Raw genomic sequence first — 72,089 nt, 5'->3', positions numbered from 1 at the left:
TTGAAAACATTCAGGATTATACCGAGGGTATAAGAAATGTTTCGGGTGAATTACGAAGTATGCCGGAAACCAATTTCAGTATAAAATTTTATATAAAATTAGTTTTAAGACGAACAAAAAACCCGTGATGGTATAGTCATAAAATCTGTTTATAGTAGTATACTATCCAGAGTTTATTACTACACTTTCCCCCGTGTTTTTTAGTGTTGAAATAGACCAACACGTTCGCCTATTGCATAGATTGTCTCGCTCGATATTTTTAGAATTTGTATGCTTCCGAATAACGCTATAAAAGGCGAAGTGTAATTGGTCAATGTTTAAATACGAAAAATGCATTTTGTGGTATTACAACACCATGATTACCAGGATTACCAAAAAACACTTCAGGTGAATGGAAATGTCTATTCTAAATAATAAAGGGTAAGTAAAGTGCAATTTTATTTGTGATGGCGTAATGGTTAACAACTAGGGCGTGTCCCTTTAAGGCGAATTTGTTTACTGAAATCATACTTCACTTAGATTTTACTTCCATACATCCGAAGTTGTTTCTAAAGTAAAGTAAAGTTTGTTTTGTTTAACGACACGACCAGAGCACATTGATATATTAATCATCGGCTATTGGATTCCATAGACAGGGTAGTACATACCACGGCCTTTGATATGCCAGCTGTGGTGCACTGGCTGGAACGAGAAATAGCTAACAGAGGAAACCCGCTACATTTTGTTAATGCAGCAAGGAATCTTTTATATGCATTTTCCCACATACAGGAAAACACATACCACGGCCTTTGACCAGTTGTGGTGCACTGGTTGGAACGAAACAAAATCCCGTGCGATCCTGTGACGCAAGCACCTCAAACGAGCGCTCAAACGACTGAGCTAAATTCCGCCCTCCCAAGTGGTTTTTTGTTGTTGTTGTTGTTTTTTAACTTTTTTATATTGTCCCCAGAAACATAAGCAAGATCAAGGCTGGGACTTTGATTCATTGCTGTACATGATATTATTGTATATACATAAACGATACATAATTAAAGCTATATACTCGTATATAATGCACTTATTAAACAATATGTGTATACATATGTGTGTGTGTGTGTGTGTGTGTGTGAGAGAGAGAGAGAGAGAGAGAGAGAGAGAGAGAGAGAGAGAGAGAGAGAGAGAGAGAGAGAGAGAGAGAGAGAGAGGCAGGCAGGCAGACAGGCAGACAGGACAGAGACAGATAGACAGACAGACAGACAGACGTGTGGAGTAACAGGGATGAAGCCGAAGATAGACGAAAGGGATCACAAAGGGCACGAGCCGTATGCACACATGCATAGTATTCAATATTAAGATGAAACAGATAGGCTTAACATGATACTGTAAAACGGGATATTAGCAATGCAAAAGCCTTACATAACTGAAGGGGAAATGTTATGGAGACTAGGAAGAAGAGTACTAGAAATAGAAATAAAGAGTATATTTTGTTATTAATAAGTTTATACATGAATTATACATGAATTTATACAATTTATTTGAGAAACTGCTGCCAAGTATTTATACAGACAATTTTTATAAAATATATTTTTTTCAATCTATATTTTATCAATAATGAATCTTAGCATTGCGTTTTTATTGAATGTGATATTTTGTAATTTCGTTCTATATATATAATACTTAATATTAATAATCAACCAATTAATAAAACAATGGTTTTATCCAACTGAAAATTTTCACCCTTTTTAATGCCCATTCTACTATTGCTTTCCATAGGACTGTAACTTTAGAGCACTCATAAAATAAGTGTTCCAGTTTTTCTGGCATAAGATGGCAAACATCGCCGATATTAGAATCAACATATTTTATTTTATTTCAAAATATATTTGTAGCTGTTATCCTGTGTAAAATTGTATACTGAAACCATAATAAAGATGGGTCTTTAATAGTTTTGAATGGTAGAGCATATTACTTTCCCCATTCTTGTGAAGTGAAGTCAAACCCCAATACTGAATATATTTTTTGAGACGTAGGAACTATTGTAGTGCGATTTAATATTGTGTATAGGCCTATTTGCTTACTTAGGTTTATATCTTTTAAAAATAGTTTTATTTTAGACGGAAGAATCGGGTTGTAAACAGTGTTAAAACTTTGGTTGTTTGATTTTGTTGTTTTACAAACATATAATTTAATGGCTCTGATTAAAGAAGCATATTCTAAAAAATTGGATTGTACTTGATATTTTGTTATGAAAGTATTGTAATTAAATTAATATCCCAATTTCGTCTATTAGATCTTGAATAAATACTATGCCTTTTTGCAAATACTTCATATAAATAAAAGGTTTGCCGTGGTTTTTTTTTTTGTTTTTTTTTTATTTTGCTATTGTACCAAATGTTAAGGCTCAGTAAATCTTCATTATTATCAGGCGTTTCTTTCTGTTGAAAGATAAGCCAGCTTTGTAACACATCTTTCCAAACTTTATTTTTAATTTTTGTTATTTTTAGCTGAATATAATAATCTCCATATTTAATCATATTTGCTGTCATTAAACCTGTTACAGCTTGGAAAAGATGTTTCCATTTCGAGTTTGATATTAGAAGTCTTTTTAACCAAGTAGCTTTTAACGCAGTTGTAACATTTTTAATGTTTAGCATTTTGATGCCTCCATTTACATAGTCTTGCATTAGTACTTCTCTTTTGACTTTTTCTGGTTTGATTTGCCAAATAAAATTTTAAAACATTATAGTTATTTGTTTTGTTACTTGATCTAGTACATTTGGTAATACAATTAATAAATGTATTCTTTTTTTAAATCATTAAGGTTTTGATAACAACGACGCTATCCAGTGGAGTTAATTTTCTAGTAGACCATTGTTTTAACTTTTTTTTTTCATCTCCATTAACTTCGGTTCAGATTTAGTTTGAATCATTTCTTCAATATTAACTGAAAAATATACTCCTAGTAAGGAAAAGGTTTCTACACCCCATTCTAACTTCCATTTTGGATGATGAAAAACATCTTTGAATATTGTTTACTACTGCCTATCCAGATGATTTTTTATTTCGAGTAGTTAATTATACTACTAATGTCTATCAACTCGTTTCTTTTTTCTTTTCTTTTTTCTAATAAATCGGAATTTACAGTTGTGACCTTCCCGATCCACAATAACCACTAACTGGATTAAAAACTTTAATAGACCGCAGAAGTCACGTGTACCAAGATTGATAAATCCGAATTATCCAACCATGGTACTAAACAATTGCCATGTGTACAGGTTATCACATGCAATTAAATACAATTATTAGATATAGACTGTGTGATATTTAATATCACATTATTCAATGCAATAAACTAATTGCCCGATTAATAAATTGACTAAATAGCTAAAACATTGAGCACACACGTTCTTGACAAAATTACATAACAAGTAGCAAGTGTTTAAATGTTTTTATATAAAATATATATGTTTAAATAAATAAAGTTTTCCCACAGAATTCTGGCGTTTAAGTTAGTAATTAATAGTCACCAAACGAAAATCAGTCCATCACGAAAAGTTCAATGCACGACTGCCAAGGGCTGCTAAACAAGATGACCGGTCGCCGCTCCTTCATGCCTTGTTGACGTGGTAACTTCTGACGGTGCTGGACAGGAGATACTCTAACTTCGAGTTCTGAAGATTGTGCGTTGATTCCCAGTTTATATAGGCATCTGAAGACGTGTGCAACAGAATGCACTCCACAAGAACATCGTGCAGAACTCATAACTTACGATGTAAATTAATTCGTCGACCAATCAAATCATTCCAAAAACGAAAAGCCACCAGACAGGTGCTCCACAGATCACGGTCTGGCTATACGAACAGACAAAAACAAAATGTCAGCCACCTTGCCGAACACATGTCTGCTCTCCAGGTAAGTCATTATTTTATTATTTCAGCACGCCGTCGTTGTTTAAACACATGATAGGACATAATGAGATATGTCCGCCACAGTTATATTTTATTCTCTCCAGCCAGCGAAACACATAGTCTTCCATATTTTTACTTGAATTTTAACCCGACGATAAAAACGTCCATATTACATAACCCAAAGCCAGATTTAACTTAAAACCAGATTATCATAACATCTCCCCCCAATTTTTCAAAAATATTGTTTTAATAAAACAATATTTTTTATTCATTATACACACTTGGGAACACATTCATATGGTCAGTATTATAAATACCATATCATAAAATAACTATATACACATTCCTACAGTAATTCTTATCTATATACAAAACCTTACACACTATAGGAATTGCATAACACTAATCTTCTTAATGCTTATATTTTCCACTAACCTAACAATTATCTCAATTATTTATTCCATTCTAGATAAAGCATCTGCTACCACATTTTCCTTTCCCTTTATATGGCATATCTGAAGATCGTATTCCTGTAACTGCAAAGACCACCTTAACAATCTTTGATTTTTATTTTTCATTTTATGTAAAAACACAAGGGGATTATGATCAGTCCAAACGATAATTGATTCAATTGGGTTACACACGTAAACCTCAAAATGATCCAAGGCCAACAACAGTGATAATGTTTCCTTTTCAACAGTTGAATATTTATTTTGATGACTATTGAACTTTCTAGAAAAGTAAGCGACAGGATGAAATACTCCTTGTTCATTGCATTGTGACAAAAACTGCACCAGCTCCAATATCGCTAGCATCTACAGTCAATTGAAAAGGTTTCCTAAAATCGGGTGCCATAAGCACAGGTTTACTTTTCAATATGTTTTTCACACTATTGAACGCATCTTGACATTCTTTGGTCCAAATGTATTTAACATTTTGTTTGAGTAAATTTGTTAAAGGGAAAGTAATTATACTGAAATTTTTACAAAATTTCCTATAATACCCAGCCATTCCTAAAAATCTCATCAACTGTTTTCTTGTTTTAGGTACGCCGAATGCATCAATGCTTTCAACTTTGGCCTCAAGTGGCCTTACTTGCCCTTGACCAACCACATGTCCAAGAAAAACAACAGTAGCTTTAGCAAAATCACTTTTACCCAAGTTCACAGTCAACCGGGCTTTAGAAAGTCTACCAAACAGTTCCTTGATTTGACTAATATGCTGATCCCAACTATGACTATAAACAACAATATCATCAACATAAGCCTGACATTGTTCTAATCCAGAAATGACCTGATTAATCATTCTTTGGAATGTAGCCTGAGAATTTTTCATTCCAAATGGACAAACCAGATATTCGAATAACCCATCAGCGGTTACAAACGCAGAGATTTCTCTGGCCCGTTTAGTTAATGGTATTTGCCAGTAACCTTTCAAAAGGTCAAACTTGCTAATATACTTAGCAGTTCCTAATTTATCAATGCAGTCATCAATTCGTGGGATAGGAAACGAATCTGATTTGGTCACAGCATTAACTTTGCGAAAATCTGTACAGAACCGTACACTACCATCAGGTTTAGGAACAAGTAAACAAGGAGAACTCCAGTTACTAAAACTAGGTTGAATAATGCCATTCTCAAGCATATAATCTATTTCTTTTCGGATAAGTTCCTGTTTTTGTGGATTAACTCGATAAGCATGTTGCTTAATTGACTTGGAATCACCAACATCAACATCATGTTTAATAACATTTGTTCGACTAGGAACATCTGGGAAAATTTGGCTAAATTCAGAAATGATTTGTTGGACATCACTTTGTTGTTTTTCACTTAAATGGCTGATTTTTAAATGAAGATTCAACAATATCCTTGAATTTACCAATTTCGGCTCAACTGGATTAAAATTATCATCTTTCATCTTAACATCAGAATCTATCCCTGAAAGAATTATTGTATTAGCCAAGACGTTTTTCCCGATTATAATATTTTTTAAGCATATTAACATGGCAAAGCTGAGTTTTCTTTTTACGATCAGGAGTACGGATGACATAATCAACCGCACTGATTTTTTTTTCAACAATATACGGTCCTTGAAATTTTGCACTTAATGGTTGATTAACCAAAGGAAACAAAACTAACACTTCTTCCCCGGCATCGAAAGATCTATCTCTAGCTCTTTTATCAAACCATGTTTTCATTTTATCTTGACTATCGGATAACACATTTCGGGACATTTCTCTAACTGTTTGCAATTTTTCCCGCAAATCAATCGCATATTTCAACACACTAGTTTCACTTTTTACCTCCGAGTTTGTCCAAAACTCGTGTAACATTTGTAATGGACCACGAACTGAATGTCCATATAACATTTCAAAAGGAGTGAATCCCATGGATTCGTGATAAGTATCTCTAATCGCAAACATCAGCAAATGAATACCTTCATCCCAGTCTTTACCCTTTTCCAGGCAAAACTTTCGAATCATGGATTTCAAAGTTCCATGAAATCGTTCCAACGCACCTTGGGTTTCAGGATGATAAGCAGAAGAAAAATGATGTTTAATGGCCAATTCATCCATTACTTGCTGAAACAATTTCGAAGTGAAATTGCTACCTTGATCAGTTTGAATGAATTTCGGAAATCCATATCGAGTAAAGATTTTAATCAATTCCTCAACAACTGTTTTAGCCCTAATATTGCTCAGAGGTATGGCTTCAGGAAACCGTGTATTTTTACAAAGAACGGTCAATAAGTATTCTTTACCATGAACAGTGCGAGGTAAAGGACCAACGCAATCAACTATAACCTCACTGAAAGCTTCATTAACTGCGGGAATGGGTATCAAACTAGCTGGTTTAATACTTTGATTGGGTTTACCAACAATCTGACATGTTTTACAGGTTTAAACAATACCTAACAACATCACGATGTAAATGCGGCCAATGAAATTGTTTCAAAATCCTTTGATACGTTTTACGTACCCCTGAATGACCTGCTAATGGACCATCATGAGCTAAACTCAACACAGTTTTCCGACAAATTTTAGGAACAACGATTTGATGCATCACCTGCCAATCATTATTCTGTGAATGTTTATCTCGAAACTTTCTCATTAAAACACCATTTTCGAAATAATAGCCAACTGGTTCTTCATCCAACTCGGATTTTTCTAACACTTCCTTTGAAAGGATTTGTAATTCACTATCAGCTTGTTGCTCAAGAATAAACTGATCATGGTTAAGATTTAAAATTAACCTATCATTGTCATCTGGTAACTGTTGCAATATTTTTTCTTCTTCTGGGTTACCTACTTCATGGTCAAAACATTTTTCCCGATCTGAACCATTTTCCAGATTTGAACCTAATTCGGGCGCAGAATCATGACCAATAAAAGTATCACCTAAATCAGAAATATCCCAATTTTTATTGGCAACCTCATTCTCAACCCTAATTTTCCTGTGCAACTCTTTGTTTTGAGACCGAGTTGTAACACATGCGGGAAAGATGTTATCAATCACATCAGATAACTTTTCTGTTTCAACATCAGTTTCAGGAATTTCAGTCATAATGGGTACAGGAATAACCCTTTCCTGAGCTACATCATTCCCTAACAATAATGATACACCCGCAATTGGTATATGGCTAACCGCTGCTACCACAATACTGCCTTTAACCAAATCACTATCCAACTCGACAGTATGTAACGGACTAGATATAGTACCTTCAACTGTGGACAAAGTAATATACTCGCCCAAAAATGTGTTGTCCTTATCTAACAATTCTTTTTCAAGTAAGATTGTTCGTTCAGCACCAGTATCTCGCAAAATCACTATAGATTGTTTCACATCACCATCGTGTGATGTAACCACATGACCAGAAGTCAGAAATGGTTCAAACCTTGGATTTCTTTTCTTAACCCTAGTTAACGCATCTTTAATTTGACATTTTGAATTCAAAGGTTCAGACAACTGAGATACAAAAATTTGTGTGCCCAAGAACGATTGCCACTTCCAAGATCATATTTCAATTTCCGGCAATCACGTCTAATGTGACCCATTCTTTTACAATAAAAACACTGGAGTGATCCCGAATTTTTCTGATCTTGAGATTTACCCATATCTCGCGGTGTATTATTATTCCTAACTGAACCATCTCTACTGCTTCCACTTTGTTTGAAAGTATAACTTTGTGACTTCGGTTTATTACTGAAATCAGGTTTACGGTTTGCTAAAACAAATTTATCAGCCATTATAGCTGCCTCAGCTAATGTACTTGGTTCAAGCACCTGTAAGTGAATTACCACTTCTGATGGCAAACCTCTCATAAACTCTTCTATAAGAATGAGTTCTTCTAATTTCCCACAATCATTATTCACAGACTTTGAACTACACCATTTCCGAAATAACCTTTCTTTTTCTTTGGCAAACTCTAAATAAGATTGTCCACCTGAAATCCTAAGATTTCGAAAATCTTGTTGGTACACCTCAGGCACCTTTTCATAAGCTCTTAAAATAGCAGCTTTAACTAAGTCATATGACGAAGAATCATCAACAGAAAGCGCTGCATAAGCCATTTGTGCTTTACCTTTCAAAGCAGATTGCAACAATAAACACCAATACCGTTTTGGCCATTCAGCTCCAAGAGCTATCTTTTCAAAACAATCAAAAAATTCATCAACTTGATTTTCATTAAAAATAGGAACCATCCTAATATATCTTTGCGGATCAAACTTGCTATAGTTATCCAACTCTCTACTTTTAATATCCCTATCGAGAGATCTTTGTGTTGTCTCCCATTCTCTATGTTTTTCTCTATCTTCTCTCTCCAAATTTCTTTGTTCCCTCTCGTTTTCTCTCTCCAAATTTCTTTGTTCCCTCTCATACATTAATTGTTCTCTCTGAAAGTCCAACTTAAGTTTCAACATAGCTAAACTATCTTCATTATCAAGTTCAACACTACCAATTTCCCTACCAGTATACACCTTTGAATCTAACTGAATTTTACTTTCTGCCATATTTCTTAAGAAACCTATCACCAACGATTTTATTTCAGCTTTCTTCAAACCAATGTCCAACTCTAATCCTACGTGTTCAGCAATTTCTTTCAACCGTGCTACAGTTAAATAATTTATCTCAGTTTCATCTAAACTAGATATAAAATTATCAACTACTTGTTCTACTGACCATATGCTATCCATGTGAACTTGATTATGTAATTGTCAAAACGTGTGCTCAAAATAAAACTCTAACCAGTCAACTATTATCCTCTATTCTAATAATCAAAATAGATCAATTTGTAATCTCCTAATACCATCCAATGATATATATTACAAGAAAGATCCCGGACAAGCCCCCATTTGTGACCTTCCCGATCAACAATAACCACTAACTGGATTAAAAACTTTAATAGACCGCAGAAGTCACGTGTACCAAGATTGATAAATCCGAATTATCCAATCATGGTACTAAACAATTGCCATGTGTACAGGTTATCACATGCAATTAAATACAATTATTAGATATAGACTGTGTGATATTTAATATCACATTATTCAATGCAATAAACTAATTGCCCGATTAATAAATTGACTAAATAGCTAAAACATTGAGCACACACGTTCTTGACAAAATTACATAACAAGTAGCAAGTGTTTAAATGTTTTTATATAAAATATATATGTTTAAATAAATAAAGTTTTCCCACAGAATTCTGGCGTTTAAGTTAGTAATTAATAGTCACCAAACGAAAATCAGTCCATCACGAAAAGTTCAATGCACGACTGCCAAGGGCTGCTAAACAAGATGACCGGTCGCCGCTCCTTCATGCCTTGTTGACGTGGTAACTTCTGACGGTGCTGGACAGGAGATACTCTAACTTCGAGTTCTGAAGATTGTGCGTTGATTCCCAGTTTATATAGGCATCTGAAGACGTGTGCAACAGAATGCACTCCACAAGAACATCGTGCAGAACTCATAACTTACGATGTAAATTAATTCGTCGACCAATCAAATCATTCCAAAAACGAAAAGCCACCAGACAGGTGCTCCACAGATCACGGTCTGGCTATACGAACAGACAAAAACAAAATGTCAGCCACCTTGCCGAACACATGTCTGCTCTCCAGGTAAGTCATTATTTTATTATTTCAGCACGCCGTCGTTGTTTAAACACATGATAGGACATAATGAGATATGTCCGCCACAGTTATATTTTATTCTCTCCAGCCAGCGAAACACATAGTCTTCCATATTTTTACTTGAATTTTAACCCGACGATAAAAACGTCCATATTACATAACCCAAAGCCAGATTTAACTTAAAACCAGATTATCATAACACAGTACATTCATCTTCTTCTAATACTTGTATTTCCTCTATTAATTGTTTCTCTTTAACATGCTGTAGCTTTAAATGTAAAACGATCTCAGTGTTGTCAGATCTGTATGAGCTGTCTATTTTAACTTTTTGAACAGATTGTCTGAAAGAAGAAAACAGTCCAGTCCAGCTTGTGGTTCTGGTCATCCTGGTATTTGTAATATCACAAAATGCTTTTTTATATATATTTAGAAACACACGTGCGTCTGAGAAGTAAGGGTTAGGAAGCCGAGTTTTAGTTTATTTTCAACGTCACAGAGTGTGTTACAGGTTTGTAGATTAACTAAACTTAGTGTCCATTTTTACGACTTGAAACTAGGGTCTGCGACTTTAACGATGACCTGAGTTCATGTTTGCTGGCTGCACACGATCTCTAGCTGTCTACTTAGCACAGTGGCACGTAGACCAGTGGTGAAGCGCCCTCGGTCTAGGATCGATCTCCATCGGTTGTGTTATTCGATCACTCGGTCATATCATGTTGTGGATAGTTGCATTGCTCATATCATCTCACTATCAGTTATCAACTGCCAGCCAACAACATACCAACACATACTTGTTAGGATATCGTATTGCTCATCGAACTACATGTCACACTTATCAACTGCCAGCCAACAACACAACAACATACCAAGACATACTTGTTAGGATATCGCATTGCTCATCGAACTACATGTCACGCTTATCAACTAGCAGTTAACAACACACCAAAACATACTTGTTAGGAGAACACATCGCTCATCGAACTACGTGTCAGACTTATCAACTGCCAGCCAACAACACAACAATATACCAACACATACTTGTTACGATATCGCATTGCTCATCGAACTACATGTCAGAGTTGTCAACTGCCAGCCAGCAACACAACAACATACCAAAACATACTTGTTAGGATATCGCATTGCTCATCGAACTACATGTCAGAGTTGTCAACTGCCAGCCAACAACACAACAACATACCAAAATATACTTGTTAGGATATCGCATTGCTCATCGAACTACATGTCAGAGTTGTCAACTGCTAGCCAACAACACAACAACACACCAAAACATACTTGTTAGGATATCGCATTGCTCATCACACTACGTGTCACACTTATTAACTGCCAGCCAACAACACAGCACACCAAAACATACTTGTTAGGAGATCGCATTGCTCATCACACTACGTGTCACATTTATTAACTGCCAGCCAACAACACAACAACATACCAAAACATATTTGTTAGGAGATCGCATTGCTCATCGTACTACATGTCAGACTTGTTAACTGCCAGCCAACAATACAACAACATACCAAGACATACTTGTTTGGAGATCGCATTGCTTATCATACTACGTGTCAGACTTGTTAACTGCCAGCTAACAACACAACAACATACCAAGACATACTTGTTAGGAGATCGCATTGCTTATCGTACTACAAGTCACACTTATCAACTGCCAGCCAACAACACAACAACACACCAAAACATACTTGTTAGGAGATCGCATTGCTTATCGTACTACGTGTCACACTTATTATTAACAGCTAGCCAACAAAACAACATACCAAAACATACTTGTTAGAAGAACACACTGCTCATCACACTACGTGTCAGACTTATCACCTGCCTGAACACAACAACATATTAGTTTTAGTGCTGCGCCATGGCCCCGGTTTGTGCCGCCCTGTCGCCTTTGTTTCCACCCTGCCCCTGATTTTCGCCACCTTACCCTAATTCATTGCCAAACAAAAATAATAAAATAAAAATATTGCTTTCTCAAAGCGTGTACAGTACTGTGTTCTTACGTGTTTGAATAGCCAACTAAGTAATGTTTGACAGTACATCGTTTGGACACAGGTATCGACAACATTAACATGACATGTTTATAGTGCTTTCAAAAATTTGTAATTGAATATGTATAGGTAAATTTAGATTCCTGGTTCTAATATTTAGTAATGTCGATCCCTTTTTAGCCAACGCGATAAAAGCCTTTTTTGTTCGGAGAAACGATCCAGTTGTTATAAATAGGATCCCAATGTATTTATAGCTATAAACAAAATCTAATTTTATATCTTTGATGTAGAAAACAAATTGGGTGGTTTTCAGCCAAACATAATTATTATTCTGAAAAAAAAACCCGTTAAATAATTCTTGTAGGTTGTCCAAAGATTCTGCCAAAATAACTGCATCATCAGTGTAAAGTAGCATAATAAGTATTATAAATAGATGAGTATTGCTATGTTCGTATTCTAATTTAACCCATTTACATTGTTCATCCACTAATACATCTTCTAAATGATATAAATGTATAGTGAAAGATGTTCGCCTTGACGTACACCATTTTGACATGATTAAATACCTAGATACATTTTGTAGACAATTCTAAGAAATTTACCGTTTACATCTACACTTAACATATTTTGCCATAGACCTGTTCGTCAAACTGTGTCAAAAGCTTTAGAGAACACGATAAAAGCACAATATATTTTTTCTCTCGTTGTTTTAAGATTTCATGTATAACATATAAGAAAAATATGGTCGTTTTTGTATGATTTTTTTTTTTTCGAAACCCACATGGTTTTGTTTTAGTTTTTTTCTGAAGATTCAAGAAAGACGATTATTCTTTTATTTAAGATGGATGTAAAACGTTTTCCAAAACAGCTTACAATAGAAATTGGTCGGTATGATTCGGGTTCTCGTGGATTATCCTTCTTTTTATATATTGGTTTGATAATACGTGTTAACTAATCATCTTGTCTAAATTTGACATTGAGAGGCGGTCAGTATTACATATCGTATGAATAAACTCAAGGCGATCTTTGTGAAGATCATATCTTACTATTCTATATATTTTACCAAACCAAAATGTCTGACTAAAGGGTTTTTTTTCTTCTTTTTCTTTGCAGGTACAGTGATTATAACTCCCAACTGGGTTTTTTGCACATACTTTCATAATATTTGCTAAATCTGTTTATGGTTTCTCCACTAGCTGAATCGACATTTACAGATGTTTTATGAATATGAATTAGTAGGTTTTTAATATGTTCTTCGTCGATGTTATTACAATATATATAAGCTGAATATTTGTAACATTTCTTAATCATTGTTATTTGTTTGGTCGTTATGAATTAAACTATATGAGGTAGTCCTATTGTTCTTTCTAAATACCAGTTCAAGGTAAAGTTAGCAGTGGATGTCAGAAAGTATTGGACTGAAATCAAATATTTGAAAATTATGTATCTTAAAAGTGATATGAAAGCAACAGTTTACCCATATGATTTGTGTTTGTGTCTTGGCTAACTCAGCCAAACAGGGTGCACTGTTCAATATCCAAACACACTTTCATCTAGGTCAAGCACATCAGCAATATTGCTGTCTAAAATATAATCGGGTAAAGAGCTAGTCCTGCCGTTTATATCACCAAGTAGCAATACATAATCCGTCTTATTTACATGTCTTTGGATTTCTTGATTTACAGTATAAAATGTATCAGCGTTACAATACTTGGAATTATCTGGCAGTATATAAACAGCACCAATATGTCAATCTTCTTAAAAATTTAAAAATATTTTCTGTCTTAAACCAAAGTAAGTATTCTGATTTAGTATCTTAATATATATATATATATATATATATATATATATATATATATATATATATATATATATACACACATACACATACACATACACATACACATTCACATACACACACACACACACACGCATATATATATATATATATATATATATATATATATATATATATATAAATATGTGGGTGGGTGTGTATATATATATATATATATATATATATATATATATATATATATATATATATAGGTGGCATAGGTCTCCAAGTCATTGAGACATGGAAGCTACCTCACCACGTCAAGGAATATCGACCATGAGATAGTTTATCAGATTAATAACCACTGCCTCTGGTTAATGATTTAATGATCTCGATGTTTCTTTAGTGTCTACTGTTTCCGCAATGCTCGTTTTATTGGAGCATCTGAATCAAGAGATTCGGAGTATAACTATGTCCCATTATCACACCTAGTAACATACGATGTGATTTCAGTGTAATATGCATGTGCCGACAATAGTCTGTCACCTATCAACCCATGCTACGCGACATCATTGTCAAAGAGGCGTTAGATGGCCGTACCCTGTTGTACCTGTAGTTCACGCAAAGATTGTCACGGAAAATGACGAAAGGTCCGGTCTTCCAACTGTCGACAATAACCACAGCTGTCGATGCCTGTCCTTGCAATTGGAGAATTAAACTTTTCACCTCTACAGCGTTGATGTCACGACCCAATGCGCCACAAACATTATTACTAGAAATTATATATTACCGTAAATCTTTGAATAGGAGACCAGGCTTGTATTTTGTTCGCGTCGCTCCAAGATCAGGCCTCTTTACAAGAGATGTCTCCATACAAGGCAGGCTTCTATTTGTTTCATGCAAACGTCAACTAACATAGCCTTATTTTAACATCTTCTAATGAAGGTCGCACATCTAGCTTCTTCTTTTCTTCTATTCTGACAATGTTTTTATATTAGCTTTTGACGTCATAGGTAAGAGCATAATGTAGTCATTAAACCGACAAAGCTACAGTAGCAGAAGTTGGTCTTCATAGAATGCAGGCTTCTATTCAAGGTAGGCCTTTATTAAATAATTTACGGTAGGTGTTGGATATTGGTTTTAATTTGTTCTTGCACGAAACATTCTGTGTAATTGTATTTTGTTATTAAAACTTTCTTATAATTTCTTGTTTGTTAAAAAGAAAACTTAGATTGTTCTAACATTCACAATGATTTTAATTCTACATTTTGTAGAATGTTTTTAAAAGAGGATTCCCTTTTTTTCAGAACGTGCAGAGCCGTTCGATTTTCATGGGGTTAAATTAATTTTTAAATATACGATTCGATAAAAAAAAAAAAAAAAAACCCACATCTTTTTGTATATAAATATCGATATTTGGTTAACTCGATATCGACACAAAGTACTCGACTGTGTGTGTGTGCGTGCGTGATGTTATGTTCTACTGTGCTATAGTTGTCGATTTATTGTACTATATTTGCTTTGCTTTGCTGCACAAAATGTTTGTAAATCACCTTCATGTATCACCTTATGGTGATCTGAGTGTAAATAAAGTTCCATTATGTTGTGTTCTATTGCCGAGAGTTAATGACCCCTGTTAAATCCTAAATAAGAGCAGCTTCTCGCAGTAATCAGAAATGTGGATTCACGTCGACCAGTCATAACTATTGAACCCATTAAGCTAAAAACAAACTCAGAAATGAATATCCAGTAACAATTTTAAGTATGTGCCATGCAGTTATTAGCGCGATCTGGGAATGCAGACCTCGTATTAATGACGGCCATGTGAACGTAATACATAGTCCGATACTCCTTATACATATATAGCACCGCGAGAAGAAGACTCAGCCCATTATTTGAATGACTGCTCCCCTGTAGCGACGTGGAGTCGTTGTTGTGTTTGTTACATTTGTTTATGCTATTTACGTAGATATTACTAGAAATTATATATTACCGTAAATCCTTGAATAGGAGACTAGGCTTGTATTTCGTTCGCGTCGCTTAGTGGTCAGGGACCTAGTTCACAAAGCTCTCTTAGGCTCTGCTAGACAACAAAGTATCCTCTTTTCAAGTATTTTAGCATTGCACTGCGATATCGAAAAGTTGCGAGGGTTTAGTGAATTAGGCCCCAGGCCTCTTTATAAGAGAGGTATCTATACAAGATAGGCTTCTAATTGTTTTCATGCAAACGTCATCTAACATAGCCTTATTTTAACGTCTTCTAATGAATCTCGCACACTTCAATTCTTCTTTCTTGTTATTCTCACTAGTTTTTTTTATATCAGCTTTTGACGTCATAGGTAAGGAGAATAAATAGAGATTATTATACGAGCTTGTGTTTCGTACTGATTTTACGAAACGAGTGTCAGGATTTTTGTATTGCCGGAGCGAGAGCGAGGGTAATACATGAATCCTGACACGAATTTCGTAAAATCAGTACGACTCACACGCGAGTGTAATAATTTCTTTATTATCCAAATTATTATTGCTGTTGTCTTTATGAATAACAATACCCAACTCAAAATGTTCTCAAACTAGAAGGAGACGACGAAATGACGTCATATTTCAAATGCACAGTCTGAGCTAGGACTGGAGAAGTAACGCCATGGTATGACGTCGCTTCCCCAAATTACGTCATTACACTTGTTATTACACGTGTGCTTCGTATGATTATTATTAACTCGGTTATGTTGAACCATATGAATAATAACGTGGTCATTAAACCGACAAAGCTACAGTAGCAGAAGTTGGTCTTTATAGAAGGAAGGCTACTATTTAAGCTAAGTGCGTGCGTGCGTAATATTTTAACATGCGCATATACCACGAAGGTTTCGAGCATGTCCGCCCCGGATTCGGACTCTGGGAGGCCAGGGACCCAATCCGGGGCAGAATTTAATTGGGATAATTTTGACTTTAATCTAAAAGGAAGAGGGACTTTATAATTTGTTTGCGCATTACCAAAACTAATAAAAATAATATATTATAATTTTGACGCAATTTTATGTCAGGCGTTTTTAAAAGTAAAGCAAATTTAACTCTTTTTTTATTTTATTTTTTTATTGTTTTTAATATTTAGCCCTAGGAGTTGGATAGGAGGTTCTTTACCAGGATTTTGGGCACCCGCCACAGGAAGTTATTTAGTGGGTGGGGAGGAAAACCAAATGGCATCCATTCTGTTGAGAACTTCAGTGTGACCGAAACCTGGGCTCCATATTGCAATCTCGACACAATAAATGCCTCAAAGATCATGAGCAGCGTTTTCCTATCTGACTCCCATGGTGTGCCCGATAGTACCCTAAGTAAATTAAGATAAATGGTACAGTTACCGGTCACCTCAGTTATGTGTTCTCCAAAACTAAGATTGTGGTCAAAGATAACTCCTAGAAATTTGACCGATTGCACCTGATTAATAATTACTTCATTAAATTTAAGTTTTAGATCACATACTGATTTAAGTTGTCGTTTTTATGAAAAACAATACTTTTAGTTTTAGATTTGGAAATGGTAACACCCTAGGCTCTAGACCATGAAGCCAAATTGTTAACATCCGACTGGAGATCTTTTTGGAGGTCTTCATATGTATTTCCTATTCTCCAGAAGGCGGTATCGTCTGCAAAGAGACCGATACTTAATTTAGTGTTAATACTTTTATTAGTAGTGATTAGCGCTGCAGCCAAATCATTAATAGAAATTGCAATCACTGAGCCCTGTGGTTTAAAATTTTCCGGTGTCAAAATGGGGTAAAATAGCCATTAACATTTACAGCGAATGTTCTATCCTCCAAAAATTTAAAAATAAAAGTGAACATCGCTCCTCTGATCCCCATTTGATATGCTTTAATTAACAGTCCACGCCGCCAGACCATGTCGTACGCCTTTTCAATATCCACAAACACACTGCCCACCCTGAGTCCATTCCGGAAAGCATCTTTGGCCTCGGTTTGAAGACGCACAAGGTGGTCAACGGGTGAGTGGTGTTTCCTAAAACCACTCTGGAAAATAGACAATAATTTGTTTATGTCCAGAAAGTGGATAAGGCGATTATTCACCATGCACTCCTTATATATATATATATATATATAGTCTTTATTCCTCTAAACAGAGAGTTGTAACATATAAATACATTGCATTACATACATACAAACATACAAGAATACAATAAGTGCCAGAGGGGACACACTCCTTCACATGACATAGGTCGCCACGAAGCGCATACATTAATTACATGATGTGCGTGTTCTTGTAACAATGGGTTCACACGAGAAATTTGCCATGCTTTGTGGATATTTAAATTGGGATGAAGTTGCAGAAAATGGCTGATTTCTGGCGAAGACGAGATTTCTGTTTGCCACTTTAATTCTTCAAAATCAAACACGCTTTTCTTAACTAGTCGTTTCCATATATGTTTCGATGGAAATATTGACGTATTATAGAAATCAATCAGATGATTTAAAAGTTTGTATTTACACATACTCCTGTGTATATCTGTTATAAAACCTACAGGAGTTGTAACACATTTGTTTTTAAAACATAACAGCCTACTGGTTATAACTTTATGTACCAAGGTCCAAGTTGGGGTCCGTAGGAGGTGACCCAGAAAATATAACTTGTGCATGTCTATTATTGCTTCAATAGAAGTGATACCAATCAATCCCAGGCAGATGTCTGTTCGAGTTCGTTTGGGCAAACCCTGAATATTTTTAATAGAGAACCTAAATGCATGTTCTGATGCTAACAGTTCATTCCTTGAAATATCGTCCCATAATTCGCATCCATATAGAGATGTTCCCAGACATAGTACCTTTACGAGTTTTACACTTGTGATTGGGCTGAGACCAGATGGATGACAGCCGGATTGCAGGAGGGCCATGCTTGTAGATTTTATTGTTTTACATGATTCCATTGTCCTTTCCCAGTGATCAAAGTGTTTTTGAACTGTGATACCTACATGTTTAATAGAAGTTGTATTTGGAAGTTGTTTATTATAAAGAAAAAACACTGGATCAGTTTCTTTGGCAAAGTTGATGACTTGACTTTTCTGAGACGAGAATGTAAATCGCCATTTGGAACTATACTGTTCACACACCAGAAGCATGTCTTGCATGTTACGAGGGGAAGGAGAAATGATGGCAATATCATCTGCTTGTGTTGGACACGATATATGAACATCCATAATCATTGATCCTTTCTTTGACTTACTTAATTTGTTTAGTAAATCATTTATATATAGCACAAACAATTTTGGAGCAAACATGCTACCCTGACACAGTCCCCTAGATTGTCTGAATTTTCTTGAATGAATATTGTTTACCAGGACAGAAGATTTGGCGTTATTGTATATACTGTCCAATATTATCCAGATTTTAGGAGAGAGTCCAATTTCTGACAATTTAAACAATAAGCCTGTATGCCACACAGTGTCAAAAGCTTTCGAGCTATCCAAAAATGCAACACTAGTACAGTCACTGCGCTCTCTGTAGTGATTAATGGTTTCTTGAAGCACGAACGACATGCCCAGACTTGAAAGACCGCATTGGAATCCGCATTGATGATTATTAGGATACACTCTAGTTGCTTTTAACTGCGGCATTAAGGAGTCCAGAACACTTTCGAATATCTTGAAGATCACAGAAAGAAGTGTAATACCCCTATAAGAGTCACAGTTTAATCGGGACTTGTTATGCCCCTTGCATATGCAGACAAGGACACCAAGGTGCCATTCATCAGGAATACAATTGTTGTTAATAATAAGTGAGCAAAGTCGTGCCAGGCAAAAGAAGAGATAAGAGCCTCCGTGTTTGATGTGTTCATAGAGTATTCCGTCGGAACCACAGCCTTTATTGTTTGGCAGGTTAGAGCATATTTTCTTAACTAGAGAGGCAGATATACAGAATTCTTCATCTGAGGTTAATGCGTGCCGTTTAAAATCGGATACCTTTTCTTCTAAGTACGATTTGAAGTTGTCATCAAAATGGTTTTCTGTCGTATCACTAAATACATTACTAAAGTGACCTGCCATGGCATTGCAAATATCTTCGGGGTGAGTAATTGTTTTGTCGGCAATATTGAGAGACATGATAGAACTACTTTTCTTTTTGTTCCTCAGTTTAGCCCAAAGCGACTTATGATTGAGATTACACGCCTCATCTAAGGTAGCATATGTTTCTGTCTCGTGGCTCAAGTACGCCTTGTTTAGATTTGATCGAAATATGTCTTTTGCTTGCTTGTACATCTGAAAGGTGGAGAATTGCATCCCACGAGGTCTGCCTTCAGCTAGCCACAGCCTCCTACGAAAAGACATTTCAGCATGGCATTCTTTAACTGTCTTAGTCCAGTAGGGCTTGGTGTGTTTATTAAATTTGACAGTAGGTATGGTTTCTAAAGCTGCACTTTTTAAAATATTAATATTTTTTTCATATAAAAGATAATAATTTCAGCTTTGGTAGCGTTCTGTTTTGGAATATTTAATGGTCATAACATATGAGAGACGGCGAAAGTATAGTCACTTATAATGTTTAGTCTCTTGGCCTTTTCCCACGATGGTTTTCCTTTTTGGTTGGATTGACTGCATGGTAACGTACTGGCTGATATTGAACATATAACTGGTTTATGGTCTGACAATGATAGAGAACATTCATTATCTACAATAGCATATATAATTAATGGAATTAGGTCACATGGAACTAAGATGTGGTCAATTGCCGACGATGGACCACCGGCATACGACTCGTATGTATAAACGGGCCCTTTGCAAAACGTCTGGACGTTAACAGATAATAGGTTATGTTTGCTAATAAACGTTTTGAAATTATCACTTCTTTTGTCTCCTATGAACACATACTTGGGTCCTGCTATTTTTACATTCATATCACCAATGATCACTACAGTACCAATTAAACTGTATGCAATGTAAAGCTCCTCCAACATATCCAAATATTCACGGAATAAATCGTCAGATAAGTTGGAAGAGGGGAGATAAACACAGAATACGTAAACACTTGTAGAATCACTAAGCACAACATCAACACCTATTATGCGGTCACTATCTATTTCTAATAAGCTTGTGCAATGAATCACGTCTTTACGAATAAGAAGAGCTATGCCGCCTTTGTTCACGTTGCGGTATAGCGTGGGGTCACGTTCTGTGGCACACTTTGTAAATGCACAGTAATTGCTATCTATTGTATTTAAGAAGTTACTGTTATAAGGCCGTAAGTGGTGCTCACTAATACCGCAAATATTAACGTTATATTTATTTAAGCAGTTGACAAAATATGGAGTGGCTGACATTACACCACGGCAGTTCCAGCACATAATGTTAATATTCTTCTGAACCATTGTCTCAGTGGTTGTTGAATTTGCTGAGAAACTTTTGTTTAACATGGTTTAACATATACACCTTTAGGCCAGAAGTTTTTATTTTCGATAATTTCGCGATATTCGACAGACACATTTAATTGAGCAGAAGCTGAATTTCTATATTCTCTATTGAAGAATCTAAGATGAGTTATTTTGACCTCTCTGTCGCTGAGAAAGTTTCGTAGTCCGGTCTCAGTAGATGACTTGTTTATACCGCCGATGTAAAACCAAGCTATTCTTTGTTTTGATACCCCGCTGAATTCAGTTTGTAAGGGCAGAGTTGCACAGCATTGGTCCGAAGGGATCCACACCCCGATGTTCTTGCTAATCTCGGTGGCCGTGTTCTCGTGATCTCGTCGTGTTGTACCGTTGTTTACCGCAGGCGTCACTTTAGGTCTAGATGGATCAGGCGAATTTTCAATGCTGTTGTTGTCGTGAGAAATGAGTATGTCTCACTCAGTCTGTGTAGGCTTGATGACCGTTTCTACATTATCGTCAGGGCTAACATTTCTGTCTTTTGAAATGGTGCGGTTAGGCGACTCCGTCGTAATTTGGACACAGTCAGAATGCTGGACATTATGTGTAGGTTGGTCCCATGTATAGTTCATAAGTGTTTGAGACTTTGGGGTTGATTTGGTTATCGAGATCGTTGCCTCAGAGTAAGTTTTCTTTTTTGTGTCGCATTTAACGTCCTTTTCAACGTTTGATAAACGTTTTCTTATATCGGTAGTTAATGTTGTGACTGATTTGATTAAATCTGTCATACTTTCAACACTTTGTTCAATGTCTTTCACTTTTGAATTTATTAATATCACTTTTGATTTTAGGGACGAAACACCCAAGCTCCTCTCGTCATCGAGACGACGTATATTCAGACAACCGTTATCAACTCGTTTTTTAATAAGGTCAACATTTGTCTTGAGGGCGTCCTGTGCTGTTTTAAGTTTATTTAATAAGAGTGGGATGTTCTTCAACGGCTCTGTTGCTTCTGACAGGTCACTGACCACACGATTTAGTTCTTTATTTTGTGAATCAAATTCAGACCGTATCATTTTATTTTGGTCTTAAACCTTTTTAAATTCAGCAAGAGTTTGTTTTAAAACAGTTTTGTTGTCTCTTGATTGCTTCTCTAAATCGTTTTGAAGAGAATTAATTTTGCTTTCCATGTGTTTCTTTTGTTGTTGTAGTGACGTGCAATGTTTATTTTGCTCTGTAAATTGTTTTTCAGATCGGATATTTCATCTTTAAGAATATAAGCTGTTTGGCTTGATCGTTTGTTTTGTTAACCGGACTGTCAATGTCTTGAACGAGCTCTCCTCGGAGAGTGATAAGGTCGCGTTCGATACAAGCTACTGACTCACGTAACACGATTCCCGACGTGTCGCAGTGGGCTTCATCTGAGCAGTGTTCACCATGGCTGTGTGAAATAATGTTTTGGCGTTTGGAAATGTTTATTACCTCAAAAATGTCATCATTTGTGTCTCTTTGAAAATTCCGAAATAAAATAAAATAGTCTTTAGCCAGTTTTTTAAATAGGCTCTCGCCTGTTCGTGTACGTTGTTCATACCTTCACTTTAACTGAGCGGTCTTGTGTTCAAAATGGTCGTTAGCTTTACACAGTTTTAAAAGTTCAAAACGCAAAAGTTCTAACTCATTTTGATCTCGATTTACTAAATCTATTAAACGTTCGATAAAAATATCTTTAGGAACAGATGACAGTTCGTTGTTTACTATTTTTAGCAAATCAGAATAGCGACTAGGCTGTTCATACAGACGTGGTGTTTGTGTAAACACTTGTGAGTCGACTGTATCGATAATAGGGCATAGCATGTTACCCTCAGAAGGGCTCTCATGGTCACTCATAAATAAGTAGGAATATGCTTCACCTAGTGCAGTTTCTACTTCTGTATTAGATGTACGTATACCTGGTGTGTTTACACTTCTCGAGATACACTGTTCAGTGTTTTTTGGATCACACAGTCTCTTCTGATGAAGATTTCCATCGCAGCTATCTTCGTGTGGCTGACCACTGGTCGCCATCTTCTTTCTTAATCGGAAGGTCATCTTTCGGGGGATAGGGTTCTTGGGGAACCGGACTGTCTTTTTCCATTTTTTATTTTTCTGGTCTGAAAATCTCTTGTATAATTATTAGTTGCCGAATTATTTTTAAAAGTTGCTCCAAAGATATTGGCTTTGTCTTGATCTGTTTTACACGTTTTATTATTGTTTAATATAACTTTATTGCTTGAAGGTTTCCCCTTAACCCTTTTAATCTTAGACCACACCTCGCTAACCTTTGAGTCCTTGTTTAGGGAACAACAAACCTGAGTCCATGAGGTCGTTTTAGCTTTATTAATACTGAGTTTTAATTTATATTTGCTGTCTTTAAAATTTCGAATATTATCCTCAGTATTAGCTTTTTGCAATAATTTTCTATGTTTATTTCTAAGTTTTTTAAGTTTCGAATGTTCCTCAGTCCACCATGGGACTGGGTTATGTTTACAATTAGTGGAATATACTAGAACTGTTTTTTCAGCAATATTGATTATGGCTGAAACTAAATTTATATTAAATTTATGGCAATGGCAATGGCAAAAGAGTTAACGTGCACATTGAGAGCAAGCTGTTGTAGCGCACGCCTGTCTTGGGCACAAGAGCCGGCCTCGGCCGGTTCTTCTGTCCAGAACAGGAAAGGATGGGGGAGTAAAGGAGGCACCGCCTGCACTGGCAGGTGCAAGGGAGCACCAGCAGTCCAATCGAGATTGGTAACAGGCGGAGGGTGCTATATTATTTGGAATGTCTCGTAGGATTAAGCCAAAGAAAAATGCTGCGCATTTTAGTGAAGGAAGTTTGGCGCAATTTTGATGGTCGTTCAAACAGAAAGGTGGAGAGCTACATATATGTTTAAATTTATCAATATTGGTATCTGCCCATGATCTAAATTAGCACAAAGGTGTCCAAATGTAGACCAATCAGCTCTGTCGAAATTCCATTTAGTTTTATATTTAGCTTTACTTATCCAAGTATCCGAAATATTATAAGTGGTTTTAATTGGGACGTCGTCACTACCTAGGTCATCCAGCACCTCCCACTCGCAACCAGCTGCACTATTACTAGATGTTAATGTAATATCCAAACAAGACCAAGTATGGTAGGCATCCGATAGGAAGGTAAAACTTCCATCATTTAAGCAGGCCAACTCCAGTTTTTCAATAAAATGTTCAACAGTACGGCCTTGCAAATTGGTAACCTTAGATCCCCAAAGTTTATTTTTACAAGTAAAATCACCCAAAATAATTAAATTTTTAAAATGGTTACCAATGGGTGCCAAAAGTTTTTTTACATTTAAAATATTTCCCGTATTTGTAGGATGAACATAATAATTAAATAAATTAATATCCCCAGTCTCGATACTTGGATGGCTGATAGCTGTTTGATTTTGGGAGTGGGATATACCATTTTTAACAAAGGTAGCCACCCCTCCCCTATAAGTATTGTCATTCGTATGAAAGAGTCCAGTATAACCGGCAATTTTGAATTTTGTAAATAATTTAGTTTGTTTATCTTTATCATTATAATTTGGAATCCAGGACTCCTGAATGGCAATAATATCTATATTTTCAATAATTTCCAAAAACATTTTGAGCTCGGGTCTGTTAACTTTTTAATCAATATTAATATTAGAGCTATTGTTATTACTATTATTATTAACTTTATCTAATGTAACCGTTATCGGGTGTGTAAACATGATGAGACACGGGACAGTACTAGCTAGAAGAACTATTAAAAAGTTAATCCATACTAGCGTTTGCCCTGCTCTCTAAAACTACAAGGTTTCTAACCCTATACCACGAAACACTGCGTGCCTCAACCTTGATAACCTTGATGGCTAAGTGGTCATTCAGTACCCTGCATTCATCCCTGGAAGCCTCAATAATGTCGTCTAAAAAGAATTTGGAGTGCGGGGCTTTTGGAATCTCTCGTGTTAAAAAGATACCCGAAATAACCCTAACCAATTCGAGAGCTGTAATAGGTTGGTCCGAAATAAGTTTGTTTGCCCCTGAAGCCGCGCCGGCGTAAGATGGTTTATTAACAGGCTGAGTCCCTGTATTGACATTACTAGACTCAGCCTTACTAGAGTAATTTGCGTTACTGACCGAAACCGTGGGGTGAGGCGTATTCACATTTCTACTCGCAGGTCGACCTATGCCCCCCCCCCCACACACACACACACACATACCACCACCACTACCACCACCAGCCATGATGCGGACCGCTGTCTTGTAATCTGGGCACTCCTTGGCGTGAGTGCAATGAGCCCCCCCCCCCCCCCCCCCGGCAGTTCGCACAGGAGACAGGTCTCGTGCACGGACTGTCTGGAGACCTCCTGGGGTGAAGGCCCCACAACTAAAAGCAGACCGGGTGCTCCCTCGTCGACCTGCATTTCTTCTGGGTATGCCCCCATCTCTGGCACCTGGCGCATTTAATCGGCTTCGCCTGATAGGGGTGGAGAGTGTGTTCAACCCCTTCACCAGGATGGACCCCACCCCCGGGAGACGGGCGAGGAAGACACCCAGAGAGCCATTATTCCATACCTTTATATTGGTAATGGAAAGGTTGGGATTGGCTACTCTGACTGATTGGAGTAGGGTACTCCCCTGCACTCCTTTAAAGTCAAGTTAAAAAAATTCTCCTCAAGGAAGACCATTCCCAGTCTGGAGCTCGACGCGGTGAGACGTGTTTGTTTCGCTTGTGCACACTGCACGTGCTTTCGTGTGCTCAACTTGGGGATCCTTCATTTCGTTGTTTTTGTCAGCGAAATGAAGTTTACTACTGGGATGTATGCGGCAATTGGAACTTATTGAACGCTGGAACGCTTCTCGTTTCGACAGCCTGCACCACCAGGTTGGATTCTTTTTAGCGAGATTCCTTGCCTCCACGTCATTTCTCCGGCTCACTATGTCGACTGTTTTTTCGTGACTCGTATGACGGCCATTCTGCAGAACGCCACGGTTGTTCGCATTTAGTCTCTACATAGAAATAGGAAGCGGGGTCGGCCCCTACTACTCTTTTCTAGACTTTACTTTGCTTTATAGTGATACCATCTCGTATCCTCCGGAGTCGGGCCCGTCCGCACCACTATACCAACCCATGACGACTGGACTATACCTGTCTGATACTCTCTCTCGTTCAGACGGATCTGGCTTCTCAAGATATGTATTTCAGCACAGCACTACACTTTCAACGTCTAATGACTGTCAATCTAGGGGTTTTCTTGGGCGAACCTGACTCGCAAATTTAGATGGGGTGATCTAAATATAGACAAATTAATAATAATAATAAAAAACAAAAACAATTTAGACCCCATAGGTAAGAAGGAAGGGTAGGAGGGTCAGCCCAGCCCACAGAAAAGTTATATTAAATTTAATATTAAAAAATTAATATAAAAATATTATTATGTAAGATTACCAATCCTATTTCGGGCCTTGGTGTGGCCAGGACGGGGAGGGGGGTGGGGGGGGAGGGCGAGAGGGGAGGCCGGAACCTGCACTGAACCTAAGGCTAAACCGCCTACGCCCTATGGCCCCAAAAACTCTAACCACCGGCATCCCAATCCCTTCCTCCCTCCCCCACCGTGTCCAACCGTAGCTCGAGCCAGTTATGGCAATCAGTTTAATTAAAAATGGTAAACTATTAGTAAAATGTCCCTAGGAGAGTGACTCAGCTGTAAAAGATTATTAGTCAGTGTTGTGCCACGAGTAGAGTGACACAACAGACCCCTTTAGGGGTTAGTTATTGAAGTAGTTGAGCAAAGTTTTGCCTATCCAGCCCGCCGTGAAGAGCGAAATGCATCCGGAAGAGCAACGAGATGAACCCGAGGTGTCCCCTCGGTCCGCCCCTAGAACATAAAGATTAAGTCAATTAACAGACGCTGTCACCACTTTAATCTACAAAACCGGTGACAGAACACAAGGTATGATTAACCAGGGTACTGCCACGAGCACAGACCAGACACCTGCCCTGTTGAATTACATAAGTTGTTTTTATTAAAAATCTAAAATATGTTTAAAATATGGAAAACACAATAAAGGAGCGAGCATGCTACTAACCTACATAAAAATAATTTTAAATATATGATCCAGTTCTGTCTGGTACATGAAAGGCCCACCACATCGCTATGATTTCGCAGTGCTTGCTTATCTACATTATCTAGGTCAACTACAAACGCAATGGCCAGCTTTGTTTTTCTTAATTTAGTGGGACGCCAGTAGAACTAGGACTTTACTTCATTTGCGCAGGCGCTAAGCTTATCACGTGATTTTGAACACATTTAACTGTCTCATATCTCCAAAACATATTTATATCCATAGAGGTATGGTACAACACCTTTCCAGGGGTCGGTGGGGGATTTGCCTTGAAATTTTGACAGTGGCCAGCGGTTGGCATACGCGTTACATGCAAGGGAATGTTAATAATTACGTTAAGCTCTAGGGGTAGAGGAAGAGGGTGCTGCGTTTGATTCACGTAATATTTATCAAGACAATATGTTATTTCTATTCATTACTTAGACCCAAAAAGGTGTTTTTTTGGAAATGCGCTGTCGGCCTAGAATCGATCCCTATTGTCCTGCTGCAAAAGGGTACCCCTAGGCTGTTGACGCAAGAATGGCACTACAACAGGTCGCAAGACTTCATCCCTGTATCTTTGACCAGTCAGATTTCCACGGATGATAAGAAGCCTTGTTGTCCGTTGACCGCAAATACCGCCCCATACCATGACGCCGCCTCCACCAAAATGGTGCACATCTTGGATGCAGTTTGGCGCCAGTCGCTTTCCCCTACGTCGATAAACACGAACTCGGCCATAATTTCGGAACATGTTGAAGCGACTTTCATCCGTGAACAGCACCCCTTTCCCAATCACGCCGCTGCCACCGACGTACAGTTCGTGCCCATTGTAATCTGCGTTGACGGTGTAGAGGGGTCAAGGCCATTCCAAGGAAGGGGCGGAAAGCTCTGACACCAGCCCTGCGGAATCGTCGTAAGACTGTTCGTCTGCTGATGGGGTGTCCCAGTGCCGTCGCCGCCGTTGACATCGCCGTCACGGATCGGTTTCACAGGTGGATTGTCCGGATGTAGCGGTCTTCAGCTGGCGTTGTGACCCTGGGTCATCCCGATCTTGCACGGTCTTGTGCCTGGCCTGTCTGCTGATAACGGCTCAACAAGTTGCTGATGGCGGCTTGACTGCAGTTGAAGGTTCTTGCAATCTGCCGTTGAGAGGCCCCCATATCGACCATACCGATAGCTCTGTTGCGTTCTGCTTGGGTAAGTCTCGGCATCTCTCTGATGTTCTTTTTGATACTGCTTCCTTTCTTTGTCCCACACCGGTATTTATGCAACAATCATTGCACGAGCGTTTTTAACAAAATCAAATTATGCTGTTTTTCACATTTTTCCAGACTGCACGAAATTCACTAAATCCGGAAACAGTGACTTTTCGGAAACACAGGGTGTGTTTTGGCGAATGTTTTCTCATTACTTTAAAGGGACATTCCTGAGTTTGTTGCATTGTAAGATGTTTCCGACTAATAAAATAGTTCTACGATTAAACTTTCATATTAAATATATTTTTGTATTTAGAATATCATTGTCTGTATATTCAGTGTGTTTCTGGTCGTCTTAATATTTGTAAGAAGCCCAAACTGGATTCTGTCTTCAAATAATTTCGTACGTACGAAAAAATAATATTTTAGGAAATATGTGCCGAGCAATGGGTATACTGTATGGTTAGAAAAATAAATACACAAAGATATAAAAAATAAATTAAAAGTAAAAACAGATTAAAATCACTTTAGAATAACTAGTTCTTATTTAATTAATGAGATAAGGAAAGAGAGAAAAATAATAAAAATAGAAACCTAACTATGTATAGGCTATAAATAGAAAGATAACGTATTGTTCGTAGACCGATCGATACGTGGAGAGTGCTTACACAGAGCTCTGACGTCGGTGACATGGGGGAGGGTGGTAGATCGGCCGAGAGCGTCGGTGAATCGGAGGTTGGGGCACTTACCTCGCCTTTATTAATCAAAAAGACAGAATCATTTTGTAAATCTTTATTCATATCACTAAGGTCCGGCTTCTCACTCTCCATTAGAGACATAACAGATTTCTGACCGGGTAGGGCTGGGTAAAGAAAATTCATCATCGTTGGTTGGGTCAGCAATTCTGCTAACCTCCAAATCACGGTCAAAGCTGAGTTCTCGATCATCAACCGGCTGCAAAATCCCCCCCCCCCCCCCCCCCCCCTCACATATTTCTCAACAGCGAAGGATAGGCCACCTCCAGGGAGTGGGGTGTCGCGTCCTGCACGCTTAGACGGGGTTGAAGACAACGGTGTCGTCTTAATCGCAGTTTTTAAATCACACGAGGGGTTCCACGTAAGACCATCGGTTTTAGAAATGTGGGACACATCGGGGAGACTCGACCGGTCGAGGGACGACGCGATTGAAAGGTTAGCCCGTTCGGTAGCTAACTCCACCGCCAAGGAATTTAAACTCCTGTTCATTTCATTAAACAAACTATCAACAGAATTTAAACTTGACATGGTTGGAACAGGAGAAATAAACTCATAATTTTAGAGAACACGTGCGAAACCCGAGCATGTATCTGGCAATACAGGCCAAGGTCAGAGCGCGTGGTAAACAAAAATCAGTAGCCCCGTTAGCTATCTACACGGTACAAAGACGCACAACCAGTGCCGCATTATCCATAAGGCTGACTAGGCTGAAGCCTAGGGGCCCACCAAAAGCAGGTACCCATGCAACCTTTTTTTTCTTCTTTTAGTGTTAAATGTTAACACTATGTCGAGGCACCCAAAGAAGCTCGAAGCTTAAGGGCCCTGTCATGGGTTAATACGGCACTGCGTACAACAGACTTAATTAATATGTTTCTCAATATTCTGCCCAGGAACAGAAAACCACCTCACTCGACGACCACACCGCTCTACTCTCAACCTTAGTCTTTATTTCTTTCGAGATGTTTTAACACCCGGCCTCTAATCGAGGCAGATTTCTGTTTAAGGCAGGCCTCTGTTAAATGATTTATGGTAGGTGTTGGATTTTTTTTTTTTTTTTTTTTTCTTTTTTTTTTTTTTTGGTTCTTGCACAAAACATTTTAATTTCTTGTTTGTTAGAAAGAAAATTTAGATTGTTCTAACATTTACTGTGATTTTAATTCCACAATCTGTAAAAAATTAAAAAGAGGATTCACTTTGTTCAGAACGTGCACAGACGTACGATTGATTGGTTGTTTAATTGATTGATTTATTTATTTATCATAGCATAACAATTTTTATCGGGTTAAATTAATTTTTAAATGTACGATTCGATAAAAAAAAACCCACATCTTTATATCTTTTATATATATATATATATATAGAGAGAGAGAGAGAGAGAGAGAGAGAGAGAGAGAGAGAGAGAGAGAGAGAGAGAGAGAGAGAGAATACTAAACGAGTCCCCGTGAGAGACCGTTTATATTACAACGAGTGTGTTTTCGATCGTACATCACACACGAGTTGTAATATAAACGGTCTCTCACGGGGACGGTTATAGTATTCTATTTATTACAACGCGCTACATTATTAATTTGAGTCGCCAAATATATTTTTTGTCTCTCACTAAACAGGACACTGAACGTAAACAAAACAGCGGAGTGATTCAGAGCGCATAACCCTTCTTTGCCTATGCACTCTTTTTATACTATTAAAGTATTTATGCTTTCGCAATGTCATAGAGTCCCTCCATCCGAAAAATAAAAATAATTAAAACAAATAACACACACTAGTAGTAAACAGAAAATTAGTTTAATAAACTATAATATAACAATCACTATTCAAAGTCCATCATTGAGTTTTCTGCAAAACGTTTAAACTTTCAAACTTCAAAGCGCGTCGGTCTCAGTGTCACGTGTGAGTTTTCGACGTTTGGGCTTGCTTTCAGAAGATTCAGTTTCATCGTTATTGTGTTTACAAAAGTTAATATTTATGGTTCCACCATATATTGGAGCAGAAAAAATCGAAGACAATTTGCCAAGAAGATTTGTAGAAGATGTAGTACAAGAATCAATCATTTTCGTTGAAGTTGTATCTGTCGAGTGCATTTCCAAAGCACGTGACTGGTGGTCCGATACCGTGTTACTGAGAATATGACTAATTTCACGGTGCTGTGTTGTGGAAATGTGGCTGTAGTTGTTGATGCTTTGTATATTTTTATGGCCAGAAATTTGCATTATGTGTGTTGGAGGGATATTTTTCTCAGAAAGTTTTTGAACTAGGTATTTTCGTGCAGAATGGTTTGTGTAATTCTTGTTGGGAGCGAGTTAGGCATTTTTTGACATTCGCCTCATGATTGAAGATAACTTGTTTACCCCAATAGGCTGGCGTTTAAACCAAGGAAAAAATTCAGAAGCTTCTTTTGTGTTTGTTGCTACATAGAACGGTGTTTCAGGTTTGGTGAATCCGGATGGACGCAAGTTAGAGTAACGCTTGTAGAGGTCAACTGGACAGCGATCGTCACCAGTTGCCCAAACTTTCGGTTGCACATCACGCATGGTTTGAGGATTATCCCCCTGACAGGTCTTGGATTGCCTCTCAGTAAACATCAGGAATTCTTTGCCATCACCGTCAGTTTGTAATGTCACATCGCCCCATTCATGTCGCGATGTGGCTTCACACTTCGGATTCCAAAATGTGTTGTGTTATTCCACCAAAGTGTGTTTATTATTGATCTGGATATCATTGATATTGAGGGACTGTGCGCGGTGAGGTAAGTTTCCCATTCCCTCAGCTTTTAGAACTTTTTGTTTCGTTTTTAGAACAGTATTTAACTTCGCGAAGGTCGTGCCTGTAATCAGTGAAATACCATAATTTTGGGATTTTAAATATCGTTCGAAACTGCCCAACATTCCTCTGACTGTGGAGGGCTCGTACTTTGATCCATCAGATTTTTGTAAATGTATGAAGAACGAACATAGAATGTCACACAGTTCAGTTTCGTTTATTGATTCGATTGCGCGTGTGTCACCTTTAGTGGCCATGAAAGACTCTAATCGTTTAATGTCATATGTGGTCTCTCTCAAGGTATTTTCGTTTTCGTTTTCTTGAATAAAAGTATTTATTTCTGAATGATCGTAATGGGTACTTATCTGGCTTTCTGTGGGTTCAAACGCTTCGCAAAAAAAATCATCCCAAAAAAGTTCATCGTTCATTTCTCGAGTCGCATCAGTTACGGGTAGGTTGCCAACGTTGGGATTGGGGAAGTATGTGAAGGGACAGTCTCCGCTACTTTCGTCAGCCGATATTTCGCAACTTGTCGCATGAGTCCGGTATCTGTTCTAATGTTAAACATCTTATAGCTTCCGAGTGGCTGTACAATTGAAGTTACCCGTCCCCTCTCCTGACCATCGATTTTAACGTAGTCGTTTACACAGATGTGGCTAGAGTGTGCCATTTTAACACTGCGAAGACACGTAAGCGACAGCAGACGTGAAACATTTCTTTTCAAATATTTTTGTTTATTTATTTAATAATGTAAACTATTTTTGTTTCATAACGAAAAACAAAGTTTTATATGTAAAATGTATTTTTTTTTTTTCTTTTTCTTTTTATTAATTGCATCTAGCCACGAACGTAAAGTTTTAATGGCATGTTGTTTATGAATGAGTTAAAGTAGTTCCGTGGATCATGTGATCGGAGGTCATGACCTCTCAAAAAGCATATCTCACATTGTGGGATATGAAAAATCTCTCACGGGTATCTCCGTCACCGCGGTAATATATATATATATATATATATATATATATATATATATATATATATATATATATATATATATATATATATATATATATATATGTTACAGTCCATGTGTAAAACCAGGCAATCTGTAGAATGCCTGAAAATCTGTAAAGTAACTGATTTACTCAGGCAATCTGTATATTGCCTAAATATTTCAGGCAATATACACATTGCCTGACTTTTCAAGGTAATTTCTAGACACGTTGCCTGAAATGAAAGATCCATCATTCATTGAAAGCAATTGTTATAAAGGAAAACACAACTAGTGACAAAATGCAATATTATTTAATTCTCTACGGATTTGAGATAAAGACATTAAAACAAGTAAATATCTAAACCAAACACATAATTGATAATTAATCACAAGATGCACATCATTAAAACAATTTGAATATTTTTGCTACAGATTTGAGATAAATGCATTAAAACATACATCACATACATCATTAAAACAATTTGAATATTTTTGCTACAGATTTGAGATAAATACATTAAAACATACATAGATGCAGATCATTAAAACAATTTGAATATTTTTGCTACGGATTTGAGATAAATGCATTAAAACATACATCACATACATCATTAAAACATTTACAAACTAGCACTTCTACACATTTATTTATTTATTTAGACATGTCAGACTGGAGTGGTATCTGCTATTGCCCTTTACACCTGCCTTGTAGCACTTGCAGCGGTTTGATGAGCATCGTTTGCCACTAATAGCACAATGACTCGTCTTTCACTGCATGTCTGAGTCCCACCTCAATGTCGGTACACATGTCACTTAAAGTATATAACTTTTGGTTACATTAATCAAACTGGTTCCTGCTGTATCGTCCTTTAAATAGTCCTGCGTGAACTGCAATGCAGTACAAGTCATTTTGATCTCGATCAACAATCACACCCATGATGTTACGAGGATCCCCTTTACCAAAGGGATAGGTATGGTCACGTTGTGTCCTGGGTTACTGTCAACATGCTCCAGACGACTTCGTTTGACCATGCGTTCTGCTTGTGCCATCTGACCATCAGCTGCTCGCTTACGTTGAATATAGATGTTATCTTGCTGCACTGAGTGTTGAGCTGGCTGTTCTAGATGAAAAAAAAACGTTGTTAAATATTTTTTTAAGTATTGATAATACATATATCAGTTTACTTTTTATTACATGAAAAACCACCGAGAGAAAAATCTTGTCATCCATTAACCAAAAAACCTGTTATATTAACATATTATTAATAGTACTAATTGTGGCATAGTGGTGAACTATTTTTGTTGTGTATGAAAAAGTAATAATATGCACAAAGTACAGAGTAAAATTAATTTTAAAGTGGTTCATTTGAAAGTAATACTATACGGTGATAACATACATAGTGTGCCATATAGTGACGAACAGTGTGAACAAGGACAAGGATTCGGGAACATCATTGGTGACGTTGACTGTGTCCTGCTCAGATCCATCAGATTCTGCAGCATCCATGTTTGATGAACTGTCTGTTGTAGCATATGCTGCAATGAGATCCTCTTCAGACACCATGCGTTCCAGAATGTCAGTTGGTAAGACAGAGGCACGCAATCCAATTCGAGCATCAGTACCGAATAAGGCCTTGTATGGTGTCTGCTTGGTGTCAGAATGATAACTGCAGTTTTTCTGGAATTGAACAAATCGCAATCCCATAGGCCTGTCTGTTAAGTTGTTATCACTGAGCCATGCAATCAACATATCTTTCACATCACAGTTCAGCCGTTCAACGGATCCTTGACTCCGATAGTGCCGAGGCTTGCCGTGAACCATGAAGAGATCGGGCCACAGAACTGTGAGTTCTGTGATGACTTTGATGTCAAGCTTTTCATCAGTGTTTTGTTTTTGGAGAATGTCTTTGTAGAGAATTTTATTTGAAATAAATTACATCATTTTAACTAATATTGCATTTTGTCACTAGGTGTGTTTACCTTTACAACAATTGCTGTCAATGAATGGTGGATCTTTCATTTTAGGCAATGTGTCTAGAAATTACCTCGAAAAGTCAGGCAATGTGTATATTGTCTGAAATATTTAGGCAATACACAGATTGCCTGAGTGAATTAGTTACTTTACAGATTGCCTGAAAGTTTTAGGCATTCTACAGATTGCCTGGTTTTACACACTGACTGTAACATATATATATATATATATATATATATATATATATATATATATATATATATATATATATATATATATATATTTTTTGGTATCTACATGGCATTTTTTTTTGTACTTTTTTGTTTTGGGGTTTAACGTTTGAGTCGATATTTGGTTAACTCGATATTTTTATTTAGCTTTAAGATATCGACACAACAGTGCTCGACTGTGTGTGTGTGTGTCCGCGCACACACACACACACACACACACACACACACATATATATATATATATATATATATATATATATATATATATATATATATATATATATAAAGATATTAACTCTCGTCAACAAAACACAACATAATGGAACTTTATTTACACTAAGGTGATACATAAAGGTGATTTACAAACATTTTGTGCAGCAAAGCAAAGAAAATATAGTACAATAAATTGGCAACTATAGCACAGCAGAACATAACATTACATACATACATACATACACACACACACACACACACACACACACACACACACACACACACACACACACACACACACACACGCGCGCGCGCGCGCGCACACACATATATATATATATATATATGCTTTTAGGTCATATCGATAATATATCCGCATTAACAGAATAATTTAGTACGGGACAGCAGCCCGGTTACAATTTAGGTTTGGTTAAATTGGCACATGCGCATTAGGAATCCTTTTCTGTCAATTTCCGCAGAAAAGAAATGGTAAATGTTTTTGTATTTTATTGTTTTTGTAGATTCCTGAATAATATTGTAAAAATTTAACGATTAATTGTCAAGATGTCAATTTTATTTATTGGGAGTTCCCATATTAGACGTCTTAGGGAATATTTAATCGAAGAAAATTTACAAAACTTTGGTATTATGGACTGCCCCACCATTTCGTTTTCGGCAGTTGGTGGCGGACGAGTTTGTCAAAATGAGCAAGTGAGGTTGATGTAATTGTTTTAAGGTTACTCTCTTTTTTGACAATGTGTATCCACAAGCACAGCATTTCTCAGATAAAGGTGTTGCAGTTTGTGCCTAGACAAAATACCCGGCATATCACGGTGTAGGAATATAATGAGAAGGTACACTCGGCAAATATTTTCCTGAAGCAGGAATTATCTAAACATCCCATCATTAATTATTGGAAGTTAAAAGGGATGCAGAATTCTGATGATATTTTATGTATGGATGGTGTTCATTTTTCGAAAATTGTTTTTCTAAAATACTATCGTAGTATTCGAGGTGCAATATTAAAACACTAAAAAAAAAAAAAGAATTGTTGATTATCAGGTTAATATCAGGTTAGCTTTTGTGCTGAAATGTGTGAGACAAGTGAGTTACAGTATACCGTCATAAGTTGATTGGTCTGTATAGAACTTGGACAAATTACAAGTGAGTTGCATGTATAGTCCCAGTTGTTGACTAGGTGTATAGAACTTGTATTTAATCACAAGTGAGTTACATTTATTAGTCATAGTTGTTGACTGGGTGTATAGAACTTTTATCTATTATCAGACATTAATTATCCCCAAATTTGCACTGTAATTACAAGTGAGTTACATTTATAGTCATAGTGTTGACTAGGTGTATAGAACTTGTATTTAATCACAAGTGAGTTACATTTATTAGTCATAGTTGTTGACTGGGTGTATAGAACTTGTATCTATTATCAGACATTAGTTATCACCCAATTTACACTGTAATTACAAGTGAGTTACATTTATAGTCATAGTTGTTGACTAGGTGTATAGAACTTGTATTTAATCACAAGTGAGTTACATTTATAGTCATAGTTGTTGACTAGATGTATAGAACTTGTATTTATTATCAGACATTAATTGTCCCCAAAGTTACGTGAGTTACATTTATAGTCATATTTGTTGACTAGGTTTATAGAAGTCCTATTTATTATCAGACATTAATTATTCCCATACGTTACACTGTAAAGTTCTAAAAACTAGTCAGTTGGTTTTAGTACTGTTTTAAGTAATAAAAGAGAGTTACAGTTTTTACCATGACAGTCATAGCGGTTGATGGTATCTGTACAGAACGTTTGATTTGGGAATATGTCTGGTTTCCAAGACTAGTAAAAGTAATGGTTGAGTTTCTGTGAGGATTTTTGTCTGAATGGACATGGATATTATAGGATAACTTGCACAGGATAATTTATTAAAAAAATATATTTTTCACTAATCTGACTTGATATAATTTACAGCCTTACTCCTGATTATAATAATGTCTACGAACCCCACACGGCGGAAAAGGCGGAGGGTGGCCAACCCACCCAAAGAGAAGGGAGCGAACACATCAAGGGCACCTGATCCAGGACCTAGTAGGCTAGATTTGCTGACAGTGGTGAGTCAGTGCATACAAGACGCCATTCCAGCACTTACGAAATCAGTGATGCAGGCTCTGCAAGCCAATCCAGATACATCAACACATCAGACTAGTGGGGCGGATGTGGATAAGGAGGAAGATTCTCCATTATCTATGCCTGTGGGACCAGATATTTTTCAGCACCTAACAAGTAAGGATTCAGTTAATTTGCAGGGAAATGTAGACCAGAATAAGGAGAGATCCACGAAAAGGAGTGTGACCAGGCCTGTTGGCTTAGGTGTCGATCAAAAAATAAAAAATAAAATTTGGACCAATGAATATGTTGATTTTGGCCTCCTACTGCATCCCTAACAAGAGGACAGATTTACCACTGAAATAAAAGATGGCACTCTTTTGTAAAGGTAAAGGTACCAAGTGCAAAACATATCACTTCGCTAATGCAATGGATGTCGGCTTTCCATCTTTTTGGGGCTTTGTACTGCAAAAAATACCCCAATGAGGGGGAAAATCTTATGCAATATGCATTGAGGCTGCAAGCTATTGCAGAAGAAACTAATGACCAGGCAGCAATTGCCTATGATAAAACGTTTAGGCAGTGGAGGGAGATTGCACCTGGAGATTGTCCATGGGCAGAAGTCAATACTGAGCTTTATCATGAAGCTCTAGCTGCAGGATTACAATCAAAACTGTACTCCAAAAATACCATGCAGTCCTTTCGTCCCAATTCCAAAAGGTACCAGAAGTCCAAAAGGGGAAAATTCTATTGTCACAGCTACAATAACACAGGGGGGAATCGCATGCGGGGACAGTGCTGTCTATACCCACACATCTGCCAATTTTGTTCAGGTTCCCATGATAGGTACAAATGCTCAACTACTTCAAGGGGAGAATCAAAATCTCAAAGTCACTAATTTAAACCGGCAAAACCCAAACAAGGGCCAAATACTGCAAACAGCAAATCCATATCGTGAGTTGCAAACACTTTCCTGCTCTTCAAATTCATGTGTTCCAACTCCAGTGAATTATCAAAGATTGGAATTTTATTTAAATGGCTATAATCAATCCGAAAAAGAATTCTTGGTTACAGGTTTCAAGTCTGGTTTTCGTATCCCTTTTTCTGGAAAAAGACAATGCACTTTTTGTTCAAGTCTCAAGTCTGTCAGTGGCAAGACAGACATTTTAAAAAGGAAGATTGAAGTTGAGCTGGAAAAGTTTAGGGTGGCAGGACCTTTTGATCAAATTCCATTGGCAAATTTTCAAATTTCTCCACCTGGTTTGGTTTCAAAGAAAGATCCCAATGAATACAGAGTTATTCATCATTTATCCTATCCTCCAGTTTAATCAGTCAATGATGGAATAGATCCTCAATTTTGCAGGGTCAATTATTAGACAGTAGACACAGCAATTAACTATGTAAAAAAGCTAGGTCAAGGTACTCTGATGGCCAAAGCTGATATTCAAAACGCATATCGTATTGTTCCCATACACCCAGATGATTATAATCTGTTGGGTTTTCTATTGAAAACAAATTTTATTATGATCGCATCCTTCCAATGGGTTTGAGTTATTCATGTCAGTTGTTTGAAAGATTTAGTACCGCCCTTCAGTGGATTCTTGAAAATACGTTTTTCATTCAAGGATGTGTTCATTTATTGAATGATTTTTTGTTATTGGGCCGTCCGGGAACTACTGATTGCCATAATTCACTGTCAGCATTTTATAAGTTTGCTTCATGTCTGGGTATTTCAATCAAAGAAGAGAAGACAGTTCTTCCAACTACATGCATACAATTTTTAGGTCTAGAAAATGACACGGTTAACATGGAAGTCTGTCTCCCATTGGGAAAATTGGAGAAGATGCGGACTCTCATTAATCAGTTGTCAAAGCGAAGGAAAGTTACACTGTTAGAGCTTCAATCTCTAATTGGTTTACTGAATTTTGCTTGTAGTGTGGTAATTCCAGGTCGAACCTTTTTGCGAAGGGTTATTGACCTTACTCTTGGGCTTAAAAAAAACAACCCATAAACGGCGGTTGTCAGTAGAAGCCAGATTGGATTTTAAGGCCTGGGGTTTATTCTAAGAGCATTTTAATGGTCGTGATTTTTTCTTGTCTGATAAATTTAAGTCATCAGATACTTTACACATGTATACAGATGCGAGTAATATCGGATTTGGGGGCTTCCTTGGATCCCAGTGGTTTGCTGAGTTTTTTCCAACCAATTGGCTCAAATATCACATTACTGTCAGGGATTTTCTTCCCATCATCATAGCTATCGAATTGTGGTACACACAGCTAAAAAACAGATGCATCCAATTTCATACAGACAACATTGCAGTAGTATTTATTATCAACAAACACACGTCACCAGATTCGATTTTAATGCAATTGATGCGCAGATTTATGGTGAACGTTTTGAAACATAATATTTTGTTTAAATCTGTCCATCTCCGGATTACATAACATAGCTGCAGACTATCTTTCTCGGTTGCAGATAGAAGAGTTTCACAGCCAGTTTCCACACATGGATCCAGACCCCATCCCATGTGCACCAGAGTTACTGAGGATTTAACTTCAACAGCCAATCACTTGTTAGCGAGTGCTATGTCTGATACTACAACAGCTGCTTACAAGCACACTTTTAAACTATACCGTGAATTTATTCACAACAGTATTGGTGATGTTGTCAATCCTCTGCCACCCAGTGTTCAACATTTAGCCCTTTTTATGGCTCATTGTTACGAACAAAATCTGGCTGCTTCAACAATGGCAACATATAATTCAACATTAGGATATATCTTTAAATTGGGTCATTATGAAGATATAACTCAACATTTTATTATCAAAAAAATGTTATCAGGGTTCCAAAAACAAAGATCATCAGTCGATTCTCTATTGCCAATCAGTCCTAATATCACAAGTATGAGAACAGTCTCTCTATATTTGTGACATTTAGTTATTTCTTCAGATCATATACGACCCAGTGGATGCTGTGGTCCAGCGATTTAAATGTTTAAAATTCCAAAATGACAATGACAAATCCATGGGGACAGGGGCCTCTGGATTATGGAATTGTGAAACATTTTTTCAGTATGCATTTATTATATGTGACAATTGGTAATCTGGTAATCCATGGGGACATGGGCCTCTGGATAAGTACCAAATGTGTGTATTTTCATTTATTTCTTTGATTACAATATGGACACTTATGGACAGTGGGGTTGTAAACATTCATGGGGACAGGGGCCTCTGGATGTTGATAACGGCTCTCCTGCATTTATTGGTGTATTTCAGTTGGAACCTGTACAGGTAGTACCTATGTGGATATTTAGTGATATACGCACGTCTATTGGCTTTGGATGTTGGTAAATCCATGGGGACATGGGCCTCTGGATGTTGGTTTAGAATGTCATGTGTATTTATATACATCATGCGTTATATGTACATGTTCAGGGTGATGTTTTTGTACATGATCATAAGTATAATTGATTACATATATGTATAGCTGGATATGTTGTAGGATATAATTTGGTTCAAGTAGATATACAATTCTATGCACGATGACTATAAGGTCGATCGGTTATGACACGCTGTCACTTATTGTTAAAAATCATTTGGGGCAAGATTCAGTGGATGGGGGATATAGCTGATCAGATTGGATCTGTCTCTTTGCATCCATTCCAGTCTGCTCATCTATATGTTGGCGTAATATTACACCCCATCTTTGTTATATGCCAATTCCTTACATAAGGATTACGTAATGTTTATAATATTATATTGCATGTTTACATTATGTAGTGATATGACATGTATTATATAATAGTAGTTCAGCCTTTCGTGTTGATATCTATTTGAATTCATTACGTAATAATGATGTTTTTCTTATCTCGTCATTTATATCAAAAATAAATGATAATTTTCAGTTTCTTTATGTGTTGACTTATTTAATCCAAAGTATTTATTATGATGCATGACAAACAAACAGAGCACTGTCTTGCCCCTCGATGGTGATCTAAAAAGATATTTATGGTGCAACATAATATATCCGCATTAACAGAATAATTTAGTACGGGACAGCGGCCCGGTTACAATTTAGGTTTGGACAAATTGGCACATGCGCATTAGGAATCCTTTTCTTTCAATTTCCGCAGAAAAGAAACGGTAAACATTTTTGTACCCACCTCCCACCCTAGCGTAATATTATACCCCATCTTTTTTATATGTCAATATATATGTCATATGTGTGTGTGTATGTATGTATGTATGTAATGCTATGTTCTGCTGTGCTATAGTTGCCAATTTATTGTACTATATTGTCGTTGCTTTGCTGCACAAAATGTTTGTAAATCACCTTTATAAGCCCCTGCGTGTGCTGTAACCTCACCGTGGTGCAGGGGTGTAACATTTTCTTTGAGAATGGCCAATACAGCACAAAATTGAAGTTTTGAGTAAAATTCAGTATCCGTAAAATTCTGTGATATTTGTGTTTTTGCACAGTTCTTTACACTGTTCTTTACACTGTTTTTGTTTAAACCTTGAATTTTTATATTGATGTTGATCATCACTTTATTTATTTGCATTACCATAGTTTGACACCCAATAGCCGATGTATTTTTCGTGCTGGGGTGTCGTTAAACATTCATTCATTCATTCATTCATTCCTTTATGAGTGTAAATAAAGTTCCATTATGTTGTGTTCTATTGACGAGAGTTAATCTCACAGTAATCAGAAATGTGGATTCCCGTCGACCAGTCATAACTATTGAACCGATGAAGCTAAAATCAATTTTAATTGTGTACCATGCAGTTATCAGCGCGATCTGGAAATGCAGCCCTCGTATTAATGACGTCCATGTGAATGTATTATATAGATTTGTCCTGTAGCGACGTAGTCGTTGTTGTGTTTGTTACATTTGTTTATGCTATTTACGTAGATATTACTTAAGACTTCGTTGTTTTAGAAGAAAATGTATTCATGCATTAACATTGTGGTTTATTATCGGCTATAAAACGTTAAATACAAGAAATATATGCATTGTTCGCCTGACACACGTCGTATTTTGCCGAGTCTGAGAATATGAGTAGGTGATGCTTATGTCAGACATCTCTAATAAAATCATGATTTTAGACTGGAGAAAGTTTATATATATATATATATATATATACTGACACACAATGAAAACGCAAAACAGATATTTTTCAATATTTTGTTGTGATTAATGAAAAATATATCTATTAGACTTAAAATAACAATTTATGAGAGGAAGCCATTGATTGGTACTTTTGTCTGGGTTTTAATCCTGGTTTTGTTCTCGTTACACATACAATAGCAGAAACACACAAAATGGTGTGAAATGCGTTCTCTAGATGCTCAATCATGCTGCATCAATTACTGATGATAACTGGCCATGTTTCCATGTGAATGTATCTCATGAATAATAATAATAAGAATAATAATATATATATATATATATATATATATATATATATATATATATATATATATATATATATATATATATATACAAACTACCAAACAGACAAACAAATGGTACTAAAGTGTTAGTTTTGTTTAACAACACAACTAGAGCTCACTGAGTTAGTAATCGTCGTCTATTGGGTAATTCTGGCATTGAGAGAAAACATACTACATATTTCCATTGGTAGCAAGGGATCTTTTGTATGCACCATTCCATAGACAGAATAGCACATACCACAGCCTTTGATATACCAGTCGTGGTGCACTGGCTAGACGGGAAATAGCTCAATTGTTCTACTCACGGACAACGATCCCAGACTAGGCGATCGCTGGTTACTAAAACATTAAACATAACAGACACTCAAAAACATACAGGTTAACCTTTTTAACAAATGCCTTGTGGACGAATAATTTATTTTTTTAAGTTTTAAAAACTGATTGCCCACCATCCCCCGAAAGAAGGGTTAGTAAATTAAAAAGAAGATTGAATAAAAAGAACATTAATATGTGGCGTCCATACCAGAATCTACATACATGTGTATGCTTTTTATTAATGTAAAAAAAAACAAATTTGATCATATCCAACACTTGCCTTAAAACATATGACATTCGCGTTAAAAATGCCCTAAATTAAATTAGTGCTCTAGTGATGTTGTTAAACACAAAACAAACTTTATTTTATTTATTAATTCATTATTATTATTATTTATATTATTTTGTTGTTGTTGTTGTTGTTGTTGTTGTTGGGGTCATCGTAACATCAGGGGTAACTATTGACCGTATGGGGCGGGACGCAGCCCAGTTGTAAAGCGCTCGCTTGATGCACGGTCGGTTTAGGATGGATCCCCGTCGGTGTGCCGATTGGGCTATTTCTCGTTCCAGCCCGTGCACCATGACTGGTATATCAAAGGCCGTGGCATGTGCTATCCTGTCTGTGAGATGGTGCATATAAAAATATATCTTGCTACTAATGGAACAATGTTACGGGTTTCCTTTCTAAGACTATATTTCAAAATTACCAAATGTTTGACATCAACTAGCCGATGATTAATAAATCAATATGCTCTAGTGGTGTCCTTAAACAAAACAATCTTTAACTTTAATCAGCTGTATTTACATACCAAGATGCCAACAATTCAAATCCCATAGAGTAGCATGTGGCTAAAGCATCAATAATAATGTTGTAATTATAAATCGATATGCAACAGCAACTTTCCATTAAAAGCTGTCCAGCGTTCTGAAGTCAAGTACTAGTTTTGTGTAAGGAGCTAGAGGCTCTCATAATACATTTTTTTTATTCCTAATACTGACAATACCGAAACACACTCTGGTAATAACTTCTATGTGTTTTATTATTTCAGAGGGTGTTTAAAGTCAATTTCTCTGTGTGTATATTTTTGTCTTTGTGCATCTTTGAGAGTGGTTCTTTAAGTTGCGTGATTAACATTGTTATTGATGATTTGTTAATGAACACTTCTGAAATGTGTTTCGTTCAATATTAAGTATCGATGTTTCATAGCCTTTTACAGTAGAATAATGTTTATTCATTGATCGACGTACTTAATTCTTTTACACATATATTTAGTTTTCAGACACAAGCCCTGGAATAATACTATAGCAGCTCATGGCCAGAAATCGGCTTTGTGTGGTATGTGTACCCCTGCTTGTGTTGTGGTTGGTCTTCATCTCTGTGCTCGTCCTACACCCTCTGATCGACGAATCCAAATTGTCTCAGATAGTTACCAGTTATTCTGCGTCCATTTATAGACTTTCCAACAGCCGTCAAACTCTTGCAGACGATCAGTCCAGGATTTCGATAGCTGTGGACCCAAAAGTGAAGGACAAATCGACGATTGCTATCTATCGGGATGAGATGTCGTGGAAGCCTGACAGCAAGGTGTGCTCGTCCAAAGAAACGTTCAGGAAGGCGACTCTCAAGAGCGCTTTGGGAAATATTTCTGTGAACATTAACGAAAGCCCTGATGGGATTTCTGACAGAATCGTCAAGTTCGGCTTTTTCGAGAGTGAGGTAGAAAAGCCACTATACAAGTGTTTAGACGAGGACAAGGATCTGGTATTCTTAGACATCGGTGCCAATGTTGGAGTCTTCAGCCTGTCAGTTGCTAAAAAAGGTCACAAGGTCATAGCGGTTGAAGTGTTGCCAGGCAACGCGGCTCGTTTGTGTAGAAGCATCAAAGAGGCCGGATTCGATAACAGAATTACCTTGATACACAACGGACTGTCTGACAAACGGACTTTTATGGAAATCGTTCATTACAAAGGCGTTGAAGGTAATATACCCGCCCGTATCCTCTCCACCATGTATATATTCTGTAACTTACCCATGATATCCATGTCATAAACTCGTGTGATGATTTAGTGTATTAACCCGGTTAATAATGGTAAGCAAATGTTCAAGGTCTGTAGGTAATGTGTTGCTCTGGGCCATTTGCTTAAAAGCCAAGGTATACGGTTAACTCCCTTGTGTACCCGGACGCGCAAGGAGTTCGCTTGTTCGTTTTCAAAATAACTGGTCTGCTACCCAACAAGACTTGAGCGTAACGTTTTCAAACTAATTTGTGCTAATCGTGATGGCGTCATATTACGGCGACTCTAGTTTTGTGATTTACTGAAAATTTTATTAAAATGTTATTTTAGAAGTGTCATAGGATAAATCAAATTCGCTACTGGGTTTTTTAATATGTAAAATATGAACCCCGTCTAGTTAATCGGTATTTTTCTCGGCATATACTTTTCTCTCTCTCTCTCTCTCTCTCTCTCTCTCTCTCTCTCTCTCTCTCTCTCTCTCTCTCTCTCTCACACACACACACACATTAGTTACAAAGATTCCACATACTACATCACACACGCACGCAAACACACATATTATAGTGACAAAGATTCTCTCTCTCTCTCTCTCTCTCTCTCTCTCTCTCTCTCTCTCTCTCTCTCTCTCTCTCACACACACACACACACACACGCACGCACGCACATCACAGGGACAGATTCCACATACTACAAGCACCCGCACACATTACAGTAACAAAGATCACACACACACGCACACACATTACAATGACAAAGATTCCACATACTACATCACTCACGCACGCAGACACACATATTACAGTGACAAAGATTCTCTCTCTCTCTCTCTCTCTCTCTCTCTCTCTCTCTCTCTCTCTCTCTCTCTCTCTCACACACACACACACACACACGCACACACATTACAGTGACAACGATTCCACATACTACATCACACACGCACGCAAACACACATATTAGTGACAAAGATGCTCTCTCTCTCTCTCTCTCTCTCTCTCTCTCTCTCTCTCTCTCTCTCTCTCTCTCTCTCTCTCTCTCTCTCTCTCTCCCACACACACATGCACACACGCACGCACGCACATCACAGGGACAGATTCCACATACTACACGCACACATTACAGTAACAAAGATCACACACACACGCACACACATTACAATGACAAAGATTCCACATACTACATCACTCACGCACGCACACACATATTACAGTGACAAAGATTCTCTCTCTCTCTCTCTCTCTCTCTCTCTCTCTCTCTCTCTCTCTCTCTCTCTCTCTCTCTCTCTCTCTCTCTCTCTCTCTCTCTCTCTCTCTCTCTCTCTCTCTCTCTCTCTCCTACTGAACATATATTTGCAATGTATCATTAGAGGTTTTTAGAAATAAACCCAACCAAAATATCTTTTAAAAACAATTCCTTTGAAGTGCACATAGAAATATTTCAGAGTAGGGTTTTCCTGAATTCTGATTAACGAGTGGGTTTTTGTCCAGGTGGGGGTCTGTCTTGAGGGGTTTTGTCAAGTGGTTTGTCCACACACAAACATATACATATACATATGTATGTATGTAGGCCCCTGCGAATCTTCGATTCGATTCGATTCGATTTTTGTATATTCGGAAGTTCGAATATTGCAGTGTACGGACAACTGGAAAAATAGGAACAAACTATATGGCCAACCGTTAACATTAATAAACAATAAACAATGTGGAAGACAAAGCAGAAAAAAACACATTTTAAAATGAAATTCGTATAAGTAATCTATTAACAAAATAGTACTCTTATCATACGTATTTTTTAGTTTGCTGATTAGCTGTCATTAGCCCAAATGTCTACAGCACTACACTGTTATGAGGCTAATTGAATTATGTGTTCTTTTTCTTTTTTTAAGTAAGAGATGAATTTTACTTTATTAACAGACTATTTAAATGAACCTTTTTTTATATAAAATATATATATATATATATATATATATATATATATATATATATATATATATATATATATATATATATATATACATTTCATTCAACAATAGTCATGTAGGTAACGAGTCTGCATAACCTTCATGCCAAGAGGTCGGCATAATGATCGACTGAGCAACAAATACAAATTGACTATTATTCAAATGAATTTCTTGTTAAGATTAGCTGTACTTTTTATTTTTATTTATTTATTTATTTATATTGATATTAATTTATGTTGCCTTTAAGAAATAACGAATGACGTCCCGTAATGTAAACGATTCCACAGACACAAACGTTTTAGCCGACAAACGACACTCTGTCTCGCATAAATGCAGAGACACTCATATGGGGATATAAAAAGGCTGATCTCATCCTATCCATGTCAGACTTCAAGCAGAGAAAGTGATGTGATTATAATGTTATATGCATCATGACACACTGAATCGATAATTAAGTCGGTCAATAAACATTGCTTGACGTAACGAGTATATTTCTTTTTTAATTTTTAGGATTTTGTTTTTGTATGTGCGAAGAATATCCACTGGTATTTAGTGTTGATCTCCGATTGGTGATGGGTGTTAGTTTTCACATGTTTACTTGAATTATTTTGTGATCTAATTAAAAGCCAATAAATGATCACTTCCAAGATATGATCTCGTGTTAGTTCAACTGTTCATCCTATGTACACATTAGTACTGGTTTTCTATTTAGGGCGCTTTATTATTTAAACTTCAACCTTGTGTGTTCATGTTAATCACCGTACGTACACCCAATGCAGTGTATATTTATATTATATATATATATATATATGTGTGTGTGTGTACGAGAGAGAGAGAGAGAGAGAGAGAGAGAGAGAGAGAGAGAGAGAGAGAGAGAGAGAGAGAGAGAGAGAGAGAGAGAGAGAGAGAGAGAGAGAGAAATCTCTCACTGGGTGATGGGGGAAGGACTTAATTCAGTCGGTTAAGCTTGCGGTCAAATCTCCTCGGCGGACCCATTGTTTAAACTTGTTTTGTCCGGTCCCAGCCAGTGTCCCATAACGTGTATAACAGAAGCCGTGTCCGTGAGAAAGTGTATAAAAAAAACCCATCTCTTGTTGATAATGCAGGAATGTAACCGGTTTCTTCATAACACTACATATTTGACATCCAATAGCCGGGGACGGGACGTAGCCCAGTGGTAAAGCGCTCGCTCGATGCGCGATCGACCTGGGATCGATCCCCGTCGGTGGGCCCATTGGGCTATTTCTCGTCTCAGCCAGTGCACCACGACTGGTATATTAAAGGCCGTGGTATGTACTATGCTGTCTGTGGAATGGTGCAAGATCCCTTGCTGCTAATCGAAAAGCGTAGCCCATGAAGTGCCGACAGCGGGTTTCATCTCTCAATATCTGTGTGGTCCTTTATCATATGTCTGACGCCGTATATCCGAAAATAAAATGTGCTGAGTGCGTCGTTACATAAAACATTTTCTTCCGTCCTGCCTTCCAATACCCGATGAAACATTGTTTTTGTAGGCGGAGTGTACATCAGGGATTCTCTGAACGCCACAAAGAACACGATGTACTCCATCTTTTTGGATGACCTACTGGAGGTGTTCGACTTAAAACGCGTCGTGATGAAGATCGACGTAGAGAGACACGAGGCCAAGGTATGTAGATAAATATTATATTCCACTTAGGCACTCCTATGGTCATGAAGATCAACGCAGATACACGAGATCGAGATATGTAGATATACTAGTATATCATATTCCATGAGACCAAGGTGTGTAGACAAATATCATATTCCACTTATAAGCACCCATTGTCATGAAGATCATACTAGAGCCACTTGGCTATCTTCTGGCACTTTGAACGCTACTTAATTGTTGGACGGCTCCTAACCAGTGGTTGCCTACCGAATTAACGAACTAATATGATTAGATCCAATCATCAAACTAAAAAACAATAAAGCCACACAGACCTAAATAATTTAACTGGAATAATTTATAGGGTAGGTACCCACGCGTACCGAGTTTTCGTGGCATTAGCGAAGAATTGGTTACTATTATAAACAAAGGAAACATACAGCTAATATTTTTTCACTAAGTTAAAATTCACTTACCCTACTATGCTTTGCTACATAAAATCAATTCATCCCCGATGGAAATTGCCGACACATGATCACCGTCGAGGCCTCTGGAAAACCCGTCTGCATAATGACGTACCTATCAATTCGGGGTATACGTCATTCAGTCAATCTATGGCAGGCCAGTGATGGCAACCAGTTTCTGTTGTCGCGAACGTAAAGTGGGAATTTCCGTAAAGAATCGAAGCACAAAATATGTTAGTCATTGTTATAATATAACTTATATTTAACATGTATCCAAACACACAAACGTCCAACGTAAATGTAACATATTTACAGGTCTGGTTTCTTCACAGCTCTCGAAGATACATGTATGTTTATTCTTCCTGCTTGCATGGCAAGCCATGACACGGGCAGAAAAACACGTCATGTCGTCGTAGACATCGTACATAACAGCAGTACTTTAAATGAACCCAGTGATTACAGTTTTGGAACATGCACTGTCCCCACAGAGTAAATACCAGTGAAGTGCATCTTTTTAATTCAACTGGTTGAAAAAGCCCACAAACACAACACTTTTCGTCATCTTCAGTTTCCGATTCCGAGAAGTTGTCACTTGATATCAGCCCGTTATCAACTCCTGAGGGCCCTGGCTGCGGTGAATTTGATTTTTTGATTGGTACTACAGCTTTTGTTTTTCTTGAAGAAACAACTTTGGGTTTTTTAGAGGAAGAGACATATTCATACAGTTGGGATGATACATCTGGCTCTGTAATTGGTTTTCCACCAACAACCTTGTGAACTGAACGCCTGGGTTTAGACTGATTGGGTTTATTGTGGTGTACAACTGGCAGGTGACTTGAAAAGAAATTGTTAACAGTGTTTCTGTCTTGTGGTTGAGAAATATCGGCATTGTTACTCGCAGTTTCTGTAGATTGTTCAGCTCTTCTCTGTTTAGCATACTGGGCAGGTTTCAACAGAGTTGAATCAATTGCTGTTGGGTTAAATGGATAAATCCCACTCTTCCTGAAAGCACTCTGAAGATTCCTGAGAGTTAGCGAGATGTCGTAAGCTCGACATGCAATAGAGCAGACATTGTAGCGGGTGAGAGTTCCAGAATGAGAACGTTGCCATTTTCGAGATTCATCACTGAAAACTTTAGAAAACGGTCCAAAACAACCCACATCCATCGGCTGAAGGATATGGCTTGTATGAGGTGGTAGAACAAACAGGATGATTCCATTCCGCACTGCAAAGTCAACCAAATAAGGTGAAATATGGGATCTGTGACCGTCATACAACAATAATGTCTTCTTATCTCCACCAACTTTTGCGTACTTCGCAAAATGATCTACAAGCCATGTTTGAAATATGTCTGAATTGGACCATCCTGACTTACTAACAGTGCCATTCGTACCAATGGTGGCTCCTTCTAATAATTCTTGGCGCATTCGAGCCCCAGGAAAAATGAAATATGGTGGGATTTGTTGACCCAGTGCATTGCCACACCCTATCATAGTGACTGTGGATGATCTTTCTGGCGATATTTCAATTGGAACCTCGTCTGTGGATCCTACAACATACGGAGGTGCGTGAGTCATACTAATTCCCTTCTCATCCACGTTATATATGTTTTCAGGAGATGATTTGAGGTCATACTTTTCAAGAATTGTCTCCAGTTCATCAAAGTATTTCGTTATGCTTTCCTCTGAAGTAGCGTAGACTCGAAGCTCTGACAAGGATTTGGGTCGTCTCAACTTTAATTCTGGCCATCTTCCCATGAACCCATAAAACCACTGTAGAGAAAGAGAGTTGCAATCGTGTGGCCGTTTGTTTAAGTGGGTGGCATAGTCGGTTCCAAGATTTAAAACCTGCGCTCTTGTGTAGCCATAGCCAACAGACGCCATCAACTTCAAATGTTCTGCCAGTTTGTTTTCTTCTTCCAAGGAAAACATTGGACCAGGTCCGGACCTTGTCGTGTCTGGGGAAATAATCCCGCATATTCTGTCTCTGAGTGTTTGTTCAGGAACGGAATACAGCCTGGCAGCCTTATATACAGAAGTTCCCTTTTCAGTGACATCTGCATATGCATTTTTAAGTTGAGTAGGGCTATATGATCGATAGCGCTTTTTATGACGTGACGTGAAATCCTAAAAAAACACAAGGAATCAGATATAAGAGATAGCCCTTATGCGATTCCATAATTTCACAAATTGGCGAAAGCCACGTCACATATGTCACGTGATTATAATTTACAATAACAAGGTAGAGCAGACGATGCATACATTTTCATGTTACAGGTCTTGTACTAACTTCGGTACTTTATTTTGCTCAATGGTATAAAATGCATTTTGGTAAGAACAATGTATTTTACTTGTTTGACAATGTAGTTTAATAATACTTACATTAATTGATGCAATCTTGAACATTTTGTTCTCCGGTATCCAGGGACGCTTTCTCTTCATAAACGTTCGCTAGGTGGCGCAGTACACATGAACTGTCGCGAGATATGACGTTTTTGGGAAATACCCCGAATTGGTGAGTACCACGAAATGGCAAGACGGGACGGTAATTAATGCATAAACTTATTCACAAAAATATAAATATTTTTATATTTTCACTCAAACTAAAATGTTGTTGAAATATGTATTTACTAATGTAAAACTATTTTATTTGCCGAAAACCTTTTAAAATGGCTAAACAATGAGAATAGTTCCGTGACTACGTTTATAGCTTATTGCTTTCAGATTCTGGAAAAGGCTGACGAATTCTTCAAGAAAGTAGACGTCACATGCGTTATGATGGAATGGGAACGCCATCCCAGAAACCCGGATGCATATCAAATGATGGTCTTCATGGCCAGACATCATATGCTGGGATTTGACCCCCAGGACTTCAGCAAGTCGCTAGATGCTTTCACCTTCGCCAAATGGCCCCGAAACGTCATGTGGCGTAAGGTTCGCGACTATGGACCGTGGACAGAATAGATACACAATTAATAGTGTGTTTGTGAGTGGGCGTACTGGAATATATATCTTTCCTATTTTCTCAATGCACTGAGAACCGTTTTGTTTTTGTTTTTTCTTCTTCTTTTTTTTAGTCTGGATAAATAGTTTACCACATTGCTTTCCTTATACTATAAAATCTGCTCATAGCACAGCCTCCTGTAAATGTAAATATCCCAACCTTAGTGAAGTAGTGAGATCGTCTGCCTTAAGAGTAGTCGGGAGGGATGTATGATGCCATGACCTACTTCCCCGTGATCACGTGACCTTGGTAGGAGACAATGGGCTTGGTGCAGGTGTGTGACCTTGGTAGGAGACAATGGCCTTGGTGTGGACAATGGCCTTGGTGCAGGTGTGCCACTTTGGTAGGAGACAATGGTTTGGTGTAGACAATGACCATAGTGTAAGTAAGTATGCGACCGTGATAGGAGACAATGGCCTTGGTGCAGACAATGGTCTTGGTGCAGGTGTCCGACTTTGGTAGGAGACAATAGCCTTGGAAAAGTATGCGATCATGGTAAAAGACAATGGCCTTGGTGCAGGTGTGCGACCTTGATAGGAGACAATGACCATGGAAAGGCCTTGGTCTATTTGGACTGGTCCTGCCGTCCTTGGACTGAGTTTGGGGTGCCTCCCTCGGGTATAAAAAGGGTGCTTTTGGCTTCATTGTCATTCACTTGCTGAAGAGTCCACAGACAAGATCTACGTCTAGTTTGTTTTAGAGGTTGATGATATTCACATTTTTGTGGTTTGTTGCTTTTTTATTTTGAAAGAAGAAGAAGGCATCGGGACATTCATCAAGTACTACTCAGTGCCCTTGCAAGGGTGAAAAATCGTGATGCCAACTAGAAATTGGGCAAAATGTATACGTTATGGCCCAACCATGGAAGCAAGAACTGTTGATACATATCCGGAAATTCGACAGTGATAAGGGGAAAACATTCCCCACCAAACGAGGCATCGCTCTAAATCTAAAGCAGTGATTTGAACTGTGTGGATGTAAGAGCCAGATAGACGAAACGATTTCAGCCTTGAAACAAGGGAAGGATGAAACACTGGTCAGACACCTTGGAGCCAATGTTCATGCTAGTATGGACAAGAACTTTGTTGGGGTGGACCTGCGTCAGTGGTGGTGGTGTGATGAAATGAAATCATGTGTGACTTTGTACCAGAGCTGAACTCGATTGTGCCCTGCGCCATGCAAGACTACCATCAAAACCAGGTGGGATTTCTTCAGTGTAACTTCTGCAACCCTAACGAGTGTCACCAGTGGTGACCGACTGTGACAAACATTTTCTTTTGGATGAACTCGAAGGTATAAAAGAATGGATTTATGGTTTACACTTCATTTGCTTTATGACTCTGCTAGAGAACAGACGTGTTTTATGATTCTGACATTCTTGTGTTCCGCTATCTCGAGTCTGTTTACTATGATGTAAAACATCCGGATAGTTATGCCAGTCCTAGTAAACTGTATCAAGCTGTCAAAGCAGATGGTAAATTAAAAATTCTTCTAGCACGTATTAAATCAAGGTTGAAAGGTCAAGAGACATATACCATGACACATCAAGTAAGACGAAAGTTTCCACGTAATACCTATGTGGTGGAAGGGTTAGACGGTCACTGGCAATCCGACCTGACGGATATGGTCAGTTTGGCTAAATACAATGACGGGGTGAGATACCGCATGGTGATTATTGACTTGTTCTCCAAGTATGTGTGGGTTTTACCACTCAAGTCGAAAACAGGGAAAGATGTAGTAGACAGAATTCTGGAAATCAGAGTCCAGAAAGCCCAAACTGTTTCAGTCTGATTCGGGGTCAGAATACAAGAACCACAGGGTCAAAGCATTGTTGAAGTCACATGGTATAATACAGCTGTTTACGCTCAGTGAAACCAAAGCAAGTTATGCCGAACAGGTCATTAAAACCATCAAAATGCGTCTGTATCGCTACATGTTAAAAAACTTTACTTGCAAGGACATGGATGTCCTAGAGAAGGTCGTCTATAGCTATAACCACACCAAACATCGAATGTTAGGTCAAACTCAAACCAGTGTCAACCAAACAAACGAAGAAGAGGTCCGCCAGTCTCAGTACCTGATCAAACCTAAAAAGGTAATCCACAAAAAGACAAAGTAAGAGTGAGTCATCTTCGGGGCACCTTTGATCGAGAATACCAAGAGAAATGGTCTGGCGAAATATTTACCATTGAGAAAAGGTACTTGTACAAATTAAAGGACTGGGGTGGTGATGCCATCGAAGGGACATTTTATGCAGCTGAACTTCAAAAGGTGACTGAGAATCCTAATAAACTGTACCATGTCCAAGATATCTTAAAAAAGAGAACTCGTAACAAACAGAAAGAAGTGCTGGTGAAATGGCTACACTGGCCTAAGAAGTACAATTCATGGATTCTAGAGGCAGACGTTGTTGGATGTCAGACAGTATAAAAGACCACAGCAATGTTTGCCTTTTCATTAGCATGGAAGAAGTTGCAGAGGCACAACCTGTTTCTCGAAGTCATTCGGGTGACACTTGGACATTGTTTGGTAAATGTGTAGCCAAATCGGAAACGGTATTTTTCTCTCAAATTGTCATCATATACATAGTGGTGATTACATGTATTATCAACTTATCTCTCGATCGAGGAACTTCTAACTTGTGGACAGCACTCCTCAGCAGTAGCTTAGGTTACTTGTTACCAAATCCCAAAATCAAAACCACTAAGCAACATGGATAGGTATATTACCAGGCCTTGACCTTAGGCTTTTTCAGTGGTAGCCCACCGGGCTACCAGGTTATAAAATCTAGTAGCTCTTATTAAAAATTGGTAGCCCCATAACTTATATATAAAAAAAACAAAACAAAGAGAGAGAAAAGCAAAATCATTTATTTTTATTTAAACGTCGTTTTAGGGTGGGTTTTTATAAATCATAAGCATTTAGGCCTACTGTGAAATATACTCTTATTAAAACTACATGATAGCACTTAATGGACAATAAAGTTTTTAGTTCTTAATCATTAAACAGAATCTGGGGGAAATATTAAAAACTACGACATTAATATGTGACAGAATGAAGTGTCTCATATGTGTCATTATATGTATGGAGCAAAAATAAATAAATAATAATAATAATCCCTACCTACCTACCCACATTTGAAACTTCTGGTCGGAAATGGACAAAACAAATATGTTTAAGGATGGCCTCAAAGGAGGGGTAAATATGGTTTGAAAAAAAATATCTAGAAACCATCACAAAAAAACAAAACCCGACCTATTCTACCTACAGTAATTTGTTTGGTACGATTCCAGAAACACACAATAGTGTTTTATTATTATCATTAAATTTGTTTAGGCCTAATCTCGTAATGAAGGATTACACAATAGTATTGAAACACGTCATACGGTTTTCACATGTAGAACTGTCTGCTAATCGTACGATTCTGAAGATCGATATTGCATATTTTAATACTTAAAATGACTGTAACTATCTTCAATAGGTGTTATTTTGAAGAATCTTAACAAAACTTGTCATTATTCCAAAACAATAGCGTTTGTTATTGATGACAGTAGCAAATAATCCCAGACAGGGGATCGCCATGTGTGTTTGTGTCATCACGTGACAAGAGCAGATGCCATTTTGAGCGAGGATATCGCGCAAAGCAATAGTAAACGATGAGAGAGATTTAATTAAAAATACTTTGTAAGAAAGATTAATATTTTTAACATTGAAAACATTCGTCAATTTATACATTTCTTAAACATAATAATAGATATTAATTTTGTAAACAATAATCTGATAATTTGCATAGGTAGCCTAGAAGGAAATAAACCGCGATAGAGTTCTGGTTTGGACTTCAGCTAGCAGCAAATAGTCTTGATCATACAAGGCGTTAATTATATGTAGGCGTCAAAACAACAGGCCGTGTTGTTGATTGTCATAATCCTGTATATCTGGCCACTGGATTACATCAAATTATTTGTATTAGACTGCTGTGTTAAAAAAAATCCTACCAATGGCAAATATACTCCTTTATTTCACTAAATTATATTGCGCAACCGCCACCTGTGGGACAGACGAGGGGAGCAATTAACAGTTACAGCGACTCGTGGCAGCAGAGAGCGCGCACATGAAAGGTGGAATTTCAGACACCGATGAATTAAACATCTTGTTGATTGTGGAGTGACTGGACATGCCAAAACTTTTGGTAGCCCGGCGGACTACCGCGGTTAGACAACTGGTAGTCCGAGTGAGAAATCGGTAGCCAAAACACCCCGGGCTACCGCTAAGGTCGAGCCCTGATTACGAGTCGAAGTACAGACAGCATGTCTTACTTTCCCGAGAACAAGCCTTGGCGGTTTAGGGTCAATCTGTATGATAGTTGACATTTGGGTAACACGTGGGTCATAGCAGCTACTGAAATCACCATTCAGAATTGGGAAGTCCCAAGAAAATCAGACTCGTGACATTTACGTGTGTTCCAATATTTGTCACAGTTCACATGTCGGAGAAACAAAAGAGCCCTTGCTGAGACGCATCTGTTTGAAGGGAAATAACAAGGAAAGGTCATTTGTGTTTACACAGTATCATTGCGTACCTTTAAAACTGAAAGATGTGCAGATCATGGACCTCTATTGCAATCCATCCTCATTTATCACAGGACCAGTGACGGTGACACTTCACGTTAAACCGCAGCCTGTTTGGTTTTGAAACATGACCCGAATACGTTCTGAAATATTACAGTTAGCAACCAGTGAAATCGTAATGTCTTGTTAAAATCGGCGCTATTATCGTACGAGACACCCGTATTGTGTGGCGTTGCCTTAAGAGTAGTAAGGATGCCTGTATGGCGCCATGGCCTACTTTCCCGTAATCACGTGACCTTGGTAGGAGACAATGGGCTTGGTGTAGGTGTGTGACCTTGGTAGGAGACAATGGCCTTGGTGTAGACAATGGTCTTGGTGCGGGTGTGCGACTTTAGTAGGAGACAATGGCCTTGGTGTAGACAATGGAAAATAGCAGGTATTAAAACCGTGTTTGTGATTATATTTTAAAATTAGTAAAACAAAAATGTGTGTTTTAGCTTTAAATACTACTTACTCAAATTTGCTCATCATGTTTGAAAATGATGTGTGAGTTCTGAAAATAAAAATAAGTTTTAATAAGAGCAATATAAACGAAAGACAAAAATAAATAATTAAAAGTTTTAAAATATGATAAATTCTGATAATATAATTTGTATATACATACGCATTATCTGACATGTTTAGCCATTAGTCCATTTTGCCAAACGCGTTTCTTTCCATGGCGAAAAGTGTGGAGTAAAAAATAATTTGGGTTTTTATACACTGTAGTTTCCAAAAGATCTTTTTAAGTTGCGTATTATGAATTATTTTATTAACTGATTTCTGCAACATCGTTATGGATCTCACAGCTGTGTTCGACTTTTATTATAATTATTATGTTGTGAAAAAAGGTCAGTGACACGGGCTCACTTTAAAACCAAACCATACTAGAGTATGGCCGTTTCATAATTTGCATATGATCACTCATTCTGTGTCGCAAACAGCTGCAGTCCTTTCCCAAGAAATCTTTTAATGACAAAGGTTAAAATATAAATGTATATGTGAGCTCGCGAGAACACGGGTAGAAAAAGAAAGGACCATCTGTATGTGATTGCAGATGTTACGGAATGCAATACGTGAAAACACATGGGGAACTCTGCCAGTCATTAACAAAGTAGGTTTAAAATGTCTCTACCTCTGTGACAACAGCTGTAACTTTGTTCAATAAGAAATGTTTTAATGGTCATTGTTTCGGGTGAGGGTCGACTAGAATCAAAAAAAAAAAAATAAAGCTATGAAATGCTGGAAATCATTGCTGTCATTTATTAGCAATACCTGAATTAACCAACAGGAACACTGAAACCTCATCGCTTGACTTATTTAAAAGTACACGAATGTGTAAAATTTTATGACCAATACTGTTTATTTCTATGGCGAAATTCAGTTGTAGGGAAACAAAGACACGACAGACGATTATAGTGACCCGGGTGTTGAAAAAAGCCAGCTGCTTGATCTTGGTGTTAGATGAAACAGATGTTATTTGCCATTAACTGGAAACATTAAATAATAATAATAATAACTATTTCCGAGATGAATGAACAAATGCATACTGTATACAGCGAAGTAATAATAGTATATAATCAGCAACAAACAACGACATAAAGTAAAATAAAATAAAATAAAATAAAATAAATGTATATATAAATAATAAATATGCACGCACGCAAACAAATAAAATAAAAATATGAAATGTGATGAAGCAATAATGTATATATATATATATATATATATATTATTTTAACAGTAGTCATGTTTGAAGTGTTTTAAAAAAAATAAGTTAAATGATTTGTATGTATTATTTCAAATAATATTAAATGTATTCGGTATTCGGGCGCTTTTCTGATACATGGGATGCGATTCTTCGACATAGGAAATGCCCCCAATCATTTTTTAAGCATTTATGAAATAAGAAACGTGGAGAGCAGAAGACGTTGGCTCTGAAGTGTGAATTAGCAAGAATCACCACCAATCGTCCATGCAGTTTGAATAACATCCCTGCCTTCGAAAAAGTATTAAGATGCCAAATCCTCGTAGTGAGTGCCAAACTGGGCAATACCTTTCTGCGAGTGAGCGACCAGACGTCACAGGCACCCAAACTTTTCTTGTCACGACCACATTTTCACGCCATTGTGAAGATTACAGGGTTTTTTCGGCGTCTTATTTTGGTCAACATTGCTTGAAACCATACAATAACAAAACACATCATTCATGCTGATTAACCTGCATCGTGTGCCACAGTCAAAACTGTCCAGAAACAGATGTCCTGATAACGTGCCTTCATTACCATGTAACATATCGATCGCTGGATCGTTTCCGGTGTCACAAGCAACAGAAACAAGACACGAAGGGATGCACCATCTCCTCCAAGTGTGATAGTTTTTGGAAATGCACCATCTGCAAAAAAGTATTTGATAGAAGTGAGAGGGATCCTCAACTTCACACCTGTGGGGAATAGAAATGCGCTTGCTGCAACAGCTACGTGGATCAAGGCCATCTCTGCTACCAACCTGCCAAAGAAATTAACGACGTCCACAACAAGTTCATCTTTAATGACTTTGAATGCCACCAGGACGAATTGCTGCAATGTCAAGAAGGTTACCTACCCATTGAAGTCTGTCCAACCTGCCCAGGAGACGACTGTCATCATCGATCTCGGTGTCAACATTGCGAACAGTCATGGTGTGGGAAACATCAACATGTACCAAACTACTTGGTGACACAGACAGCCTGTGAAGTGTGCAAACACCAGTCAGTCACAGAAACATCCAAATGCAGTGGTTGTGGATCAAGATGTCCCCGTTGCAGTCAACGTCATAAGAAGAAACAGTACCTGAAAACACTATGTGAGCAGACCTGTGGATTTCGTCAAGTCATCTTTCAAGGCGATGTAGCCCACATCCAGTTTTGTCAGTGGCTATTTCGAGACTACCACAAAGGTTTCACAGCTATTGCACACAATAACAAAGCCTATGATGCTTATTTCCTGCTAGAATAAATGATAGGCCAGTCCATGTATCCTCAAAAAATCATTTACAACGGTTCAAAAATCATGTACATGCAAGTGGAGAGGGGGACTTAACATCCGCATTATTGACAGCTTGAATTTTTTACCCATGAAGCTGGCTGCCCTCCCCAAGGCCTTTGGTCTGACGGAATTGAAAAAAAAAGGCTACTTTGCCCACTATTATAATACCCGAGAACATCAGAATTTCCGTGGACCATTTCCAGACCCAGAGATGTATGGTGTCAACTACATGGCATCCAATGGGGAGATCACAATTTCTGATATGGCATGCTAAACAACCGGGAGTGTTCGACTTTGAGTGTGTCAGATGTTGCTGTTCTCAGAGAAGCCTGCCTTACATTTCAAGCTCTGATGCTGAAAGCTACATTAATGGCATTGACCCCTTTGCTCAGTACATCACCATTGCCTCAGTGTCTATGGGCATCTTTCAGAGTAAATTTCTCAAGAAACATCGTCATGTCAAACTCACAGATGGATGGCAGATCACAGACTGGATGGCAGTCAGAGAGGATGGATCCATCCAGGTGAAACCTGATTTGTGGCTGACTGAAGAAGAATTAAGAGACCATAGCTGAATCGGAAACTGTACCCAGTCCCATAGCTCACGTTCCAAGTGAGAGGTACATCCGAAAAGACCAGTTCAGCAAAGTATCCATCCAATGGTAGGAATGGTTTCAACACCAAAATCAAAACAGGTACCAGATACAGCATGCTCTGAATGGCAGGGAACTTCAAGTACCAGACACCCATTATCGACTGGATGGATATTGTACTAAAACAAACACAGCCTTCGAGTTCCACGGTTGTTTGTGGCACGGTTGTCGACACTGTTTCCCACATGAGCGTAATCTATTGAAGAATTGTATGCTCTGACATGTAGAAAAAGAGAAGTATTGAGAGCCAAGGGATACAAAGTTATCTAGGTGTTGGAACATCAATTCCAAGACCATCTGAAATCAAATACCGAGATGAAGCAATTTGTGACGTCATTGGATCTACAAGGCTGACTGTATCCTAGAGACTCTTTCTTTGGAGGAAGGACTAATGCAAGCAAGTTACACTACAAAATCAAAGAAGGGGAAAAAAATCAAATATGTGGATTTTACATCTCTGTATCCTCGAGTGAATAAGTATTGCAAGTATCCCGTGGGGCATCCTTAGATCATTCACAAAGATTTCAAGCCACTGGATCACTACTTTGGAATTGCCAAAGTGAAAATAGCACCACCCCGAAAACTGTCCCATCCAGTCCTACACTACTGCTCCAATGACAAACTCAAGTTCCCACTGTGTAGAACCTGTTCAGATGAATAATTACAAACACCATGTCACCATTCTGACGAAGAGAGAAGTATTCTTGGAACGTGGTGCATACCTGAAATTCTCAAAGCTGTAGACAAGGGGTACCGAGTCACCAGAGTGTATGAAGTTTACCACTGGCCTGAAACCACGCAATACTGCCCAGCAACACGTGAGGGTGGCCTGTTTGCTGAATACATCAACACTTTCCTCAAATTAAAACAGGAAGCCAGTGGATGGCCCGAATGGAGTGTCACTGAGAAAGACAAACACAAGTACATCAGACAATACCAAGACAAAGAGGGTATGCAGCTTGACAAAGAAAATATCGTAAAGGATCCGGGACTTCGTTCGCTGGCTACACTGTCCCTGAACAGTTTTTTGGGGAAGTACGGCCAACGTCTGAATATGAAACAGTCTGCCTTTATTCATGAACACAAAGCAGAAACGTTTTTTTCAGATGTTGGCAGATCCCACCAAAGGTATGATCGGTTTTCACATGTTGACAGAGTCTATTTTGCAGCTCGAATACCAACACAAATCCACATTCATACCAGCAGATCTAAAAACCAACATTTTTCTAGCAACGTTACCCCACCTGCTGGGCGAAATTGAATTTCTACAGTGTGTTGGAAAAGTTGGGTGACTATTAAATCAAATTCGGTATGAAACATCAAACTTGGTATTTCACCCCCAAATCAAACTTGGTATTTTGCCTTACTTCAAATTCGTTATGAAACATCAAACTTGGTATCAAACATCAAATTCGGTATAGAACATCAAACTTGGTATGAAACATTAACTTTGATATATCTTGTTCGAATCTCTCCGACCTCCACGTGGTGATCAAGGAACAACAGAGACATTTGTGTCACTGGCAAACAGGAGAGAAACATCATTATGGACCAAGGGGCACATAGAGAGATACTGAGGGACACATTTGTATGTTGGAGGGACACTTGCAGGGCCACATTTGTATGTTGGAGGGACACTTGCAGGGCCACATTTGTATGTCGGAGGGACACCGTAGGACACATTTGTATGTTGGAAGGCCACACACAGGGTCACACTAAGAGCCACACTCAGTGCCATACAGGGCCACACCAGGGCCATAGAGGGCCACACTCAGGGCCACACCCAGGGCCACACCCAGGGCCACACAGGGTCACTCAGGGACACACTCAGGGCCACACCAGGGCCATTTACGGCGACACTCAGGGCCACACTCATGGCCATACAGGGTCACTCAAGGCCATACAGGGCCACACTTAGGACCACTAAGGGCCACACAGAGCCATTTAAGGCGACACTCAGGGCCATAGAGGAACAAACTCAGGGCCATACAGGGCCACAGAAGGCCACACCCAGGGCCACATCAGAGTCACACAGGGTCATACTTAAGGCGACACTCAGGACCAATTAGAGCCATAGAGGGCCATACTCAGTGCCACACTCAGGTCCACACAGGGCCACTTAAGGTGACACTCAGGGCCATAGAGGGTCATACTCAGGGCCACACTTAGGGCCACCCAGGGCCAGTCAGGGCCACACAGGGTCACTCAGGGCCATAGAGGGCCACACTATAAAATAGTTGTGATTTGCACAGTAGTTTAGTACCGTGTAAAAAAAATCAACATAGGTCGATCACGAAATGTTTCAGTCAATGGCCTCTATGCCTGACCACGGGTGGGACGTAGTCTAGTGGTAAAGCCCTCGCTTAATGCGCGGTCGGTCTTGGATCGATCCCCGTTGGTGGGCCCATTGGGCTATTTTTCGTTCCAACCAGTGCACCACGACTGGTATATCAAAGGCCGTTGTATGTGCTATCCTGTCTGTGGGATGGTGCATATAAAAGATCCCTTGCTGCTAACCAAAAAGAATAGCCTATGAAGTGGCGACAGCGGGTTTCCTCTCTCAATATTTGTGTGGTCCTTAATCATATGTCTGACGCCATGTAACCGTAAATAAAATGTGTTGAGTGCGTCGTTAAATAAAACATTTCCTTTCTTCCAGTGCCTGACCACCGCCTCGTATTGCTGTTATACAAGTGGCACCATACCACTTGAACACTTGTTATCAGTTAGTGCTACATATAAAAAGTAACTTCAAACCAATGGGTTATTTAAATACTACAGAGTATAATAATTACTTAATAATACTGCTGTGCAAACATACCTGACAAAATGGTCATCCAAATAACCCCATAAATACAAGATAAATCGAATAGCAAATTTAAAACCTTAAACTCAATGACAGGACATTGTGTCATCATTATTTAGCTTCGTATTCAAACAATTTTAGATATTTTATCGTAATTGCAATTTATATCCATTTTTATAGGTACAATTGTTTAAATTACTTTTTTTTCTCAAATACAAACAAATAAATTGGTAATCATCAAACGTAAACTCGTAATAATTTACAAGGGAGATAACTGATTCATTAATGTTCATAAAAATATAAATATGATTTCTATATTTTCACTGTAACCAAAATACATTGAAAATATTACTTTTCAGCGAATATCACTTTTATGGTTTCTGTATATCTATATATTCCATTGCTCTGTATATAATAAATGCAAGTATTTTCATTCATGCAAAAACATTAATATACCCGCAGAATACAAATACCATTAACACGACATATGGTCCATGAATAATATTTCATTTGCATGTTGATATGATAATTCAATGTGTAAAGCATCATTAACGCTTCGTTATCATATACCGGCCTCGGTAGCGTCGTGGCAGGTCATCGGTTTACAGGCTGGTAGGTACTGGGATCGGATCCCTGTCGAGGCATGGGATTTTTAATCCAGATACCGAATCCAAACCCTGAGTGAGTGCTCCGCAAAGCTCAATGGGTAGATGTAAACCACTTGCACCGACCAGTTATCCATAACTGGTTCAACAAAGGCCATGGTTTGTGCTATCCTGCCTGTGGGAAGCGCAAATAAAAGATCCCTTGCTGCTAATCGGAAGAGTAGCCCATGTAATGGCGACAGCGGGTTTCCTCTCAAAATCTGTGTGGTCCTTAACCATATGTTTGACGTCATATAACCGTAAATAAAATTTGTTGAGTGCGTCGTTAAATAAAACATTTCTTTCTTTCTTTCATTCATTATAATATGGTCCAAGGTAACATATTGTTGTTATGCAAATGGATTATTCTTTTAGTAATCAAAGACGGGACGTAGCCCAGTGGTAAAGTGTGCACCTGATGCACGGTCAGTCTAGGATCGATCCCCGACGGGGCCCCATTGGTATATTTCTCGTTCCAGTCAGTGCACCTCGACTGGTATATCGAAGGCCATGGTATGTCGGATGGTGCATATAAAAGATCCCTTGCCACTGATGGAAACATGTAACGGGTTTCCTCTCTGGTGGAGGGGGAATTTAGCTCAGTCAGTTGAGTGCTCGCTCGAGGTGCTTTCGTCGCAGAATCTCAGTGGATCCATTCAGCTGATTGGGGATTTTTTCTCGTGCACCACAACTGGACAAAGGCCGTGGTATGTGTTTTCCTGTCTGTGGAAAAGAGTGCATATAAAAGATCCCTTGCTGCATTAGGAAAACTGTAACGGGTTTCCTCTGATGACTACGAATTACAAAATATTTGATATCCAATATCCGATAATTAATTAATTAATGTGCTCCAGTGGTGTCGTTAAACAAAACAAACCTTAGTAGTAGTAGTAGTAGTAGTAGTAGTAGTAGTAGTAGTAGTAGTAGTAGTAGTAGTAGTAGTAGTAGTAATAGTAGTAGTAGTAGTAGTAGTGGTGGTGGTGGTGGTGGTAGTAATGGTAGTAGTAGTAGTAGTAGCAGCAGTAGTAGCAGCAGTAGTAGCAGTAGTAGTTGTAGTAGTTGTAGTAGTAGTAGTAGTAGTAGTAGTAGTAGTAGTAAGGGATCTAACTGTCAAACAGGAAATGAACAAAACAAACAGGTTTTACATGCTATTCATTCAAGATTCGGACAACAAGAAATGGGGATTCCCCGTGGTTTAACACGTCAAAGTCTTTAACTAATGCATTGTATACCGACTTCATCAATGATAAACATACTGCAGACAGACAGACAGACAGATAGTTTTATTTAAGTCTCACCATGTGTACACAGATTTAAAAACATTAAAATACACAAATACAGGAATAGAAGTACACAAGCCACTCAATACGGAATTACGAGAGACTGGCATTAAAATAATACTTTAAATAAAATTTATATATACTATCAGTAGTAGTAGTAAGGAATCTACCTGTCAAACAAGAAATGGACAAAACAAACAGGTTTTACATGCTATTCATTCAAAATTCGGACAACAAGAAATGGGGATTCCCCGTGGTTTAACAAGTCACGGTCTTCTACTAATACAGTGCATGCCTACGTCTTAAATGATAAACCCATTGAATGACTTAAAACTGCATTCATTACTATGATGAATCCAAATAAGAATTAAATAAGTATACAAAAGCCATGACGCAGCGTATTAAAGCTGTTTACAATTGACATAAAAGGCCCCGCCCCCGTACTATCCCAGTAACAAAGTAAAGTATGTTTTATTTAACGACGCCTCTAGAGCACATTGATTTTTTATCTTATCATCGGCTATTGGACGTCAAACATATAGTCAAACTGTTTTTTAGAGGAAACCCGCTGTCTCCACATAGACTACTCTTTTACGACAGGCAGCAAGGGATATTTTATTTGCGCTTCCCACAGGCATGGTAGCACAAACCATGGCCTTTGTTGAACCAGTTATGGATCACTGGCTGGTGCAAAGTGGTTTACACCTACCCATTGAGCCTTGCGGAGCACTCACTCAGGATTTGCAGTTGGTATCTGTATTAAAAATCACATGCCTCGATTGGGATCCGAATCCAGTACCTACCAGCCTGTAGACCGATGGCCTAACTACGACGCCACCGAGGCCGGTTCCCAGTAACAAAAGCTGACAACAAAGAATCGGGCTATATGTGTCTAAATAGAGACGTCCGGGGAATATCACGATATATGTTGGTGACAAGGATCCTTGTTTCACCTATTGATTTATAAATATTATTTGTTGGCTCCTGTATAAACAACAAACAGGTCAGGTCAGGTCAGGTCATAAGGCTTGACGTGCACATTCAGAACAAACTGTTTTAGAGCGCACCTGTCATGGACACAGGTGCCGGCCTCTGCCGGCTCCTCCGTCTAAAACAGGAAAGGGTTGGGGTGGGTAGAAGGGACCGCCTGCACTGGCAGGTGCGAGACAGCACTGGCAGGTGCAAGACAGCGCCAGCAGCCCGACCGGAATCGGTAACAGACTGGCGAACAAAAAGGGTCGCGCCTGGTTTAAAGTAGGAGGGGGTGAGGGCGCTCCTACAAAAAGTAGACAGGGCACTGTAGGCCTAATATAGATAATGTTTTCAACCAGATAAACAGCTATGCCCCGCCCCATATGACCGTAATAGGAAACGTGTCGCGTGTATATAGCAAGAGAAATTATACCTTTGGCAGAATCAGTGATTGGTAAGCGCATCATGGAAGCGATCCCACCTCCTCTCGGCATCGAGTTGGCAGACAACGGCTCATTAAACTTCTTAAGAACAATCCCGCACGTGGTCACAGTTCGTTTGGTGCACCAGTTTAAATGTTTTAAAACAGATCCGAATTTCCACAGGGAAAACATGTCAACAAGGCTACGGGCACACATAACTATTCAAAGTTCCTCGAGCGAACAGCCGACAGAGTCGGCGTTGGTATGTATGAAGAATTGACTAGGTAGCGCTAAACCAAATCACATCCTGCTGGGTCAAAGTTCGAGGTGCACCCCAGCTTTTGATAGAACAGTTAATATAACCGGTCCTGCTATTGGTGATAAATGTATGGAAATTTATTCCATCTACTGTCACTGTGTCAAGTAACACTGTTCTTGAAACATTTAAGAGGGGTGCTGTAAACACATACGGATATATCGAAAATGAGCCGTAGTGTTCCACTTTGATGAGTTAATACTTTGAGCGTGGGGTTGTATTACTAGTGTTTTAGGGTCATGGTTTCGTTCATATATTGCATACAATTGTTTTAACGCATTGTCGCCTATGTGATTTTATTTAGTGTAATACAACCTTTAACTCTGCGCTTGTTTAACACACTATATCTATATATATATAGCAGTAGTGCACTAGGTTCACATGTCCGGAACATGATCTGAGTGCTCTGGAACAGAGTCAATGACTGAAATGTTAAACACACTGTGACGGAACATGCTCTTAATTTTGTTTTCGCCTGTGGCGATATTAATTGTTTTAGAGGGCCGTGTGCAGTTCCAATATGCACTTAAGCCCAGGTGGGCACTTTGTTACGTAATACCTCCGCGAGACCGTGGTCGAGCTGTGCCTATTACACACCCAGCCCAGGTGCGGAGGCCATGTGGCCAGTAGTTACGTAATACCTCCGCGAGTGCGGCTTTTACGACTGTGATTTTGGCGACTAGGCATCAGCAAATCTGGCCATCTAAGGAAAATTCCAGTCTTGGTCGCTGTGGAAATATCACTTGTAGGTAGTCGGTGCCGCGATGTACCCCCAGGCGATATTCGGCTTTTATGATAAATAGCTAGGGTTTTAGAGATATCAAGGAGAAACAAAAGGAAGGTTCCAGGGGATCGCTGTCCGTCCGGACTGGTAAATATTTTATTTCTGCTCTGTGTATAACCTTGATGTGATTGATGTGACTTTAAATATTTTAATACTGTATTATACCAATATTATTTAGACGGTGCTGCCGGTCATCTGACGCAGTAAACTGTAGGCTCACTGTTCTATATATATAAAGCTTAACCAGTCATCCTAGAGGACCTAGGTAAACTGTAGGTTATTGTCTTTATTGTAATAGGTACCAGTATTAATTCTGTATTACAAGGTTACTGAATGAGTAGTTAAGGGTTAATTAAAAATTAACCAGTTAGGAATAGAGTTGTAATTCCTTTATTAATTAAGTTCCCCTGGAAGCGTTTCTCAATTATCACACGCGTGGGTGTTGTGTCACGGTGAAGTGATTAGAATATTGTGTAAACTAGACACCTAGTGATTAACTAATTAAGTGATCAGTTCTGGGTTGTTATTATTTGTTGTTGTTAATTAACTACTGCGGCAGTACGTTTGTCAGCGTAGGTTAATACAGATTCCAAAGTGTATTGTGTTTTTGTTGTGTTTTCTAGTGAACTAAACGTGCTATATTACATATACTTTATATAAGATCGTATCTCTGATCATACCTAGACGAGCCACACGTGGGTGTAACTGCCCGTTACAGAGAGATCTAATAGATATACAGTTGGGAGAGATATTTGGATAATCGTGTTTCATTCAGTTACGGGTATTATAGGATCCCCGTGAAAGGAGTAAAAATTGGGGCGCTTCTCCGGGATCTGAAACGGGACATGCATATTTAAAAAAGTATTGTTTGTAAATGGGGGCTTTATAAATTATTTTTACAAATTAACTAGAAGTAGCAACGTTGTTCACTAGAAAATTAATTAATATAAGTGCGTCATATCTAAACATGGATAAGAATTTGCTGGATAGGCATACGCTAAGTATAGTTGAGATTAAGCGAGCACGTAACGCCGAATTAGTTGAAATCGCGGGTGAGCGAGAAATTGATTTAACATCAGCTAAAACATTAGGAGATATAAGGACAATTATTATCCAGGAAGTTCTTGGTGATAGTCCTGTTATGGAAGAAAGTGAGATTGTTCCAGAGATAGAGATAAATGACTTGAGTATGGAACAACAGTTATCTTTTAAAAAGCTTGAGTACGAACGGGAAGAACGTGCATTAGATGGAGAGAGAGAGAGAGAAAGAGAAGAGAGGGATAGAGAAAAAGAAGATAGAGTTAGAGAAGATAGAGAGAGATAGAGAAAGAGAAGAGAGGGATAGAGAGAGAGCGAGAGAAAGAGAAGAGAGGGATAGAGAAAAAGAAGATAGAGATAGAGAAGATAGAGATAGGGAAGATAGAGAGAGGGATAGAGAAGAGAGAGAGAGAGAGAGAGAGAGAGAGAGAGAGAGAGAGAGAGAGAGAGAGAGAGAGAGAGAGAGAGAGAGAGAGAAGAGAGAGATAGGGATAAAGAATTCCAGTTAGCAAAATTAAAAGTGGAACATGAGTTAAAGTTGAATACTGAAGAAGTTAGACGGGAAGCCGGAAATGGTTTTAACATGTCGGAGGCGTATAGATCAGTGCCTGTATTTGATGACCAGGAGGTAGATATGTTCTTCCAACTTTTTGAACGGGCCGCTAAGCAGCTAAATTGGCCGCAGTCTAAGTGGACATTGTTAGCCGTGTCTAAGTTTAAGGGGAAGGCTAGCGTAGCTTATAATTCAATGAGTGATGAGCGAGCAAGTCAGTACGACCTAGTTAAGGCTGCAGTGTTGAGGGCTTATGAATTACGACCTGAGGATTATCGTTTACGGTATAGCGAGTTGAGAAAAACGCAGGGTCAGTCTTATAGTGAGTTTGTGGCTAAGAAGGCAGGGATGTTTGATAAATGGGTGGTTTCTCATCAGGTAGAGTCATATACCGAGTTACAGGAGTTGTTGATCTTACAGGACATTAAAAATGGATTACCAGTTAGCTTACGTATTCATTTAGAGGATCGTGATGTCAAAAAGATAGAGGAGGCAGGCATAGTGGCAGATGACTACGTGTTAATACACAAAGCTCAGGCAGTACAGGGTAGCTCTTTACAACAGGGTGATAAGAAGAAATTTCAGCCAGGTTTTTCCCAGGAAAGTAACTATCGGGGAGAGTCATCTAGTTGGTCAGCTAATCAGGCAAGGAATGCACCTGGTGGGCAAAGTAAGGATAGGCCTGCATTATCAGCCAATGCACGAACTTTTCGTCCACATTGCAGTTACTGTAAAAAGGATAACCATCTTGTCGGGGACTGTTTTAAAAGGAAACGCGATAATGCGCAAGTGGTCGGTTTAGTGAGGTCAGCTCCGTTAATGGTTAGTCCCATGGCAGAGAAAGTAAACCCGTATGTGTCCACTGGTATGGTTTGTGATGTGAAACAAGAATTGAGTCCTAAGGCAATATCAATCTATAGAGATACCGGGTGTAGTCTGTCGCTTATAACGTCAAAGTGTTTAGCTGGTATTGAAAATTCAGATACAGGACGTAGTTTGGCCTTAACCTCAGTTACTGGAGAAAAAATGGTTGTCCGGTTACCTAACGTTTTCTTGTGTTCGAAGTTTGTGACGGGACCAGTCATTATGGGTGTTGTAAAGGACTTGCCTGTTGAAAACATAGGAGTTTTGTTGGGTAATGATTTGACTAGTCAGTGTTGTCAGCCGAAATGTGTCCAATTGTTAATTAAAGACAGCCCTTTACCAATAGAAGAGTGTGAGGTTGATGAGATTAAATATCCTGCGTGTGTAATGACTAGGGCTATGGTCAGATGGGTAACACGAGACCCAGAGGATATTTGTGATTTGTCTGATACGTGTGTGAGCCATGAAATTGGAGTGGATGAGGTTATCAGTAAAATGGTAGATAAGTCAACTGACGAACCAAATGTGGTGGAACCTGTTGACCTCCCGCAGAGGGTAAATGAACCAGTTGTGTTTGATAGAGGGGCCTTACCTTGTAATAGACAAGAGTTAGTTCTAGAGCAGGAGGCTGATCCAAATTTGTTGGCCGCTCGCACTACATTGTTAACTGAGAGAGTATTAATTAATAAGAGAGTTAGAGATAGGAGGTTGCCGGCAACCGAACTAGCTAGGAAGCAACTGAGCCATGCTCAGAGCAAAATAAAATCAGTGTTTGATAGGAAGACTAGGAGTCGGGAATTTAAACCAGGGGATAAGGTGCTGCTGTACCTTCCCATTAAACGGGGTTCTGTGCAGAACAGGTATTTCGGGCCCTATGTTGTACACAAACGGGTTAATGAGACAGGGTATGTGATAAACACTCCTGATTGGGTTAGGAAAAGTAGGTATTGTCACATCAATTTGCTAAAAGGTTATTTTCACAGACTGCCGATAGTTCCAGAGTTACCGGTCCAAATTGAGAGTCACTCAATTTCCTGTGATGACGTCAAGACTGCAGAGATCAAATTAACCAACAGCCAGATTCTAGCAGACTTGAGCCCCCAGCGAGCAAAGTTGACTACGTTGATACAAGACAATGTTTCCATTTGTCAGGACCTTCCAACGGTTACCAATACCTTAAGCCACGATGTGCGCTTGGAACCCAACGCTACACCGATTCGACAGCATGCCTATCGGAGAAAACCTGGAAAACGTGCCACACTGAAAAAGAAGGAAACGAAGTTCCAGTGGTCAGATGAATGCAAGAAGTCATCCAACCGTCTCAAGCAGATGCGCTCCTCGTCTCCCGTGATGGCAGCACCAGACTACCGAATGCCTTTCAAGCTAGCTGTGGATGCCAGTGACGTGGGAGCTGGAGCTGTGCTGTTCCAGGAACACGAAAATGGACTGGACCATCCTGTCAGTTTCTTCTCCAAAATGTTTGACAAACACCAGGTGAACTATTCCACTATAGAGAAGGAAGCTTTGGCCATGGTACAAGCTCTGAAGCATTTTCAGATCTACGTTAAATCAGCAGTGCATCAAGTGGTGGTCTTTACTGATCATAATCCGCTCACTTTCATTCACAGAATGAAAGCCACCAACCAGAGAGTTTTGAGATGGAGTCTTCTTCTGCAGGAATTCCCAATTACCATTGAACATATC

At 38.3% G+C, this 72,089-nt stretch overlaps 1 protein-coding gene across 1 annotated transcript; it reads left to right on the top strand.

Annotated features, from left to right (window-relative positions):
* The first annotated feature begins 28,261 nt into the window (after nucleotides 1-28,261).
* On the top strand, nucleotides 28,262-52,457 carry LOC121367352. Its single transcript, XM_041491473.1, has 4 exons — nucleotides 28,262-28,537; nucleotides 44,628-45,333; nucleotides 48,842-48,975; nucleotides 52,142-52,457. The coding sequence occupies exons 2-4, from the start codon at nucleotides 44,667-44,669 to the stop codon at nucleotides 52,379-52,381; spliced, it is 1,041 nt and encodes a 346-aa protein (XP_041347407.1). The 5' UTR covers nucleotides 28,262-28,537; nucleotides 44,628-44,666; the 3' UTR covers nucleotides 52,382-52,457.
* Nucleotides 52,458-72,089: the final 19,632 nt, after the last annotated feature.

This window comes from Gigantopelta aegis, chromosome 1 (genome assembly GCF_016097555.1).
Source record: "Gigantopelta aegis isolate Gae_Host chromosome 1, Gae_host_genome, whole genome shotgun sequence".
Taxonomy (NCBI): Eukaryota; Metazoa; Mollusca; class Gastropoda; order Neomphalida; family Peltospiridae; genus Gigantopelta; species Gigantopelta aegis.
This window is presented reverse-complemented; position numbering and strand designations above follow the sequence as displayed.

Coding starts and splice junctions, on each gene's coding strand:
- LOC121367352 (XM_041491473.1), top strand. CDS start 44,667: ATGGCCAGAAATCGGCTTTGTGTGGTATGTGTACCCCTGCTTGTGTTG. Junction 45,334..48,841: donor TCATTACAAAGGCGTTGAAG/GTAATATACCCG, acceptor TTGTTTTTGTAG/GCGGAGTGTACATCAGGGAT. Junction 48,976..52,141: donor TAGAGAGACACGAGGCCAAG/GTATGTAGATAA, acceptor TATTGCTTTCAG/ATTCTGGAAAAGGCTGACGA.